The sequence below is a fragment of the Brassica napus genome, chromosome C6, assembly GCF_020379485.1.
Source record: "Brassica napus cultivar Da-Ae chromosome C6, Da-Ae, whole genome shotgun sequence".
NCBI lineage: Eukaryota > Viridiplantae > Streptophyta > Magnoliopsida > Brassicales > Brassicaceae > Brassica > Brassica napus.
The window spans coordinates 31465942-31535154 of NC_063449.1; the positions used below are offsets into that span (position 1 = coordinate 31465942).

Consider the following 69213-nt stretch of genomic DNA (forward strand, 5'->3'; position numbering starts at 1 on the left):
TTGTTTGTGCAGTAACCGGCATTAGTTGGTTCCATGGTGTTGTTGTTATCGCGTCTATATTATCTGAGAAGCATTGCAATTTTTTTTTTAACCATATGATATTACTAGAATGATTCTTAGAATCATTAGAAAAATATGTTGATCCATCTAATTATATAATAAGCTTTTTATTAAACTAATAATAAATTCATCATTAATGTACTTTACTATTTTCTTAAATAAAATTTACGGAATTCCCTAATGTGGCTAAAGTATATATGGCAATTAATGATTTTGAATAATAAAGATTTGATAAAAATAGTGTATCTTCTATCATATTTGTTTAATTTTAAACTATAAAATAAATTAAACAACTACAATAACCATATAATAAAAATTTAGATTTTAATGTATATATTATATTTTGAATTTTTACAAACGGATATAAATTACTAAAACTGTTAAAAATCTCACATTCAAATTTTATGATCCATGGTTTAAAATTTTTGTTATGACAAAATACAAATGATTACAAAAGTTATATAAGTAAAAAGTCTAATTTAATTAATTATTAAGATTAATATATATATCGTTTTAAATTAAACTATAAACCATATAAAATACAATATTTTAGTTTCAAAATTTACTTTAAACAATTTTTTTGATAAAAGTTTTGAACGATCATTGACAACTTTTTTTTTAAATTATAAATTATTAAAACTATTAATCCCACAATTAAAATTTTGTTATCAGTAATTTATTTTTTTTTCTATAAAAGATACAAATGATCAAAAAAACTATATGAGTAGAAATCATCATTTAATAGACATTAATATTAAAAATATACTAAAATATATTATCTATATTAGTATCATTTAAATTTAATAACATATCCTATCAAATATAAAAAAATATTTTTTTTAATTAATAAAATTAATTTATATGTTTGCACCAATTTAATTATATATTTGATAGTTACTGACTTTTAATTATTTAATATATATTTATATTTCATAATATATAAAAATATTTAATACATAAAATAATTTATAAGTCTCTGCAAAAAAAACAGAACAATGAAAGATTCAGTTGAGAAAGCGAAAACCAGAAATCAACAGAGTTATAGTTTTTTTTTAAAAAAAGGGTTAAAAAAAGGGTTAAATCCGGGTCTATTAAAGACACAGACCTAACCTCCGGGTGGAGGTACAGCCCACGGATAGACTTTCTCTTGGGCATTCAAATGAGCCGAAATCAATAGCCCATATCTGTGTGGCCAACGGAGTTCAAACCAGAGTTCGCCGTATTGGGTTTATTCCCTCAAGCGCCATTGGACTACCACCTTGGGAAGAGAGGTTAGAGAGAGATGATGAATGAGAGAATAGGGAGGATGAAGAAGTTAAAAGGAGAAGGAGAAAATTAGGAATGCATGCGTTTTGGTTTTTCTTTTTTGCTGTTTTGATATGCGTGAAGAGGGAGGGCCCTTTGTTTTCTTTTCTTTTTTATTATTCTTTCTTTCTTTTACTTGAAAGACCAAATCGAAAGGAACTTCAACCACATGGTTGTTTCCTATTTATACACATCGATGCGACGAACGTAAACAGAGAAATAAAAGGAGAGAGAGAGAGCGGGATTTTGGAAAATAATTAATCATATACACCTCTCAGTCTCTGTTCCTAAAAAAAAGATTTTCTGGAATTATTTTTTGTTTTAAAATAATAAATTTTTTAGAATTTTAAAGTACTTTTAATAGTTAATGTTGATAAATTGTATGTTTTTAAAAAAAAATAATTGAAAATATTTGAATTAATTAAATATTATTGGTCGATGGTTATTTAAAAATGTATAGTGAAATAAACAATAAATTTAATTGTAAACATTTATTATTTTCTTAATAACCGTAAATACTCTATAAAAAATTTTTTTTAGGAACAGAGGGAGTATTTAATTTGTTCAAAGGTAAATCTAACATTTATTCAACATACTAAAATTAATTAACCTGCCATGTTCTTAGGGTTTGAATAATATTCTGACTATATCTGTTTGGTAACTTCTTTACAATAATAACACGTTTTCTGAAATTCAATATATTTTAACTTACTTGCTACGTTTTGGAATTTAGTTACCTAATTCTCTGATTGAATTGAACTGAATCTGTTGCTTTTTGTTATTAAGATTTTGATTTTTTTAAACTTAAATATTTTCTAAATATTTGATATTTTTTATCAAAAAAATATTGATTGTTATAATATTTTAAAATTTGGTAATTTATAGCAAAATTGGTGGAAACTTATTAGTTATTAAGTTACCATATTTCAAGGGAAATTGGATTCGGTTATGTATTAACACTCACCGTACCGGATAAAATAGAATAGATCGGTTGGGCCGTGATTTTAGGGCCATTCCATGGGTATTTAAGGATACTTATCTCTGCAAATTACTTTTTTGTATGATGAAAACCATGAAATGAAGATATGACACGTGTAAAAAGGTCCGAAGGAGTCAATCGTTTCGCCATGTAAGTTAGACATGTCAATTAGGACCGAAGCCCGTAGCCCGAACCCGCCCAGCCCTAAAAATTATCGGGTTTGGGCTTCGCTTTATAAGCCCAAAAAAATTGGGCCTTTCGGGCTAAGCCCATTTGGGCTTTGGGTATTTTGGGCTTAAGCCCGTTTGGGCTAGGGCCGGTCCGAAAACCCGAAATTTATATTTTAGCGTAAATATTATCCTTTTTTCTTGTAATCGAAACTATTATTAGTATTGATATATTATTTTAATATTTTTATCCAAACTCTAATAAAGCAAATATAAAAGTTGTTAATGCACTTTATTGTTTCATCATTACAAGTGTTACATTTTAAATTTTACACAAGTACTTTCTTCTTTCATGTACAACATGTTTTTATTTTCAAAATACAAAGTATGAAACGTTTGACCATGTTTATCATAAATTTTGTTCTCTTATATTTTTTGTTTTAATTGATAATTGATTATTTAAATCTTATTAAATTTGGTTTGTGTATAAAATGTTTTTAAAGCATACGAAAAAATAAAAAAATTGTGATAGAGAAGAAAATTTTAAACTCACTTTATAATTTTTTTATTTTTTAAAAATGAAACTCTTTTTTTTTTAATGAAAATTCACATGTATTAAAACGATGAAAGTGACAATGACAAATTATTTTTTGAAAAGCCCACAAAAGCCCGAAAAGCCCTATAGCCCTATAAAGGCCGGGCCGGGCTTTGAATTCTAGGCCCAAATAATTTTCGGGCCGGGCCGGACCGGACTCAAATATTTACGGGCTTAACGGGTTTGGGCCGGGCCGGGCCGGACCAGCCCGAATTGACACCCCTAATGTAAGCATTATAGCGTCCCGACAATTTTGAGTTGGATCCACTAATTTGTCTTTTGTACGGACTGTAAAATGGGTAAAATCCTACTTTTCGTTTTTGTAATCTTTTTCTTTTCGTATGAATTTGGCGCCATGTGATGCACTCATGCACGTCTTAAAACATCTTGGCTACTTCTGTTTGACGAGTGACCCCTTTCTTTGACTTTTATGCCTTTATGGAGTATCTTTTTTTATTCAACATCAACAAAAAAAAAAGCTGTAACTTTTTTTTTTTTTTTTTTTTTTTTGCCAACCGAAAATTTATTAAACAAAGATCCAAATTTACAAGAGGCCCAACAAAACGGCCCAGCTACAAACTAAATATTAAGGTCCAAAAAAAGACCACAAGGTCAGCCCACACCAAAGAGAGGAAACGAAGCAACCTGACCAGCAGCGACCACGTGTACACCAACTTTGTGGAAACAGACACGCGTCAAAGAAAAAACCGTCGTTTCCAATCCACCGCCGACCAAAGATTCAAGTCGGAGCTCTGAGGAACCACCGGAGACAAACTCATCGGGGATGAGAGCATCAAACGCAGCTAAAATCTGAGTCGGTTGAGCATAACGCCGAGACAACCACTTCTGATAATCAGAAAATCGCTTGATTCAATCGAAGCCACGACGATCTAAACGCATCTAGAGCTAACCAACCCAAACATGCATAACCATCCATCTTTATGGATTGATATAGGCACGAAGATGAATCGACCCTAGAGCAGGGGAGAGGTTGAAAGCTATCAAAACGAAAGATCAACTCGCAATTGAACCAAAGCCGATAATCGGGAGTCTGAAGCCCGACTACGCGGGAGTCTAAAGCCGGAACATAACCGGCTTTCGAAAGTCGGACTCTCTCTCTGAAAGATAGAGATGAGAGAAGAGAGAGTCCTAAAAAAAAAAAAAAAAAAAAAAAAGGTGTAACTTATCTTTAATAAAGTTTTTATTAGGTTTTCCAGTTAAATACAGTAAACAAATATATTGAATTATTGATGAATGATAATTTCATGACTACTTATTCTAGCTGAATTATTAATACACCAATAAGTTGCATTTATTCAAAAATAAATAAAACTGTGTGATATTATAACAACTTTCTTTAGATAAATAGTTACTAGGCGATTTTTCCGTGCTCATGCACGCATATAAATCTTTATAAAATTAATACATTATAGTTAATTTATAATTTATTTTAATAATATTATATTCTTTTATTTTATATCTAGTTGGTTTGGTTGTTTTGGATCAACAATCGATTTATTTATCACCTGGGTATATTGGATTGCATCTATTTCTCCAAATTTGAATATAATAATTTATTTTAAATATATTTAATTTTGATGAAATTCTTATTTGCATTAGATTGGTTATTTTATCAGATATGTAAATATATTTTAGCAAGATGATGTATAATGTAATATATATTGTTCTTAGAATTAAATAAAAAATAAATTGAAGTGTTTTATTCAAAATTACATAAATGAATATAATGATAATATTATGAAGACTCATACATATATATATAAAATTATATTGTAACAATTAGTTAATATTTTATTTTTATTTATTAATATTTTTGAGTCATCCTCTAATTTATATGTATAAAAAATAGATTGTTATTATAAATTATATTTTTTGAATTGTAGTTAGATCTTTGATTTTAGATATAAGTTGAATTAGTCGATTCACTAATGTTGTGAGTATATTGAGTTACATAAATTCTTTCAAATTCAAACTCAAGTATAATTATTTTTTTATTCTAATTAAGTCAAATCAAAATAGTTTTATTTCTCGGATAAATGTGCATGTATCTGTATAATATTATTTGAGAAACTAATTTTCTATGTGTCGTGTTCACTTCTATTCTGGTATTTAATTTTTTAATATCAAGATTATCTTTGTGAACCTTTTTTTTTATAAAATCACATTATATAAAAATACAAATTTGTTTTCATCTAATTAGATATAACGAAAGTATTTTTCTTACTTTGAAAGTATATTTTTGTTATGTAAAAATATGTTTTAAATGGAATATTATTATTTTATGAACTTTCGTTTTTAATGAAATCATATTATATATACATATATTTCTGGTTTAAAATTCTTTTTTAAATTTTATAAATGTTTCCTTTTTATATGTTTTGGAAAAAAATAAAAAGGAAACTAAATAAAAAATTAATAATAGTATTTAAATTCAATATTTTAATTTATTAAGGGTGCCTCTGTAAATAATCGTTGTAAGAATTAGTGTGAGCGTCACACGTAGGAAACTGACTTCTCAAATAATATTATAGAATGTAATAATAAAGATAAAACTGTATTTATTATTCATGCTTTTATTATAAACTAAATAATCTAGCTACGTTTAAATTCCATTAATTGGTTTAAATATCCTTAATTTCCTTTAAATAAACTAAAAGTCAGTATATATCCATGTATACACAGAGAGCCCAATAGGTGAAGAAAGATCATATATATATTCTTAAAGTAACGCACAAGAATTAATTCCTACTTTGATTTATGTCCCTTTACTTTCTTTTTTCCTACTTCTTCTTTACAATTTTTGTGCTTTGTTATATTTTCTTTTCCACACATTAAAAGTTTTAAATATGCCTTTGTCTTTTAGAAGCATTCATGTTCCACCATCTTAATTTGTTTTAACAAAACCAACTTTTTAAAAGTAGATTTTGTAAAGTAAAAGAGTAGCCATGGTTCACAACTTACGTGTTTGGTTCTCTCACATATCAACATTTATCTTCATTCGAATTTGTTATGTATTATGATTTATGAGACTACCAACAACGTAACGAGACATTAACTAATTGGTGTCTGTCTGATACCACTAATCAGAATTAACATATACTTAAAAGTATCTATATCTTAAGAAAAACATGAAATCTTAAATTGTGGTTTCCTCTTTGATTGAAGAACAAGTGACATTGCACCTTGACTTTGTTGTATGGCATCATTTATTTGCTTTAACTTTAATCCTCGTTTATTTTGTTCTTCTTCTATTTGATTTAAGTTAAAGTTGGCTATGGCGTGTAATCATGTGGTACAACATTTGAAAAGAAGAAGAATAAAATTATAACCATTCTAGGAATCTCAAAGGGTGCCTTACCTAGAAACTTCGTAATTCCTTAAAGTCTCCACTATAATTCAATATGTTACGAAGAAAGAATTCGTGCTTTTGTGTACCATATTCATATATCTTTCGGTTCATATACATAAATATTCGTTTATCAAAGTTTTTGAAATTGGTGACTTTAATTATACTTTGTTCCAACGTCATATCACAGACCTAAATCTTGCAACAATTCAAAAGAAGCTTCACTGGATGTCTAATTGTTTGGGGCTTGGTAGTGCATATATATCACATGCACTATGGTCCATACATGAGAAGCTCGTGACCTAACATATTACATCATATTTTTGGATATTTATTGTTGGGACTGTGAAACCCCATGTCCAATTCTATATTATCTGATTAGTACGATATTGTCCATTTTGGGCCTTAGAGGCAAGCCCGCATGGATTTACTTTTGGTTTCATTCCCAAAAGGCCTCGTACTATTAGAGTTGGACAGTTCTTTATATATTAGACTCTCTTTGTGTAATTCTCCAATGTGGGACTTAGTTTGTTATATCACATTCTCCCCTTCAAACTAAGGATCACATTCATTTCGTGTCCCACAACTGACTTCCAGGATCTTTTGACTTGATCTCTGCCACACACACCTCCCAATCCTAACTCGATGGGTCATGTTCCTGCTCGAAAGGTATTTTGGTCTTCTTGCAGATTTCTCGTCAACCGCTCTGATACCAATTGTTGGGTTTGTTAAACCCCATGTCCAACTCTATATTATCTGATTAGTACGATATTGTCCACTTTGGGCCTTAGAGGCAAGCCTGCATGGATTTACTTTTGGTTTCTTTCTCAAAAGGCCTCGTACTATTAGAGTTGGACAGCTCTTTATATATTAGACTCTCTTTGTCTAATTCTCCAATGTGGGACTTAGTTTGTTATATCACATTTATCATATACACCAAGACATCTTTGGACCTAACATCTTTATAAAAACACTATATAGATTGGAATTCACTATCACAATTATCGAAAACTAGCTTAAGAATTGCGCAGGATTAATGTTATATAAAACTAATTTTTATCTATTATTATTTATTTATATTCATTTAAGTATTATGTATATAATTAAATTAGAATAAAGACATAAATCAAAACAAACATCTTGTTTATTTACGATATTTTTTGGTAAATAAATCAAAATAATCATTTTATTAATTTTACATGGTATATAACTAAATTTCAATGACATGGACATAGATATAATATATTTTAATATAATATTATTATTAAGAATTCATACTCATATGATAAACACAAAATTTCTAATGTACAATTTTTTAAATGCAAATTTCAAAATTAAAATATTAAGGTTTCAATACATTTTCAATACAAATTTAGAAATTATCATATTTAAGTATTTTTCTATGTTATATATTTTAATTTTAAACTATATTAATATATAATATAAATGTCTAGTAAATGAGATATCATATTCATACGATTTATGATCATTTGTATCTTGTTATTACAAAAAAAAATTAAACCATTGATCACAAAATTTAGCGTGAGACATTTAACATTTTTAGTAATTTATAGTTGTTTTAAAAATTCAAAATATAACATATAAGAAAAAATTTAATTTTTTTTATTATATGGTTAATGTGTTTGTTTAATATCTCTTAATAATATAAAATCAAACAAAAAAAGTAAGATAACAAAATTATTATCAACTATTTATTATTCATAATCATTGATTGTCATATATATGTTAATCGTATTAGACAATTCCGTAGCTTTTATTTAAAGAAAGTGCCAGAATATTTTTTTTATACACTATTTATCAATTTAATAGTTAGTTTAATAAAAAATATAATATAAGCCAAGATGAACCATCGTGTTTCTCTAAAAATTCTGAATTTCATTTTCATGGTGATACGTGGCTACAAAACAATGTTATAATGTTTCTCAATTAATATAAAAGAGCTTTCATCTAATTACTTTTTTATAGAATTTCTTGTTTTGGTGAAACTATCGATGAAGTATTCTTTCAAAACTTTCGAGACACAAGAGTTAGGTCTCAGAGGTCCTGATTTGATTAGAGATGTGTTGGGCCATCACTCTTTCGTGCTCTTCAAAAAATACCTTAGCCATATCATCAAAACTTAACTTTCACTATAACAAAATTTCGAGATTTTTATATGTTTAATTCTATAAAATCGTTGCCCCATTAGGAGACAAGAGAAGACTTTAACTTGGTGTCATGTGTGGTTGTGCTTGTGGACAGTGGGCGGGACCCTCTTGTTTTTCATTTATTTACATGCAATAAAGAACCAATGTGTAGATTGCATGATTCCCACTACTGCTTTCAGTCTCAGCTTCTGCTATAAAATGCACTAAACTCTGATCCGCGCGCCAACGCGAATATGAATTTTTAATTTTTAATTATTTATTTTATTAAATGATGTATTTGTAATATTTGTTCATATTATATTCATTAAGTAAATATTTTTTTTGCATCTTAAACTATCTATCTTTTTACGAATGTGTGATATCATATAAAAAATATAAAAAAATAAGTATAGAGTTAATTAGATAATTTTAAAAACATAAATTTTCTTTCGTGTGCGATATCATATAAATAATAATCCGCCCAGTTAACAAAAATCATGATTATTTTATGTGAATTTTTTTTTATTTTGACCATTTTCTTAAAACTATATTAAATTTTACATATTTTAATTAGAATATTTTTAATATCTTTACCTTTTTAATTGAAATACAACTCAATATTTTTTTAACAATTATAACAAAATATTTAAAAAATATTTTTAGAATTTGTTTGAAAAATATGAAAATTACATTTTAAATTAAAATTATCCTAAAATATGATAAGTTTTGATGTAAACAAAAACTCAGATTATGTCAAAAATAACGATATTCAATGATAATAACAATTTTAATTGATTATTTTTAAGAAAATACATTTACAAAAATATTATTTGAAAGAAAATTCATTTATCTTTAAAATATAAAATGAAATATTATAATTAAATAATAAAAAATATAAATAAAAACCATAAATTTAGCAAATGACAACTGAGTTATATTATGCTAAAATTTTCTTTCTAACAATTTATCAAATGACAAATGAGTTATGAGCAAATAATACCATATAATTTTTAAAAACATAGCCATTCTTAAATATTTTTTGAATAAATAATTATTTTTAAATTTAATCAACTGAAAATAATATCCGTACAATTGTGTGAGTCAAATTCTAGTTTTATGGATGCATGTTATATATTAGTGCTGCATGTTTTAGGTAAAATTTTAATGATGCACGTTTTTAAAAATCTCCATTATTAAAATTATGCACGTAAGGATAACTCATGAGTTTTTTTGGTTCATTAAATGATATTATGTCCAAATTTATTTCATTAAGGTAACTGAAAAAGGCAAACAATAAAATAGGAAGTTTAAATTCATTTAAGCATATTTCATTAATGTAACTGAAAAGACAATTAATAAATTAGGCAGTTTTATTCATTTTATGATATTTCATAAATGCAACTGAAAAAGACAAGCAAAAAAAAGGGAGTTTAATTAATGAAGTAAGAACATTTTCAAATGGATACTTCTCTTTTAATAATATAGATTATATGATCCCACCACCACTTTTAATTCATTCAGAAAAAATACGTAATAAACTAGGTAATAACCTGCGCCTTGCGCGGGATATGATTATTAGTTTCGTTATTTTAAATAAAAAGACATTAAATCTGTTTAATATGGATATTGGTTCGGTTTTAAGTTTTTTTTTTGGTTTTTAATCTTCTAAAATGTAACTATTATTTTAAATTAATATTCATTTTAGTTTATTCGGTTAAAATGTTTGATTTTTTTGGGTTTTTCCGGTAAAAACCAAAAAGTAATATTATTTATTTTCATGTTATGAATTTTAGATAGTCGTCATGTCGAACCAATAGTTTCATATTATAGTTTCTAAACAGATAATAGCTTCAGAAAAATAAAAAAAAATATTAAGATAAATCATTATCCGAAAACAATAAAAATAATATATATATATATATATATATATATATATATATATATATATTGGCTTTTGATTCGTTATCTATTTTTATTCGAACCGAAAAATCCAGAGTTTTATTGGAACCATGTATGTGAGTTTTATATTTTAAAACAAAATGCAAAGTACATAGTGTGAACACATTTATGAATATAGTGTGAACGCGTTAGCATACTTATTATCAAATCATTGTGAAGCTGACACGTGTCTATTATAATGTGAATGCATTTATTACAATGCTTCTCTTTTAATATATAAGGGACGTAAAATATTTATATTTATAAATGTATATGAATACGAGGAGAGAGCTATTCATCGAAATAAAAATTTAAATGTACTGATTTGTTATTTTCAGATCATGATTCATGGACCACATTAACTCTAACCTAAAAGACAAAGGTGGTGGTTGTTGTTCCTGTCAAGTTACTAATTCACATTCACCAGATCAAGAAGTTTGAATCATAAGTAGAGATTAGACAACAGATTATGTGTTGTTCTTAAAAGAAACTTCCAAAAATCCATCACTACATGAGCCTACATAAGCCCCTACATTGACGAGACCAATCAGTCACATTCAGTACCATCTAAATCAGTAGATGAGAGAGCATGATTGATACATGCAAGGTTCTCATTTGGTCACTCCAGATTTTCTTTATGGAGATTGAAGAAAGGATACTTGATTTTGCGAGCTGGTGGTTAGCTGCTACTGTTAATGTGGCTGCTGGTTCTTCTTCTTCCTCTGGAAGACCTATGCGTATATAACAAAATCTCCCAAGATATTTGTTCTATTTCTAATCAGATTTGAAAGCGACACATTGATAGGAGATATTTCTAGTTGGATGTAATACTGATCCAATTTCTTAAATCATGTGTTTGATCACAACCCCATGAACTAGAAGATCCAACATTGTAATGACAGTGTGCTTTGTAATGCATTCCAAAATTAGCAACAGATAAAAAAAGTTATGATATCTAGTTAGCTAAGGACCAGGCAAACACCTCGTGCATGACACAAGTTGCATCAAAATATCTAGTCAAAAGGTCACCAGGCCCAATGTGAAGGTCTCACTGGATGATTTTAGAACAAACAAACAAAAGGCCCGTATTACTTAGCATGCAAATCTCCAAAATAAGCCGAGAGGAATCCCCTGTATATTATTTAATAAGTATTACAACTTCTTTTTCTTTTTTAACCACATGTTATCACTAAAATGATTCTTAGAATCATTAGAGAAATATGTTGGTTCATCTAATTATATAATAAACTTTTTATTAAACTAACAATAAATTCATCATTAATGTACTTTATTATTTCCTTAAATAAAATTTACAAAATTGCCTAATGTGACTAAAGTATATATGGCAATTAATGATTTTGAATAATAAAGATTTGATAAAAAAATAGTGTATCTTCTATCATATTTGTTTAATTTTAAACTATTAAATAAATTAAACAACCACAATAACCATATAATAAAAAATTAGATTTTTATTTATATGTTATATTTTGAATTTTTAGAAACGTCTATAAATTACTAAAACTGTTAAGAGTCTCACATTCAAATTTTATGATTCATGGTTTAAAAATTTTGTTATGACAAAATACAAATGATTACAAAAATTATATAAGTAAAAAGTCTAATTTAATTATTATTAAGATTAATCTATATATCGTTTTAAATTAAATTATAAACCATATAAAATACAATATTTTAGTTTCAAAATTTACTTTGAACAATTTTTTTGATAAAAGTTTTGAACGATCATTGACAATTTATTTTTTTTTTAAATTATAAACTACTAAAACTATTAATCCCACAATGAAAATTTTGTTATCAGTAATTTAATTTTTTTTTTATAAAAGATATAAATGATCAAAAAAACTATATGAGTAGAAATCATCATTTAATAGACATTAATATTAAAAATATACTAAAATATGTTATCTATGTTAGTATCATTTAAATTTAATTACATATCCTATCAAATATAAAAAAAAATTTGGATTAATAAAAAAAATTTATATGTTTGCACCAATTTAATTATATAATTAATGGTTACTGAACTTTAATTATTTAATATATATTAATTATTTCATAATATGTAAAAATATTTAATACATAAAATAATTTTTATATATAATGTTGATCCCACGCAAGGCGCGGATCTTGACCTAGTTAATAAAATATATGACAAGGTCAACATGTATAGTTTCACCAAAAGATGGCTGCACCTTAGGAAAACAAATCATTATGTATCATATGAATAATTAACAAACAACCAAACATCAATCAAAATGCAATGAAGATACGTCTTACTAGGCCTGGGCATTCGAGTACCCGTTCGAGTTCAGATCAGGATTTTTAGAGTTTTTGGATTTTCGGGTTTACGCTCCTAGGTTGCGCACTAAAATTGTATTAGTATGGGTCGGGTTCGATAATAACACTTCGGGTTCGGTTCAAAAATGTATTGCATCCTAAAACCCGTAAAGTAACCATATGTCGTTCGGATTCGGGTTATATCGGTTCGGTTCGGATATAACCAAAGTAAAAAACGAAAATTTAAAACAAAACATAAAAAAAAAATTCTAAATTAAATAAAAATTAATCTATCACATATAAAATTGATAAAATAACAATAAAATGTTAAATCAAACATAAAAACAAACATCATATTGCATTACCTTTTTTTTTAATCCTGAAATTATATTAATGAAAGGTTTGGGTCTAGCCCTTTACAAAAAAAATCCTAGGCATCCCCAACGGGTTAAACACAGGCCCAAAGGCAATTAGCCTATACTATACCAAAAAACCTCCCAAGCAATAAGGTTAGAAGACTTGGAACCAAGAACAGAGAAGAGAGAACCCCGGAGGTGCATTCTGCTTCCTTGAGAGAGGATCAAGCCTGAGGCGGACTGTCTGTTTAATATCCTTAATAACGAGTTCTGCTAGCCGAGCTATACCATTGTGCAACCTTGAGTTCCTCTCCTTTCAAATGTGGTGGATAGAGGCTTGGAAGAGTAACCTTATGATGAGAGTCATGTTCTTGTTCCTAGTGGGGTCTTTCAACCATCTCAAAACCATCTTCAAAAAGAGGGGGTGGAGAGAGATGCAACCTGTTACAAAAAGAGTAACAATATGCATTACGTTACAGAGAATATAGTTGTTATTTCAATGAACAAATTATAAAGTACATATTGATAACTAACTGTATACTTAGAGCATTTATTAAAATTTTAATGTTTATTTTTATATATCATAGCACCACAAATATTAAATTTTATAATTGAAACACTTATATATATTTCAAAATATTTATATTGATGATTAATTTTAGATTTTTCGGGTTACCCGTTCGGGTTGGTTAATAACACTTCAGGTTCAGATATTTTTTGTACCACTTTATAAGACCCGTTTGGGAAATTTTACATTTCGGATCAGATAACGGGTCGGGTTTTTCGGTTCGGGTTCGGTTTAGATGGAATAACAACTTTGTTTTGACTCATTGCTCCATTTTTCATTTTAATATGAAGTATTATGTTAAGGGGAGTCTCTCTCCTCTTTTTAGAGATAACTCTCTCTTCTCTTTCTTTTCAACGAATCCAAATCCTTCAGAGAAAAAAAGAGAGATGTTTTTGTTTTTGATGTAATATAAATGATCTTCAATCAAAAGATCAATCTTTCGTCTTCCGTTTGCGAATTTCTACTTCGCAATGCGAGTTTTTGTTGTGTTTCAGCATGAATCAGAACTGCTCTTTAAGGCTTTATTCTTCTCAGATTCAAGTTGAATAATAAATTGCCAGTCATGGAAGGTTACAGTTTCTTCATCTTGATCAGACAAAAGGTAGTGGCTCTGTAATTTCATTCCTATTCATGTTTTGTCTCTTTCCAATTAACGAATCTACTTGATGTTATGAGGGTAATTTCGCGCCGGCTTAAGCCGTCAATCCTTGGTGGGGCGGTGTTAAAGTTTTCAGAATTGCAAAGTTCACCGGGAAGGCAGGTGTGCTCCTCATCGCAAGCAGAAGAAGTTTTGACAGAAGGGAGAAGGGCGACAGAAGAGACGCTGTTGTTTGATATCAGATTGGATTAATGGTATTTCCAAAAGAAATGCGATTTCTGGCAGCTTTACAATGAAGAGAAGACTGGAACAAGAAGACCCCGCGAAGCAGGCTTTTCGACGCCTTTAATTGTCGTCTCATGCATGGAGGACACATATTAGGATACATGTAAAGCTTTGTTTGGCTGGCACGTGGATAAACACTCAACAATAATCATCTCTCACAGTTTTGGGCTTTTCTTTTTTTTTTTCTCATATCATATGTAATTGCCCGTTGGATTTTTATTTAATGGTAAACACGGGCCCATAAAAAAAGAGTATTACTCCTCTGTTTTATAATAAGTATTGTTCTGACATTTTTTCTCGTTACATTTTAAAATTCTAATTCTAATTACAAACTGCAATAATTTTATAAATAATTTATTTATTTAAAATTCTATTGGTTAAATAGGTGTAATTGATAATAACTTAAATATCTTTCAATTATGTCTTTAATATGTATGAGAAATTAAATGTTAAAATAACACTTATTAAAAGACGGAGAAAATATGTTAGAATGAGATTCAGTTTAATTATATTTTTACTCTATTTAAAGAAAAAAATAATAATACATCAAAATAGTCTCAATTGTAACTGCTGTTAAGTATAACTTTCCTTATAATAATTTCAAGAATCATATTAAACAGGGAATTCTATTTTAGTAAAACAAAAAATTCATAGAAAAACACGTTTACCATCCATTCGAATTTAAAGATTATTGATTAGGATTTTAATGTGTTAGAGCACCTGCAACGCGGGTTCGTAATGAATCCTAAGCGCGATTACTTAGGCAAATGACATATAAATAATAATTAAAAAAAATCGTAACCGAAGGATTGATCCTTAATTAAGGCGTTTAAGGATCAAATCCTTAAGGATGTGGCAAGGTGGGAGTGGTCCGGCTGGGGGTTGTGTTTCGCATGTGGAAAAAATATTCACTCACTTTCTCCATCACAAAAAAAAAGCTCTCTCGAAGGCGACAAGCGATTCGGCGATCGTGAAACGCTGAAAGTAAATCGGGGCTATTTAGCTAAATATTTTTGCATTTGGAGTTGATGCATGTTGATTTAGTCAGTTTTAGGGTTCTAACGTGGGGTTTAAATCGATTTAAGGTTTCAAATCGAGTTGGGGATTTTTTCGATTAACGGTTCTCGTCTGGGTTTGATATTTTCTGCATCTCGATTCGGTTATATCGTGGGGTTTTAATAGATTGAGGATTTCAAATCGAGTTGGGATTGACTTCTGAATTGATTTACGGTTCCGGATAGAGTTATAAATCATTTTAGGGTTCGGGATTGATTTCTAAATCGATTAAGGGTTCGGGATAGTCGAAACCATTTGAGTTTAGCTATCCTTATAGGTATATACGAATCTGATAACTTATTTTTTCTTGCAGGTTCTGAAATGGAGGAAGAACTTCGAGATAAGAAAGCACAGAAAGACTACTACAACATGGTAGATTTTGTTGCAAATACGCAATAGGGGATTCCCAAACTGTGCCCATGTGGATCAATCACGAAGAAAACCATTGATGAAGAGGATACATACGACTATTTTAATTTGCTCTTCTTGTACTCAAAACTTGTTATGATGATATTTTAATTTCAAGCATCTGCGTTTCATCAACCCTTGCCTTCATCTTTGTAGATTCGGCTTTAGGTATGCTCACTGATCTCATAGATGATAAGAGTTAATGATGTAGTTTAGACATGGATTTTGCCATCCATCTAGATATCTGATCGTCGATGGTGTATTTTCAATAAAGACTACAATGTTTTCCCATATGAATGATATATAAGATATACTATAAAACTTTTCAATATAAGAAGACGCGAAAATATGCGAAGAGTTTAGAATTTAACCATGGCTATTTTTTACTAAACAAAATCTACTTCTTGAAATTTTAATCATTTCCAATGTGTAAGCACAATTATGAATTTGGTTTTAACAAACTTTCTTGATTTGATTTGAAGAAAGGATAGTCAAATATGGGAGATGAAGTCGATCGAAGATTATATGCGGTTTTGGATGAGGCTGTCGATGAATATATTGAAGATACATTCAACAACATCTGATACATCTGAGTTTGATACATCTGAGTTTGAAGATAAATGAACGCAATGGATACACTCAGTATGATACATCTGAGTTTGAAGTCAAATATGGGAGATGAAGTCGATCGAAGATTATATGCGGTTTTGGATGAGGCTGTCGATGAATATATTGAAGATACATTCAACAACATCGTCGAAAATCGAACAGTTAAACCGAGTTTGATACATCTGAGTTTGAAGATAAATGAACGCAATGGATACACTCAGTATGATACATCTGAGTTTGAAGAATGAACCTCGACCAGAAGTTCAAATGTGGATGTATCCGATTCTCCCGAGATGCTTCCAAATCTCGGTAATATGCTTCGCATACGGAGTCATGTTCGTAATAGTCATGTAGTTTAGACATGGATTTTGCCATCCATCTAGATATCTGATCGTCGATGGTGTATTTTCAATAAAGACTACAATGTTTTCCCATATGAATGATATATAAGATATACTATAAAACTTTTCAATATAAGAAGACGCGAAAATATGCGAAGAGTTTAGAATTTAACCATGGCTATTTTTTACTAAACAAAATCTACTTCTTGAAATTTTAATCATTTCCAATGTGTAAGCACAATTATGAATTTGGTTTTAACAAACTTTCTTGATTTGATTTGAAGAAAGAATAGTCAAATATGGGAGATGAAGTCGATCGAAGATTATATGCGGTTTTGGATGAGGCTGTCGATGAATATATTGAAGATACATTCAACAACATCGTCGAAAATCGAACAGTTAAACCGAGTTTGATACATCTGAGTTTGAAGATAAATGAACGCAATGGATACACTCAGTATGATACATCTGAGTTTGAAGAATGAACCTCGACCAGAAGTTCAAATGTGGATGTATCCGATTCTCCCGAGATGCTTCCAAATCTCGGTAATATGCTTCGCATACGGAGTCATGTTCGTAATAGGCATTTACATGAACAATTGAAATATGATTTAATCGAAAATATTTGGAACAAGTTTGGTAATGATGAAGATGAATTATTATTGTATGTTTACATTTAATCTTTCAATAAATGAATTTTAAATTTAAATGTTTTGCAAATTTCATAATTTTTAATTTCTAAGATTCAATTCAAAAGAAAAAGAAAACTAAGGACTCCATAATGGATAACAACATTGGACATACAATTAGGATTAGAGCCCTTAACTATTAAAAAAAACAAAAAAAAAGTACTATTATATTGCTAATGACTCCAATGATGGGAAACACAATTGGAGATGCTCTTAGAGCTAGTTTTCTTTAAAAAATCATAAAATAGATAAATATTCTCTTTGCATCAATTAATCTTTAACAAAAAAACAAAAAAAACAAAAAAAGGCATCGCTATATCTTCTCGCATCTAGGGTTCCGCTGCTGCTTCTTCTTCTTTCTCCATATCTGTCGTCACAGGGGAGCCGACGATATGTATTGAATTTCTCAGTAGAGAAGCTCGTTACTCTGATTGAATCCACGATCTCACAAGACCTCTAGGGATTTTCAGATTCATAAACAATTCGACAGTTAGATTAGCGTATCGCCTTAGGGATCTATACGAAGCAATCGATTAGGGTTTGTAGACTTGTTTTGGATTATCGATTATGGATGCTTTTGGTAAGGGGGGAAGCAGTATGAATCAAGCTCCTGGAACCGATGATCTTAAGAAAGCTGTAGACAATCCTACTACAGGTTTGCTTTCTTCTTCAGATCATTTATATGTAGTTTGAATCTGGATCTCGATGTCGAACTTGAATTTTGCTGCTTACTTGATTTGGTAGAAGAAGATTAGGGAGGGAGGAATCTGAAATAGTATTGTAATTGAAGGTTTTCTTTGGGTGCAGGTGATTCACTGTTCGATGCATCTCAGTATGCGTTCTTTGGGAACCATGTTGTGGAGGAGGTTGAGCTTGGTGGACTTGAAGAGGAAGATGAGATTTTGTCTTTCAATGGGATAGGGGATGGCTTCTCTTTTGATAAGGAAGAGGTTTAAATTTCACTCTATTTCTCTTAGCAACCAACCAGAGGAGCTCTATATTTTGGAAGAGATGAAGCTTTTCTTTCATTTGTATGCAGGTTGGGGATTCTAGGCCTTTGTCTGACGTTGATGATCTTGCTACTACTTTTTCAAAGGTTGGCTAGCTTTTAATAATACGCATGATGATTGAATCACATATGCATCCTACACTTCTATTTCTGTTTTATTTTGTTATGAAAGTTAAAAGCTTGCTTCGGTGAAACTTTTGATCTGAGAATTTGTTTTTTTCTTTCTATGATATTATAGTTGAATAGGGATCCTGATGTCTATAGAAACATGGGACCAATCACTGATAGGCGATCGAGCCAGAGTGAGTTTCAAATCTTGTATTTTTCCTGCAGTCCGTGGTTCTCCATCTACCTTACAAGGAAGGCTTTGGTTTGTGGTTTAACAGTGCTATGTCTTTTCTTTTTGTTCTCAGATTCTTTAGTACCTGAGTGGACTCAGGGGGAGAAGTTGCCAGATTGGTACGGCCAGCAGTTACTGGACTCTGATGCTATCAAAGATGACAAGGCGTGGTCGGCAACACCATATCCTGAACCACAACGTCAGCTGCATCAAAACCACAATCAACAACAGTTTCCCAGTGAGCCGATCATTGTCCCGAAGTCATCTTTTGTTTCATATCCTCCTCAAGGCAGCATATCACCAGATCAGCGCGTAGGACACCCAAATTTACCATATCATTCTGGTGGGCCTCAAATGGGATCGCCAAACTTCTCTCAGTTCCCAACTTTGCCGCCTCAGTTGGCTGGCATGCATCATGGGTCTCCCCAGCGCACTGGGAACATGCCTCAGTTTCGTCCTGCTCTTCCTCCGAATAATCGCCCTCCCGCTCAATGGATGAATCGTCAAAATGTGCATCCTGGTGATAATTCAGGGATCATGAATAACGCGATGCTACAACAGCTGCCTCATCAAAACGGTTTGATACCCCCTCAGATGCAAGGATCTCAGAATAGGTTACAACATCCAATGCAGCCTCCTCTCGGTCATATGCCAGGAATGCAGCCTCAGTTATTCAGTCCCCACCTTTCTCGATCATCATCTTCCGCAAGTTATGATGGAATGCTTGGGTTTGTTGATCCCAGGGAATCAAGACCAGGCTCGGCTCAAGGCAACAGACCGAACATGCGTTTTCATCAACAAGGCTTTGATGGTGGCGTTCAGAGGAGATATAGTGGGTGGCCTCCTTACCGGTCTAAATACATGACAGCAGGGGAGATAGAGAATATACTGAGAACGCAGCTTGTTGCTACACACAGCAATGATCCTTACGTTGATGATTACTACCATCAAGCCTGTCTTGCTAAGAAATCTACAGGTGCGAAACTGAAACATCATTTCTGTCCAAACCACTTGAGGGACCTACTACATCCACGAGCACGGACAAACAATGAGCCCCATGCGTTTCTTCAAGTTGATGCTCATAGTCTTGGTAGAGTTCCTTTCTCTTCAATCCGCAGGCCTCGTCCCCTTCTTGAAGTGGATCCTCCAAATTCAACCAAGTCTGGCAATGCAGAGCACAGGGTTAGCGATAAGCCCCTTGATGAGGAACCCTTGCTCGCAGCTAGAGTGTACATTGAGGATGGTCATAATCTCCTCCTTGATGTTGACGACATAGATCGTTTCTTAGAGCTTACCCAACTCCACGATGGAGGAATCCAGTTGAAACAGAAACGGCAAGCTTTGTTGGAAACCCTTGCGGTTTCACTGCAGCTCGTTGATCCCCTTGCTAAGAATGGGCAAAGCCGGTCCCAGGATGATTTGATCTTTCAAAGTATCATCTCTCTTCCAAAGGGTCGGAAACTACTTATAAGGTATCTTCAGCTTATTTTCCCTGGCAGCGACCTTATGCGTATAGTCTGCATGGCCATTTTCCGTCATCTGAGATCATTGTTTGGAGTCCTCTCATCCGATCCTGATATCACCAAAACCACAAACAAGCTTGCCAACGTTGTGAACTCGTGCATTCACAAGATGGATCTAGGACCCATAAGTGCGTGTCTAGCAGCGGTTTCCTGTTCTTCCGAGCAGCCACCGCTCCGTCCTTTAGGCAGTCCTGTTGGAGACGGAGCTTCCACGGTACTGAAATCTACACTCGACAGGGCTTCTGAGCTTCTCCGGGCTAATAACTTCAACAACGCGGGCATGGCTCTGTGGCGCGCTTCCTTCAATGAGTTCTTCAACCTTCTGATGAGGTACTGCATCAGCAAATACGACGGTATCATGCAGAGTCTGAACTCGCAGTTGCCACCAGAGTTTGCCAGTGAAATATCTGATGCAGCTGCGCAAGCCATTGTCCGTGAAATGCCTATTGAGCTTCTACGTTCGAGTTTCCCACATATTGATGAGCAGCAAAAGAGATTGCTAATGGAGTTTTTGAAACGATCTATGCTTGGAAGCCAGAAAACCGAGCCAGTCTTGGGCTGATAGTATCTAGGATCAAGAAACCGTACCGCACCGCGATGTCTGTATATGAAGCATAAGATGATGCAGAAAGGGTAAAAAGAACGGTAGAGAGTTTACACTCTTTATTTTTGGTAGTAGAAAAAAAGCAGCGAAGAAGAGGTTCGGTCTCTCTGTACAGAGAAAGAAAGTCTTTAGCTTTGCAGAACATTGCAGCCAAGGCATTATGTGTTTTCTGTGTTCTATGTCATCGTTGTTTTCTTTTTGTTTGTTTCGAAACCTTTTTTTATGTTTTGATACTTTCCTTTCTCTTTCAATGTTTTGCCAAATAAATATTTTGGGGTTATGCTTTGGTAATGAAATCCTATTTGTTTCTTCATATCATCTCTTCCAAGAAGCAAAGAGTACACTTATGTCTGATCGTTGAAGAGATAGCTCATGATGATGAATTGGAGCTGGCTAAATAGGTTCTTGAGGAGCTGTGATTGCATACGGTTGTGGGACAGAGTGCAGTAGATAGGATTTGGAATTTAGAATGATGAGTAGGAGTAGAAACCATGATTCTATTGACAAAGTCAGTTTTATCATTTATGAGGATGATGTTGATTCATGTAAGATTTTCTAAAACGGATAAGAACCAAGAAACGCAATTAGTTGGTGTTTTCATTGACATATAAAAGATCCAGTTGAAACAATCAAAACCAATAAGCAAGATGTTGATCAAGAGGGAAAAAGTCTGGAACTTTTATTCCGATTAAAGAAAAATCTGATGATTTAGTGAAACAAAAAAACTAGATTTTAGGTTGGTAAACGCAAGCTTGTTACTTAGATCGTTGTCTCATCTTTCGCCTCTTCCTCTTCAGCCTTCTCATATGCTTCTTCTTCCACTGCACACAAAAGTAACACATAACACGTTTACAAACCAATCCCAATAATGCTAGTAAAAGAAGCAAGATTCGTCTCTAAACAGATAAACGACTTATCACACATATACGTCAATCATGAAATTAACATATATATGAGGAAGGCCGAGATCGTAAAAACCAAAGCATCCGCACATTCTAAAAGATCAACACAAGAAACATAAACACCTAGCAGATCTACCAAAGCATAACAAATGATTAAAGAGTGTGTGAATCGGTCTTACAACGAAAATCTTCATTCTTTAATTGTCTTATAAAAACAAGATGATATAATTTGCTTGTCTAGCGAGCGGCAGTTGGACATTCGACCCGCTCTCTCTCCTGCGGTGTGCTTCCCTTGGCGGTTCACTCTCTCTATGTGAGATTTCGGTTCAATGGGTGTAACGGTCACGGCGGGGTGGACTGGAGGCGGCAATCTTCAGGAGGCTTTTCTCTGAACGAAGGCATCGTCGCTAGGTGGTTCTCTCTCGTTGGACGTATTTCTGTCGGGTGCTTTGAGTGTGTGTTCGTGCTTGGATTCTTGGTCCGTTTCAGGGTTTAGGAGGGGTTTTCGGAAGCTGCAGGAGCCGTAGCATCAAAGTTTGAGGGCGCCTTTCTCTCGGTAGCTCGTGGTGCCCGGTGCTTGATCCCGACCAGTTCCGGTTTCTTTGGTCTTAGCTCGTCTCGTTGCTTAGCTGGTTGTAAGGCTTTGTTCAGCTCTATTTCGAGCTGCGTCAATTTCCGTTTCGACTTATTGTTTAGTTTATTTTCTGTTCTCCGCTAGAAGTTGTCTTTGTATCTTCTGTCACAAATCCAAAAATTGGTATAATAATTTAACATTTTATCTAAAAAAAAAAAAACAGATGATATAATCATCAACTGATGATACGAGATAAACAAAAGAGTAAAATTGCAGGATCATAGGTTGTGTACAGCACTTTGCATGTATCCAAATCAAGCTGACTCGATTCCTATGCGACATATGGGATTCTGTTTAATGAGATGAAGATCCACCTGTGTATACCAATAAAAATGAGAATTACTATTTACCTTTATTCAGATATGTTGTGGTAAGTAAGATCTTGTACCTTGTGTCCAAACAGATCGCGGATGTTCTTAATCCCGGAGAAAATCATTGTTGGTCTGTTTATGAAGCAAAACCAGAAAAGAATCAGCAAACTTTCTATGATTAAAGAAAAATGTCACTGAAACTCTTATCTTTCTAATGTACCTTTCAAGAGAGAGACCCCATGCAATGACTTGAACATCCTCTGGTAGACCCATTGGCTGTAGAATTTCGGGTCTGAACATGCCAGAGTTTCCAATCTCTAGCCATTTCCCTAGTTCTCATGGTAGCTGATAAAAAGCAGCAGACACAATATCTTCAATGTCAGCTTTTTTAAATTTATTGGGGTCTTTTTAGAGATGATGTTTTGTTCGAATGTGCCTGAAATCTCCATACTTGGTTCAGTGTATGGGTTGTATGCAGGCTTGAAGCGCAGCTTGGACATCCTGTAAATGCACAATCGCATACGCCTTTGTTTTGTCGGAAGCATCAATACACCAATGAGATCACCCGATGTAAGACCACGATCACAGACCAAACCTGAGCGAAAGTGACGAAACTTTTAATAGAAAATTACTGTGCGGATTTTAATGATTCTGACTATGAAATTCTCCACTCATACCTTCAATCTGATGGATCTCTGCCAGATAGGTTCGGTCTACAGTCTCGTTTCTTAAGTGATGTTCTCATGAGGAAGAGTTAATGCAAGTTTGGCTCTTTTTCCACTAAGTTTTTCATTATAAGCTTTATAAGAGGAAGCATTTTTTTTTTCTTATGAATTGTTTTGTATAATGGAGTAATGGACATCTAAAAAAGTGTTACAAACAACCAGATACGAAAGGGTGAACATATTCTTTTAGCTTTTGTACAAAATTTTCATACGAAACTTAGTACTAATTGTAATGAATCTTTAATTTGCCATTCTTGGGCCTTAATTTGTTCGTTTATATTTGCACTAAGATGGTCTCACTCAAACGAATATTATGTTTTTGGTTAAGAGATATTTAACCCGTGGATGCATTTTGGGTAACTAATCCTTACGTGCTCTCACTATCTTCAGTTGGGTATATTTTGGGCATATTAATCTTCTGCAAGTGATCACATTCCGACTAAATAAGACACAGTATTGTGCTTCTACGTAAATAATCAAATGATATCTTGGTAAAGTCGTAAAGATAGCGATCACAAAACGACTTGGGTTTACTTAAAACAGTTGCAAACAGAAGCTGTAGACGGTTATTTTATATAGTCGAAAATATCCTTAGGGGTCTGTCAGGAGGAGCTTCAACCACAGTCAAGAATCGAGAAACTCCCTTATTTCTGTGAGACTCTTCCACACGTATTTGGCAACCATCAATCTCATGGCCGTCCATCATCAAAACAGCATCTCTCATAGATTCCTCGTCCTTGAAAGTTACAAAACCATGTCCTCTCGATTTTCCTCTGATATCGTAAGCGATCTGTGTATACAAATTAAGAAAGAAAAAAAAAACAATATTTACTTGCAAAAACAGAAATAAACAAATAAGACATCTTATATAGTAACCAAATCATAAAGTGAACCTGACAATCTGTAATCTCGCCGAACATGCAAAATGCAAAGGCAAGACGCTCTGCATCAGTATCGCGGTCCAGACGATGAACAAAGCACACAAACCCAGTCGTGTTTTTCTGACCGTGCATTTCCTTAATGGCATCTCTCATGGATTTCTCATCCTCGAAAGTAACGAATCCACATCTTCTCGAAGTTCCCATCACACCATCTCTCATGATCTGAGAAAACAAAGATAAACGCCACAGCAAATTAATCAATGTTCATACCAGTGACGTACTAATCAGATGTCAAGGCGAAACGAACTTTAGAACCGATAACGTTGCCAAACTTTGAAAATGCTTCCTTAAGAACATTCTCATCAGTTTCCCTGTCAAGACCGCGAACAAAGCACCTGAACCCAACATCATCTGATGAAGCCATTTGAAAAAGACTTTTGAATCAATTTATAGAAAACGGGACGGGAAAGACTTTTGAATCAACCACAGGGTGGTGGGCTAGTGGTCTTGAGGCAGTTTCCCCGCCAATACGGACCCAGCTTCGAAACCTCCTGTGGCCATCCGGACCCTCCCTGCTAATTCCTGGGGTGAAAATTACGTGGCTGCTGTGGACTGTTAGAATGAGAGAATTATTGAGAGTTTATTTATGGAGAATGAAGAACATGAAGAACATAGAGAGAGAGAGAAAGTAGATCTCAAGATGTAAGAGAAAAAAAGGAGATAATAGTTTCCTTAATTTAATTGTGGATCTGGGTACAAGTATTTAAAGACAAGTGACCTCAGTACACAATATAATAAAATATCTTCTTCTCTCTTCTTCTTCTCTTCAATAAAATCGAGCTTATAAAACCCTTATAAAGTCTTATAAAACCTTATAAAGCCTTATAAAAGCTTTATAAAACCTTATAAGTCTGGCAGCTTAATTCTCAAGTCTGACAGCTTAATTCTCAAGTCTGGCAGCTTAATTCTCGAGCCTAGCTGTTTAATTCTGCTTCATGTCAACACGGGCCTCGTGGGATTAGTCGGTTGACCTCGGTCGCCGGATCCCCACGGATATCAAAAAAAAAAAGACTTTTGAATCAATTTATAGAAAACGGGACGGGATACAGGTTTAGGGTTTTCGATTCATTTTTTAAGAAAAATAAATATTTGAAATGTACAGGTTTATGGTTTTCGATTCTTTTTTAAGAAAAATAAATATTCTAAATGCTAGATATTTTTATCTTTAAACTTTTAGTAATCTGTGTTTGTTTTTGAAACTAGTTAAAGTATAGCAACTATATTTATGTTATATACGAGTTTCAAGCCAAGATATTTATGTTGATAGTTTAATAGGTTAGAGCATCTCTAAAAGAAACTTTATAATTTGAAATATAGAGTTTTTTGCTTTTCAAAAAGATACATCAAAATTTCAAATTTAGAGTTTTAATAAGTTTGAAGTTTCACTATTCAAAACTCTAAATTTGAAGTTTCATCTTTTTGTTTACATCTTGGTCTTTATAATAAATTATACCTCACATTTATAATTATTAAATATTTTCTCATTCATAGTTTTAATCTTTAAAAGTTTTGTATATGTTAAATATTTCAAATTCATTTTTGTAAATTTCAATTTTACACATAATTTTTCTTAAAAAAATTAAAATAAGATTTATAATATTTTAAAAGTAGAATTAGACAACAAAAATATTACAAAAGAAACTTAATAGAATTTTTTTTTAGGAAGATACATGAAGACATAATTATTACACAAATTTAAATATTACAACAACACTAATAGTCTAGTAAATTTTCTCCGGAACTTCTAAAATATTGTCCAAACAAATTTTGTATAGCCGAAAATGGAGCATTAAGAAAATAATTTTATGAAATAATATGGTATTTTGCTTGTATTTAATATTTAATTATGTATATTTATAATTTTATATTTTAATATAAGATTTTATTAATTAATATTACTATAATATTTATATATTTTTTTCATCAAACCAACTTGTATTAAATTTATAAGCTCCATGAAGGGAGAGTACAACAAAGCTACAAAGAGCTCAATGGAATACGAAACAGATAAACCTAAGATAGAATGAAAATACAAATCACAACAAGTAAACATTAGAAATCGCATCACAACGGTTTCATGAGTTTCTTGAACGATTGCATCTCGGGTAATTCTGAGAGTCACAACTACTGCACTAAAAGCAGGGAAGAGCGTTAGCCGGGAGGAGAATCCTTGCAATACCAGCCACACATGTTAATCCAATTCACTCCATACATTAGGAAATATTGGGAAAAGAGACTTCTCCAAACAGGAGCCAAGCGGACAATCAATACCCGCCATAACCATATTCACCAAGCAACAAATCACAATGATTGTCTCTTTCAACTGCCACCAAGAAGAGAAACACACATACGCTGCACCACAAACCAGGTTGAATACAATAATAGGACTGCATACTGCAGTAGAGAGTTGCATCAACGCAACATATAAACCACTAAGAGGCACAAAGATATAACCAAAGGACACTGAGTCCATCAGTACACTACCAAATAAAGCCAGAAACCACAAATCCAGAGTCACCCACACATCTAGCATTGCATCCTTTTCAAAAGAATAGGAGTAAACAGAGAGTAAGTAGCTAAGGTGGACCTCGACGTCTATAAGCGGATTGATAAAATCAAAGTTGGAATAAGAGCCAAGAAAAGACCCATTCCCGAGCTGACAAAAATACAACCTGTATACCACAGGAGAAGAACGCCAGTTGACAAAGATAGTGTCACCAGTGAACACAAGAACAACACCATCATCACTGAGCTTACTTGAAACCCTTGAAAAATTAAACATCAGATCTAGGACTTGAGTAGCTTGTGGAGAAGAGCTGGAGGAAGTGAAAAGAACGAGGCTGACGGAGACGTCTGGTGGGTCTGGAGGTTCTGGTGGCTTGACGGGAGGAGTTTCAATCGGAAGATGCTTGTTCCGCGCCGGATCTGAAGGAGGCCTGGGCTGTGAAAGAGGAGGAAGGGCTGTCACCATCATCTTCAAGGAGGAAGAGCAGTGCTGCATCAGGCCAAGGAACGACGGCGGCGGCGGATCTGGAGGGGGGCGGAGACACGACGGAGGAATAGTCACCATCATAGCCATGGAGAAAAGCAGGGCTGTTTCAGAGAGAGGAGGAAAGAGCGGCGTAGTAGGAGCAAGAAAGATCCATCGAAACGGTGCCTTGGGATGCGGGCTCGAGAGAGTTTCTCTCTAGGGAGAACTATTTTTTTATTACTATAATATTTATATATATATATATGTGCTAGTTATCTATAAAACTTTTATGGATTTATATTAATTATGATAAATATAAGGAGCATAGTGTAAATTACAAATATTTTTGAAGTTAAATTTTAAGTTTTGATTTTGGAGAAGAACACCATGAAACTTCAAATATATAGTTTATAAAACTCTAGAATAGAAAGTCATTTTATAGATGGTCTTAGTGGTAAAAAAAAGTTGAAAGGAAGTGAAATTGCGTAACAATTAGAAAGAGTATAATAATATACATGCAGCAGACTCCATTAGCTCAGGTTCTCTTGTGTTTGTAAGAAAATTAGATTTTTTCCCAGGAAATGTTCCTAACTAGTGAGGCAATTGGAAAAATGTCAAGTAAAATTTCCTTGCAGATGAATTGATATCTACAATCAAACAGAAATAACTTTGTACTAGTGAGGAAATTGCATGTTATACTGAAATTTGTAAAAATTTATACTAGGTAGCTATTTCTTCGATCGTATATATAGTTCATCTGCATGTAATCAAAATAAGAAATAACAACACCCAATGACCCAATCTTGTTCTACTATATCCTATATATATGAGCAAAACAAACCAGTTCATAAATGATAAAACTGGTAATTTTCACAAACCAGTTCATAAAACTGCTGGTGCACTATTGATAATGATGAACTAATGTTAAGGCATTTGCTCAAGCCACAAGAGCTTAGTCTGACTTTCATGACTTGACAAGAGAACAATTTTTGTTACCATTAGAGCATCTGCACTCGTGCATCTCTCACACTTTATCTCTCAGCAATATTATATTAATATTTTTAAAATAATTTAATTTTGAATTAAATTTAAATGCTTAAAAATAAGATGCACCATTCACATAGAAACATGTGTCATTTTTAGTCTTTCTGACTTTTTAAAGATCTTTTGGCAGAGGGACGATTCTCGCTAATTCCACAATCTCTTTCCTACTTCTGTTTTTTTATTATATTTTTTTTGCTGAGGGACCATGGGAAGAGCTTCCCACTGCCGATGCGCCCCTTACCTTTTTAGCGGTTTATATAAAGCAAAATGGTTAAAGATTTGTGGCCAACGATGCACCAAGAAAAAAACCGTGCGGAGGAGGTCGAAGGCATCACAAAAACAGAGTAACAGTTTGCCCTCATCTTTTCGCTCTGGATCGAAACATGGGAATTTTTAAAGTTATATACCACCACCTCTCACTTGTAAAGAACCCTAACTCTTTGTAAGTACAACTTCTCAGGGGTAATTTCGTCATTCTAATACAAAACTCTATATTCATCTTAAGCACCGGAAATGCCAAACAATCCAGCATCACCTGGAAATGGAGTAGTTATCACAATCGATCAGCCGCGATTCAGCTGATGCGTCTAGCTCCACCGCCGCGGGTGGTCACGTCGGCTCCGGAGAAGCTATGGGTCGAGGTTTATCGACGATGCTAGAGTCCATCATTAAGGAGTTCGACTCAAAAGCCAATGATGCGTTCAATAGCCAAGACCAACTCTCCGGCTCACTCGATCGACTAGTCCAAGGTATTCACAGTTAACGATTCGCAAGCGGCTTCTCTCATTCTTGTTAGATTGTTTACGGATCGATCCGGTTAAGTTGGTTTGCCATGATTTTACCTTTTGAATTAACCGGTTAGCCACAATTTTTGTTTTTTGAACACACAGAGCTTGATCAATTGCAGGAAAACGCACCATTGTTGTTCATAGTACAACACGCGTCGAGGATCTCGAGCGTCAAACTGATGGAGTGGAAGCAACGATAAACAGCTCAACCAAGGGTTATGGAACCAGGCTTGAGACCTACCAGCTCAACCAAGGGACTCTAGAGAATCTTCGCTTAGGACCTGATTCATGGTTGATGGAACTAATCAAATTAATACAAGGGATAAAGAATACTATTCTCGCAAAGTCAAAGCTTTTTTATTAATCAAATCAAACTGAATACAATTTAGAATTAGATGATTATTTATAATAAATCTTTAAATCTATGAAAATTCTAATTTTAATTAAAATAGAAAAACTACTAAAATATAGAAAATACAATAAGAAATAATTATCTATGTAAACTAATGAATTATAAAGATATTTGGATAATTTATAAATATTTGGATAATTTCTAAATATCTTGCGGAATCAAATACAAAGAGTTTCATTGATGAATTTGGTGCTTAAATCTATACAAAGGCGTATTGATAGCATCCATCACACCCTCTCTAGTCTCTACTACTAACAACGTCATCATACAAGGTAACCAGATTAATTAAATTAAAGCTGTGTATCTATCTTACTGTGTTTTCTATTTTCTAATGACACATCGTAACACAGATAAAGCAGTCTCGGAAACTACTTGATGACCAGAGACAGGAGTCGCTCTCTTGTCGGGGCTTCTTATCAGTACAAACTAAATATATATATATATATATATATTGTTCCAAACTCTGACTCTGATTAAACCGTGTTCTCATCAGTGAAACCATTAGTGTATCTTTCTGATTACTTAAAGAGTGGATTGGAAGAAGATGCTGGGCCTTTTAAGTTTGCTTTGATTGACCACGAACATGCCATTTTCATCACGAGGCCTTTTGCTTCTCTCAGAAGCGATCAACTTCCTTTTGTCTGAACAAACATAACTATCTCTACAGCCAGCATATTTATGGAATATCTGTATTTAACATATTATAATATTGACGAAAATTAAGAATTATTTATTTATTTATTGCAAAATTCGAAAGTGTATGATATGTACGGGGTTCTTCTTCTTCCTCTGGGACATCCCTTCTTCTGTCGTTTCCTTTAGAAAAATGGATTCAAGCCTAGTCTTGTCTCTCAAACTTAATCCTTGCTTCAATTCTCTCAACACTTGCACGCCATGTTTGTATCCTCCGCCGCTCCGTCTATCCCCTTGCTACTACTCCCGCCGCTTCTGTTCTCCGGTCACTGTCAACGCCGCCAAGAAAACCTCTCAGATTATCCGCTCTGAACTCGATGACAGAATCAACGGCTCTGATTCCCGCTTCCTCGACCGTGTAAACTTCTTCCCTTCTCCCTTCTTTTCGATTCAGTGTGAACATGATGTGTCTCCGCTCAATGGTTATTGTTGACACTGTCTCTTAATTTCTAAGAGTGGCTTGTCTTGTCTTGTCTTGTTTGATCAATAGCAACTTGAGAGCTATTATCTTTGTCTGTGGATCCAAGAACGGAGTTTCGTTTCTCTCATTGTCCTGTTTCTAGCTGTTTTGGGCACCAGATACATATTTTGTTGTCAGCTCTTTTTGCATTGTTCTGAGCCCACTCTTGTTTTGAGTTCTTATTAAGTCTTACTATCTTTTGTTTACAGCAAAAGGCTTTAGAGGCAGCTATGAATGACATTAATGGTTCGTTTGGCAAAGGAAGTGTAACCAGGTTGGGGAGTGCTGGTGGTGCACTAGTGTGAGAATCTCTCTCTCTCTTAATACTCTTTCTTGATACTTGGTTGAACAACAAGTCCTATAAAACATCTTGATTCCTCCATGTGATATTTAATTTCAGAAAAATAAAAAATGATTTGTTGTATTGCAGGGAGACTTTTCCCAGTGGTGTTTTGACGCTTGATCTTGCCTTAGGTGGAGGCCTCCCAAAGGGTCGAATAGTCGAGGTATGCACTTTCTGTGAGAGAGAAAAAACGAATAAGAAGTGTGACACTATGATAATTGGTTTTGTAACTTAATACTGGCTGCAGATATATGGACCAGAGAGTAGTGGCAAGACCACGCTAGCACTCCATGCAATTGCTGAAGTTCAGGTTTTCTTTTTTGTCAACTACTTCGATCTGATCTTTCTATATGTTTCTGAAACATGGTGGTTTTCTAACTGTGCAGAAGCTTGGAGGCAATGCAATGCTCGTTGATGCAGAGCATGCCTTTGATCCAGCGTACTCCAAAGCATTAGGTGTTGATGTTGAAAACTTGATAGTGTGCCAGCCTGATAACGGCGAGATGGCTTTAGAAAGTAATCCAAAAACATTCTTATTATTGATATGGTTGTTTTCATGCGTGAGTTACCTAACATGTTGCTTTCTTCACAGTTGCAGACCGTATGTGTCGTTCGGGTGCGGTTGACCTTATATGTGTTGATTCTGTTTCAGCTCTTACTCCACGTGCCGAGATTGAAGTAATGATTTAATCTCTTTCCCCACATCTCTACTTTTCTTGCTTGTATGATTCTTTCTGAGTTTGTATTTGCTTCCTCTTCCTTGCATAGGGTGAGATTGGAATGCAGCAAATGGGGTTGCAAGCTCGTCTTATGAGTCAAGCTCTTCGTAAAATGTCGGGAAACGCCTCTAAAGCTGGCTGTACACTTATTTTCCTTAACCAAATCAGATACAAGGTATTAGTACAATACACCTTTTATGTTGTGTTCTTGAACTAACATTGATGTTCTCTTATGCTTTCAAGATTGGTGTGTACTATGGGAACCCAGAGGTGACTAGTGGAGGGATTGCGTTGAAGTTCTTTGCGTCCGTCCGACTAGAAATTCGTTCTGCGGGGAAGATCAAATCTGTAAGGACAACAGGTCTACTAAGATAGTACTTTATATCTGTGTGGTTTGGTCGGTGTTACTCATGTCTAATTCTCAATTTACTTATTTAAAGAGCAAAGGAGATGAAGATATTGGTCTACGGGCTCGTGTAAGGGTACAGAAGAGCAAGGTTAGTATTTACGCAAAAACATGTCAAATTATATTTGAACATAAGTGGACTTGTCTTATTATATATTTATACATGTGCAGGTTTCGAGACCGTATAAGCAAGCCGAGTTTGAGATTATGTTTGGGGAAGGAGTCAGTAAACTGGTATGCATCACCAGTCTCTCTGACAGCAGATAAACATTTTTTCCTTGTCTTTTAACTTAAACCTAAAACCTGTAGGGATGTGTTCTTGATTGCGCTGAAATCATGGAGGTTGTTGTGAAGAAGGGTTCTTGGTACAGCTACGAAGACCAAAGGTGTAGTTTCCAAAACTGAAAACTCAAGACATCTTGTGGATACAGATTGTGAGATATGCATTTGTGTTTTGTGTCTCTGTTTCAGACTCGGTCAAGGAAGAGAGAAAGCAATGCAGCATTTAAGAGAAAACCCTTCACTTCTAGACGAAATTGAGAAGGTTTGCTTTCTTCCTTTCCATGTGAATGTAAACTCTTTGCATCAGTATGTTATCTTTTTGAATTTATTTTGCAATGGTGTTGGCTTGCAGAGAGTGAGATTGTTGATGTTAGATGGAGATGTTCACAGATCAACCCCTTTGCTTAGCACCAGCTCCTCTTCGGTTTCACATCATGAAGAAGAAGATGACAACTCGCTTGATGAATTTCAATGACTAGTCCATCTTAAATGTTCCAATCAGCAAACACTAATGTTCTCCTCTAGTTTCAAGGATCATCATTCAAAACTCCATTTGTTTCAGTCTATAAACATGTTCTTATAGATTCAAAGTATCTTCTTAGTTTCTTAACAACATTACATAGAACAGAACAACGACACTAAAACATATAATAGAGGAACACGAGTACATATGAGTTAAACACAGTTTCAAGATTTTACTGAGCCAAAGCACTTGTGTTGTACACAAGAAGAGCTCCTCCGGCAAGAATACCGGCGAGTGTCACCGCCCAAATCGCCAAACCGGTGACTCCTCCCTTGTACACGTCACCACTCGCTGACCACTCGTCCTCGTTGTAGATAGGACTGTATCCATCAACGTTCGCACCATACTTGTCGACAAATTTGTACACACCGTATCCCTGAAATGAAACGACATCGTTTAGTGGCTCAAGACGGAAAAAACACTAAACGACATCGGTTTAGGGGCTCAAGACGGAAAAAACACTAAACGACACCGTTTTACCTTGCCCTTTCTGCCGGAAGCGTCGACGCCGTCCCTCAAGTCCATGCTGCCGTTAACTCCTACACACAAAAATCGATTTAACGGAATAAGATATACTTTTAACAGTAACGGTAGAGTGTAAGATATGTAGAACTGTGTTATGTTTGTACGGACCAAAGGGCTTGTCTGTCTTGATCTTCTTGCCGCCACTAGCGACGATTTTGAAGGAAGAAGGAGAAGCTCTTGTGAGCGAGGGCAATCCTCTCGCCGACATCTTCTCCACCGTGAAATCCGCCGGTTTCAATGTCACTGATGAAAGCATCACTGAAGCAGCCATGTTCTCACAAAGATCAAAGTTCTCTTCTTCTCTCACGATCTCTAATCTCTATGTCTCGCATGGTGCGTTTGTGTGGTGTTTAAATATGGTGAGAGAGGAGATCTGACAAGTGATTCTTGTCCTCACACGTGGCGACTGTTGTGTGGCTTTCCATGGATATCTTCATTACTAACGTTATCTTCAATTATGCCACGTAGGATTTTCAGTATTTGTTTTATTATTGCGTTGTTGACCCCTATAAATTTTAGTTTAATTAATCAACCCCATTACTTTGTCTGAACGCTGTGAAATTCGCCAAACGGTGAAATGAAAAGCAGATTGGTTAACATGACTACTTCCAGCGACCAGCGTTTAGCTACGCGTTTCAGTCGCTCGTTGCTGTTGGGTGTTGACAAACAACACACAAGTAGATGATGTGTTGTTGTGTGTTTTGATGATTAATAAATCATAAATGTCTTATGCTCCTTCAACTATGGCGTCTCCATAACTGGAAACATCAACTAACGTGACCATTGTCTATCTGAAAAACCTTAACATCAAACAAGTTGTGATCATATCTACTGATATATAATTGCGTATGTAAAACTACATGATTGTACCTAGTTATTTAGTATATAATATGATTCTTTTACATTCTTGTATGCATTTTCTTCTACTCATGTCACTATAACAACTAGAGTACTACTTTGAAAGATATAATACAAATCATTCAAAAGTCGTTTAAGTGAATAACTATTGGTTGACTAATTGATATGTTAGCTTCTAATTCGAGAAGAGAAAGAAAAATACAAAACTATTAGATTCGAATAAGAGTTAGTAAGATTACAATCAACAAGTCACCAATTTCATATATTGAATCAAAATATCACCCACCACAATTTAAATATAAACATTTTCTTCCGAGACTTCTTCCAATAGAAGTGGACCCAGCAGATCAATGATTAGTGTCGTATGGACATATAAAGTTGTTGTAACTTATAAGTCAAGGGAACCTATCCTTCTATTTTTATAGTAATATTGAACTCTTCGTTATGAGTACAATTTCCCTAATATATAAGTTGCTGTAACTTATAAGTCACAGGAACATGTTGAAAAAAAGTAACAGGAACATATATTATTTTTAAGAACATTGAACTCTTCTTATGAAAGAAATGAAAACACTTTGGTATCTTTGTTGAATACACATAATCCCAAAAATATAAATACACGACACTATGGATACAGATAACAGAACATGCTTAACTAAACAATGTCAGATGAAAACAAACAATCATTTAAAAGCACATGTTCTGAAATGAAAACTTAAACCAAATTCCACAAGAATATTTCACCGACACATCATATAATGACAACTGAAAAATTGAACAGCAAATTTTTTTTCTATAATCAATAAATCCAAACCGAAAAAAGCAATTAGAATGCAAAGACACTGCGAAGAAGAAACGTATAAAAACAAACACCTTGAAAGATGCGGTTCAGTTCGGTTAAATCCATTACTAGTCTTCAACATTTACAGAACTTAACCGGAATTTAACCTAGTCCGGTTACAAGCACCCGCAGGAGTTTTCACACTCTTGCCTCTTGGTCTCTTGGAAGTAAAGTGGGACCCATAAGATTAACACTACTCCAGCAATAAAGTGTGTTTATTTCAACAACTAAAACTAATTAATACGCAAAAACTAATGCTAATTAACAATTAATTAACTGTTTGTTAACCTCTCTCGCCTTCTTCTCTATGGATTGATTATATCTCCTCTCTCTCTCTCTCTCTCTGTATACGTGAAACTTTGTCGTCTCTCTCACCTTGAAGAGCTTTTCGAAACTTTCCAAGTTTTGTTTTTTTCGCTTTCTCACGAGCTTTAACCTCACAGTGCCCCTTCACAATCTACTTTAACTAAAGCCCATCATCTTACTTTTGTTAATCACTCACTCACTCACTATATCTCTCCCTGGACACTCTTGACGGTGGTGGTGATTCTCCGACGAAGCTTATTTATTCATGGATCCGATCAAAGGATCGGTTATTTAATAGTGGGACGTTCATGGGCAATTCTAAGAATGTCTTTGGATGAAGCAAAGACTGGTTTTGCTGAAAAAGGGAAAGAGAAAGATTCCCTTTTTTTGTTGTCTGTTTCAGACATTACGGAGCTTTACTTTGCCTTTTTAAAAATCTGTTGTGTTGAGGAAACTTGTATGTGAAGAGACTTGCGTTGAACGAATAAGCGTGACCAGATTGTCTTTCTTGCTACTGTGTGTTGCTTCTTGTATATCTTCTCTCTGTGAAGTTTATCTGATTGAGTAAGTTATCTTGTGATCTTACAATAGATCAAAGCCATGGCGGTGAAGCTGGTTTCATATAGAGATGAGTCTCTATGGTTCTGCTCTCACATCATTCAATCTCTGTCTTCGTGAGCTGGGGATTAAAAAGTAGTTGCCTTTTTAGCAGTTTCATCCTCTCTTGTTGTTGGATTTGAGCTATGGAAGATATTGGGTTGGTTAAACAAGGTTGGAAATGGATGCAGTCTCAGAAACAAATGTGCTCTGATGCTTGTTCTGCCATGAGGATTTGTGTGGAGAAGATAGGAGAGATCGTGGAGCGTCACTGGCCATTGGTGTGTAGTGGATGTGGGAAGCTATTAGGTCTTCTTCGTCTGTCAATTGTTTACTGGAAAGATTGCATCTTGAGGGGTTTCCGTTGCAGCGCCAAGTTGGGCTCATCTGCTTTGCTTCTGATTATGTGGAGTTGCTTCCTTAGCTTGACTTCCTTATCTTGCCTAGTCTATGTTCTCCTCAGTATGGTATTGTCTCAGATGCCATTACTCTCCACTAAAAGTCTTACTACATTTATATTGTTGATTGTTTTTGAATATACTAATGCAGGGAACAGCTGCAGCTGTTGTTTTGAACCTTGGTTGCACACCTGGGCTCTTTATTGTAGGACTATTTGGTATTTTGGTTTTATGGATGTATGCAAACTTTTGGATCACCGGTACATTGTTTATTGTTGGAGGCAAGTTTCAATTTTTATGCTTTAATTTTATACTGTTTACATGGTTTTTCATTTTATCTAGTTTTTTGTTTGAATTTTAGGCTATTTATTCTCCTTAAACCATGCCCGTCTGGTGGTTCTAGTGGCGGCCTTATACGCGATGTACTGTGTCAAAGTCAGACTCGGATGGCTTGGTTTATTGCTCTCAATGAATCTTGCTTTCTTGTCCAACGATGTATTAAACTGTCTTCTTCAGTGGTGTGACAATCTAAGTGAAAAACCACAACCTGAGGAACCGAAGAAAGTTGAAGAAACAATCATAGAAGAAGACTACTCAGGGGACTTTGAGTATCCTTCAGTTCCTATTGAAGAAGAAGAAACCGAGAGAAAGGTTCATGAGGATAAGTCATCTGCTGAACCAACTGCTCCTACAAATGTTGTTAATAGCGTGAAGGAGATTGCTAGTGTTAAGACTGTCAAAATAGAAACAAGTTCACCAGCTGATGAAATGAAGAGAATACTGAAAAGTTTGAACCATTATGAAGCGTTGGGGTTCCCTCGGCATAAAAGGATTGATGACGCTGTGCTTAAGAAAGAGTATAGAAAGAAGGTTTGGTTCTTTGTTTACAATGCTGTGTAGGGTTAATGCTGCTTCTAAGAAGGTTAATGAAGTTATGTGGTTTGTTGTTCTAGGCAATGCTGGTTCATCCTGATAAAAACATGGGAAGTCCTTTGGCTAGTGAATCATTCAAGAAACTTCAATGTGCTTATGAGGTGATTGGATGGCATATGATCTTGAATTTTTTTTGTGATTGTGATGTTTATGTTCTTGAATTTTTGTGTGTTTGTTTTCTTCAGGTTCTTTCTGATATTGTAAAGAAGAGAGATTACGATGAGCAATTAAGAAAAGAAGAGTCTAGGACCAGGAGTGTTTGTCAGACATCTCATGCTTCTTCACATCAGGTTTAGTGTCTTTTGGCTCGTGTTTGTGAGACTTGTCATGTTAAAATTTGTTTTGTTTTTCATTTGCAGAGTGGTCCTGGTTATCGATCAGAAGAGTCTAGGCGGATACATTGTACAAAATGTGGTAATTCACACATATGGGTGTGCACAAGTAGGAGTAAAGCAAAGGCAAGATGGTGCCAGGTGATTGAATCAAACCATTATCTTGTCGCATCTTTGTTCTCTTTCAGATAATCTAATCTGGTTAAAAGTACAGGATTGTGGTCAATATCATCAAGCCAAAGATGGAGATGGGTGGGTGGAACTCAAAGGAACATTACCCTTGGAGAGAGCACATAAGGTTAGTATAAAGCTTCTCTTCTTCCTTTGTTACTTGTAATGATGAATCTTGTTTTGATTCAGTATCTACTCTGTTTTTTCATGTCCTTTAAAGATTGAGATACCACGTGCTTTTGTTTGTGCGGAAAGCAAAATCTTTGACGTCTCAGAATGGGCCATTTGTCAGGTCAGTTTCTCTTTGCAGATTACTTGTATGTGAAGATGATTTGAGATACATGAACTTGGTTTTTGAATTAAATAGGGAATGGCGTGTAGACCAAACACGCATAGGCCAAGCTTTCATGTGAACATGGTTGGTTTAGAAAAGACGACACAAAGATCAAACTCGAGTAGGTTCCCTTGGGATTTAGACGTGGAGATGATGGATGAGGATGAAGAAGAGTTTGAGCTATGGCTTCAACAAGCTCTTGCTTCTGGTCTCTTTTGTGAGACTTCAAAACGTAGAAAAAGCTGGAGCCCTTTCAAGTTGAGCCAGATGAAAAGAAAGAAACAATGGCGAAGAACATCTACTTGACTCTTCAAAACTTTCCATATCTCTCACCGTGGTTGAAGAGTTGAACAAACCAGAGTCACAGCAAGTGAAGAATACAAAGCCCTGAAGATGGTCTGTTGGGGGTCTTTCCTGTAATTAGAAAGCTGTGGATTTTTTTGTTACAAATCTTTTAGTGTTGTAAACTACTTGAAGAAAAAAACATTAAAGAAGCTGGTTTTTCACAAGCAGTGTGTACATTTAAAAGCAGTTCACTTGATGTGAGAAAAGCTCAAACAAAAAATAATAATAATGATCATCGAATTTTATTACTATATTATAGAAAAATATTAGGGATAACAAAAAAAAAATATACAAAAATATTAGTAGATAATTTTACAACTGGTAATTATAATTATTTTTAATAATTTTAGTTGGCCGACAATTATATTTGTACCATGACCATCTAAATCTTTTAGAGTTTCTCCAGCCGTAGAGTATAGAAGAGTACCAAATCAAAAAGTAATATTCTCTCCGTTCTATAATATAAGATGTTTTGGTTGAATGCACAACAATTAAATTTTTTTTTTTTAGAAGATAATATTATTAATAATATAAATTGAAAATAAGTTAACTAATCATAAATAATGCACTAAAATGTTATTGGTTAACCAACTTTAAGTTAAAATACCTTAAAACTATCAAAATATCTTATATTTTGAAACAAGAGAACTTCACTAAAACAACTTATATTATGGAAGGGATGAAGTAATATAAATACAGAAAAAAGTAAGAAAGAGAAATGGTCGAGATCCTTTAAGCTCATGTTCTTAGAATCGGTTAATACATAAAATATAACATATTAAAAATTTTAATCTTTTTGCTAGGCACCCCAAATCACCATCCCCACCGGTGGGGATGATTTACAAGTTTTATTTGCACAATGATGCAAGTTTTTTATCTTATATATTAAAACAGAAGTCACAAACTTGATTCATGTGTGATTTTTTTTTAAAATAGACCTATTCGTAAAAAATTATGTTACATTTAATAACTAATCTTATCATTTAAATTTTGGGCCTTCCGGAAATTTTTATTGGGCTATCAATAATTGAATTTAAACAATAGATGATCCATTGGATTTATAGGTAGTATATATCTATACTATTAAAGAAGGATCATATTGTTCTTTTTACCTTAGTATGTCCCTTCTTTACTAACTTTGCATGTTTCATTAAGGGCAATCAAGTAATATTAATAACACATCTATATTGGGTCATTTTTTTTGGATCCAGCCCACATCAGATCTCTCTTGGGCCATTTGGGCCGATTAAGAAATCAGATCTAATTTTTACATTTTTTTTCCTTTGGGCCATTTAGTCCAAGTTCAAATAATTTTTTTTCAACTATTCTTAATTATTATTTTTTTCTTTTCTTAATATAATTTAAGCATTCATAAAAAAAAAATTGAATTTTTTCATTGAAAAGTATAAATCTTTATTAAAAGTATATAATTTTTTTATTAAAATATTAACCACATAATAAAATTAATTTATGAGAGTTATACCAACTTAATTCATTAAAGAAATAAAGTTTAATTTTTTTAACATAAATAGTCATTTAAAATGAAATACGATAAATAAAGATAAAAAATTTAAGTCTTTTATAAAATAAAACACAAATATAAGAAAATATGACATTTACTAAATATTTGTCAATTGAAAAAAAAAAAATAATAAACCCGCGCTTTGAAAGCGCGGGTCAAAATCTAGTTAACTTTTATAATAGTTAATAAAATGTTTTTTTTGTTAAGTCTTAACTCATAGATTAGAATTTTAGTGTAGAAGCATGTAAACCGGGTGAAACCACTACACTATTATTAAGACTTGCATCTTTTTAGAAAATAATTGTTTGTACTTTTAAATATGTTTTTTGGGGGAAAATAAAAGTTGATTAGCCATAGAGTTTTCTTTTCCCTCCTTGAATATAGAATGGTTTACAGGCATTTTCTCACATTCAAATTACACTAGAAGACAGTTATCACTTGAGACACACTTTCTTTTGTCAAAATTTTTTTTATCCATAAACTAAAGAGAATTTTTCTTCTCTTCTTATTTCATTTTATTATTTTTCTTATTCTATTTTATGTATTTATTTACTTTTATCTCAAGTTCTAAAATATATTAAACAAAAATAATTGTCATAATAAACTATATATAAAATTCTCTATCTTTTAAGATCCATGTTCATATATATATTATATATATTAATATGTAAACAAAATGTGGACGTGGACACGAAAGTGTGGATAACAGAATTATAAATTAGTCGTGGACATGAACATCTTAACAGAATTATAAACTAGTTGTGGACATGGACAATATTCATTCGATTACATTCATCATCTCGGGATCTAAATTCAATTATAATCAAAATTACATCTATCCACGTCATGACAAAACGCAAATTTCTTAGATCAGAAATCTCTGACATGCAAGATCTATTACTCTCCGACAAAAGGTAAACGCTTCTTCGATTTTTCTTTCTGCTCATACTCACGATATCATCTCTTTCTCATCTTGATTGAAGTTTAACTGCAGATAATTTATCAATTGAGCTGAAGAAGCCAAGTGTTTGTATTGGAGTTAACAGAGTCCGTGTCCACGTTTTATGGTATAATTTTAATAACATGAATCTATGTCCACGTATTGTTGTATAGTTTTATGGAATCAAAACAGATAGTTTTTTCACTTATCTACTATAAACACATTAACATCACATATCTACACATTACCCATCACTTATCCACACATCAGCCGTTCACAAATCACCCAACCACACATCACTCGTGCACAAATCACCCATCCACAACTGTCCTTTCCATTAAAGGCAAAATTGTCCATAATCCGTTGCTGGTTCACAATAAAATACGTTACATATAAAAAGTGTTTCTAGTGTGTAATAGAAAGTTAAAAATGTTATAAATCATTATGTGGATGGCCCATAACCAATGACCATGTCTAGGCCCAGCCGTGGCCTTGCCCAAGAGGAGAAAGAGTCGGCGTCCAAGAGGAGAGAGAGTCGGCTATGTCTTAGCCGACTTTAGATCTTAGGACGTTTTCCATTTATCTGTTTAGATCTTTTCCTATTTCATGTTGTATTAGGTTTTGGATAATTTCCTTTTTCCTATATTTTGTAATCCTTATATAAGGAACATCTATTACTCATTAATAAGACAGAGACAAATTCCCCATTCTTTACAACACGTTATCAGCACGATCGTCTCTAGATCCCTGAGACAAAATCGAAACCTCTCTCTAACCTAAAAGCCAAAACCGGCGACCACAACCCAAAAACCCTAAACCCTAATCTTGTTCTTAGTTCATTCAAGTACTCAGAAAATCCCTCTTGAATCCTTGACGTTCTCAGATCACGTTCCAGCTCAGAAGAACCCGTCCAGCTCGCGATCCACACCCGAGACGCGATCGACCCGAGACGACCCGATCTCCGCGCAGCTCGCAGCCGAGACACGTCCAGCCCGCGATCGTCCCATCCGCGACCCGTGTGCATCCGATCGTCCTCTCTCTCTCTCTAAAGGTGGTCCGGTTCTAAATCCCCTACAAACAAAGGTATAAACTTAATCTGAGAACCTAGATTGATAAGAAACCCTAATCCATAAATATGGAAACTTTGATCTTGATCAAAACCCTAAAAACCTACAAAGATCAAAATCGGCAATCTCTTAAACTAGAAAGATAGAAATCGATTCCATTAGAACATGAATTGATTGTTCCTGATTTGATTTTAAGAAAACCCTAATTTAGGAATCGAAACCCTAAACCCTAAAGAATTGAATTCGATTTTTATTGATTGAATGTTTGATGTTTGAGGTTTTAGGATTGTTAGATTGATTAAAGTAATTTGATCTAGAACTTGAATCCTAAAGGCCTTGAAACCTTTGACCGGCAGCCTTAGTTTTAAAGTTGAAACCCTAAATTCATAAATCTAATTGCTAAGGTTGTTTGCATACATATGAATTCGAATTGGATTGCATTCACATTGATTAATGAAATCGACCAGCATGTAGAAAACATATGAATTCGAATCTGATTGAATTAAATCTTACATGGCCGTGTGGCATTAATCTCCCTGGTACATGTAGAAACAAATGTTAGGATTGTTCGCACCATGGTCAATTTAGAATTACATGTCCGATCCTATTGATTGTCCACATAGCCGTGCGGCTTATTTGTCCGCTCCATGGTCGATTAGATTGATTGTTTTTCATAGATGCGTAAGACAAGTTTGTGGCCAAGCTTGTTATACCATGCGGCCACATGATCACATTGTGAAACCTAAATTGAAATGATGATGTGATTCAGATGTCGAAAATCTCAAATAGAGACTACGCAGCCCTTAATCTCTCCGGAGATAACTACTTGCAGTGAGCGCTAGATACAAAGATCAGCTTAAGGTCAAAAGGTCTTGGTGATACAATCATCAAGGACAACAATGAGACCGACAAGAATCAGTACAGGGCTATAAGTATTAAATGCCATCACCTCATTGAAGGTCTAAAGGATCAGTACATTACGATGGAAAATCCACTAGAGCTTTGGGATGCTTTACAGCATAGATATGATCACCAGAAAACGGTGTTACTCCCAAAAGCTAGAAATGATTGGAAGAATCTAAGATTCATGGATTATAAGTCAGTGGATGAGTACAATTCGGTCTTGTTCAAGACGGTCTCGATGCTGAGACTTTGTGGTGAAGTAGTAACCGAAGAAGAGTTGCTCGAGAAAACATTCTCTACGTTTCATTCCTCAAACATAATCCTGCAGCAGCAGTACCGAATGAAAGGCTTCGCCACATACACTGATCTGATCTCGTGCCTGCTCCTGGCCGAGGCAAACAATGAGCTCCTGATGAAGAACAGTGAAGCTAGACCTGCCGGATCTGCCCCATTACCAGAGGCCAATGAAGTTAAAAAGAAAAATCCCAACGAGTGCAATTACATCCAGAATGACAAGAGATCACACGGCAAAGGCCGTGGTGGATACAGGAACCGTGACAATTACTCGAACGGTCGAGATAGGATCTTAGCCGGCCGGAAAGGAAACCACAATAACCGTGGTCGTGGTTCCAATCCTGGCCGTGGCCGAGGCGGATATGGACGAGGTCGAGGTCGAGGCGGCATATCCAAACCGTCTTACTCAACCAAATCCGTTTGTCACAGATGTGGGATGAGCAACCATTGGGCCAAGAATTGTAGAACTCCTAAGCACTTATGTGAGCTCTACCAAGAGAGTCTTAAGGACAAGAACCCGGAGGCTCATATGGTTCATGATTCCGGTTACGAGGCTGATAAAGAATCTGATGTTGCAAATGACGACCTTATGGATTTTGAGACTTCTGATTGTCTCAAAGACTAAATTTTCGATACGACTTGTTTTTACTGCTTTATGATTGTTTTATGATTGATTTGGTGTTTTTATTTTTGGTGTTCTGCAAACTTTAATAAAATGAAAGTTTTGAAGTCTCTGAGAAATGAAATCTTATTTATAGAAATGAATGAAATGAGCATACTCGTGGTGGATAGTGGCACAAGTCATACAATTCTTAGAGATAAAAGATACTTCTTAAATCTCACAATGCAAAGTGCAAACGTACACACCATTGCAGGTGTAGCCGGCCTGATTGAAGGTCACGGCCAGGCTTATATATTGATGCCTAAGGGCACTCATCTAGAGATCAAAAATGCCTTGTATTCCCCAAGCTCTAAAAGGAGCCTATTGAGTTTCAAAGACATAAGATTGAACGGTTTCCATCTTGAAACATGGGAAGAAGGAAATAAAGAATTCCTTAACATAATTTCGATCACCAAAGGCTATAAAAGGATCCTAGAAACCTTACCTGCAATGTCTACTGGCTTATACTATGCAAAGGTCATTATGATCGAGGCTAATGCCTGCGACAATTTCACTCTATGGCATAACTGGCTTGGCCATCCCGGTACTAACATGATGCGAAAGTTGATGATGAATTCACAAGGGCACACGTTCAAAGGAGTTGTCCCATACAATCTCACATGTGCAGCATGTGCACAAGGGAAACTCATAACTAGGCCATCACCAGCCAAAGTTAATAAAGAGATTATAAATTTTCTGGAAAGGATTCAGGGAGACATATGTGGACCAATACACCCACCTAGTGGGACGTTTCGGTATTTCATGGTCCTGATTGATGCATCGACCAGATGGTCGCATGTCTGTCTACTGTCCACACGAAATTTGGCATTTGCACGCCTGCTTGCTCAGATAATAAGACTGAGAGCACACTTTCCAGACTTTCCTTTAAAGACTATACGTCTAGACAATGCTGGTGAGTTTACGTCCCAGACGTTTAATGACTACTGTATGTCCATGGGGGTAAGCGTAGAACACTCCGTGGCACATGTACATACGCAGAACGGCTTGGCCGAATCCTTCATTAAACGTATCCAGCTGATAGCCAGACCATTGCTCATGCGGTCTCAGCTCCCGGTATCAGCGTGGGGACATGCCGTATTACATGCAGCAGAACTGATTCGCATCAGGCCATCTAGTGAGCATAGATATTCGCCATCCCAGTTACTCACGGGTCATGAGCCAGACGTGTCCCACATCAAAACTTTTGGATGTGCCGTCTACGTTCCAATTGCTCCACCACAGAGAACGAAAATGGGACCACAAAGGAGGATGGGAATATACGTAGGATATGACTCCCCAAGTATTATAAAGTATCTTGAGCCAACACAGACTCACAGTTTGATGAGTCCACATATCCGACCTTAGGGGGAGATAACGGCCGGTTGAGCAAAGAATTGAGCAAAGAAATCGAATGGTCTCGACCATCAATATCTTGGCAAGATCCTCGGACTAAAGAATGTGATATGGAAGTCCAAAAGATTATACATCTTCAAAAGCTAGCTAATCAACTGCCAGATTCATTTGCTGACCCAAATAGAGTGACAAAATCGTATATCCCGGCTTGTAATGCACCAATACGAATAGACGTCCAGAAGGGACAAGGTCAAGTGGCTACAGAGTCTAACCAACGTCTCAAACGTGGTAGACCTATTGGTTCCAAAGATAAACAGCCTCGGAAGTCCAAGAGAGGTGCTGGATCCGAGAGCATCAAGGAAACCGTCCAGAACATTGATGGACCGGCCGAGCCGACCCAGACGGTCGAGCCAAGTGAGCCGGCCATACCAAATGATCCGACCGTTCCAAATGGTGGGGTTCGGGACGCCGAACTTCATGGGACACGGGGGCCGGACAATCAAGAGATCTCTATAAACTATATAATGTCTGGAACGAAATGGAACAAAAATGATATCGACGTCGATGATATTTTTGCTTATAAAGTAGCACTTGACATCATGGAAAAAGATGAGGATCTGGAACCCACGTCCATATATGAATGCATGCAAAGATCAGATTGGATCAAATGGAAAGAAGCTATAAACGTGGAGTTAGAATCATTAAAGAAAAGAGGCGTTTTTGGCCCTATAACCGTGACACCTAGAGATGTCAAACCAGTGGGATACAAATGGGTCTTTGTGAGAAAGAGAAATGAAAAAGGAGAAGTAGTGAGATACAAAGCACGGCTTGTAGCACAAGGATTCTCACAGAGACCAGGAATAGATTATGAGGAAACCTATTCCCCTGTGGTGGACGCAACTACATTACGATACTTGATCAGTCTGGCCGTGAAAGAGAAGCTTGATCTGCGCCTAATGGATGTAGTAACTGCGTATCTGTACGGTCCACTGGATAATGAAATTCATATGAGAGTTCCAGAGGGTATTGAGCTCAAAGATAAGAAAGGTTCTCGAGAACAGCATTGCATTAAGCTGAATAAAGCCTTGTACGGTTTGAAACAATCAGGTCGAATGTGGTACAACAGATTATCAGAGTACCTAATGAAAGAAGGTTATAAGAACGATCCAATAAGTCCATGTATCTTTATAAAGAGATTTGACATCAAGGGCTTCGTGATTATGTCTGTCTATGTGGACGACCTGAATGTGATTGGAACCCCTGGAGAGATTTCCCAAACGGTCGAATGTCTAAAGAAAGAATTCGAAATGAAAAACTTAGGGAAAACTAAGTTCTGTTTGGGACTGCAATTTGAGTATGTGGATAATGGAATCCTTGTGCATCAAAAGACATATACAGAAAAGATACTCAAGCAGTTCAATATGGACAAGGCTCATTCCTTGACGAGTCCTATGGTCGTGAGGTCCTTAGACCTTGAGAAGGATCCATTCGGACCAAGGTAGCCGGACGAGGATATGCTCGGGCTGGAAATACCTTACCTAAGTGCCATTGGAGCCTTAATGTATTTGGCTAGCCATACTAGACCGGACATTAGTTTTGCCGTGAGTTTACTGTCTAGATTCAGTTCATGTCCGACACTTAGGCACTGGAACGGAATAAAACATCTGTTCAGATATCTGCAAGGAATAACCGATCTCGGTTTGTTCTATACGTGCCGACCAGATGATAGCTTGGCCGGATATGCAGATGTTGGGTACTTATCTGACCCACACAATGCTAGATCTCAGACAGGTTATGTGTTCATACACAGTGGGGCTGCAGTAAGTTGGCGGTCCACAAAACAAACCTTAGTGGCAACATCATTCAATCATGCCGAGATCATAGCTATGTATGAAGCAAGCCGAGAGCTTGTGTGGTTGAGGAATATGACCGGCCATATCTTAAAGGAGAGTGGCTTAGCCGTGGGAAAAGAAAAGGAAGAACCAACGATCATCTATGAGGACAATGCAGCCTGTATAGCTCAACTCAAAGATGGATACGTTAAGGGAGATAGAACAAAACACATCTTGCCTAAGTTCTTCTTCACCCACGACCTGCAGAAGGCTAAAGAAGTCGAAGTGGTTCAGGTTCGGTCCAGTGACAATTTGGCCGATCTGTTCACTAAGTCTCTGCCAACCTCAACGTTCAGGAAGCTGGTTCATCAGATAGGAATGCGCCAGTTGAAGGATCTTCAATGATGCCTTCATCAGGGGGAGTGTCATGCGTTGTACTCTTTTTCCTGTCTACGGTTTCCATTTTTTCCACCTTGGGTTTTTGGTTTTCTTAGAGAGGTTTTAATGAGGCAACGTCGTGCATGATACAAACCCATATGGTTATGGCATCCAAGGGGGAGTGTTATAAATCATTATGTGGATGACCCATAACCAATGACCATGTCTAGGTCCAGCCGTGGCCTTGCCCAAGAGGAGAAAGAGTCGGCGTCCAAGAGGAGAGAGAGTCGGCTATGTATTAGTCGACTTTAGATCTTAGGACGTTTTCCATTTATCTGTTTAGATCTTTTCCTATTTCATGTTGTATTAGGTTTTGGATAATTTCATTTTTCCTATACTTTGTAATCATTATATAAAGAACCTCTATTACTCATTAATAAGTCATAGACAAATTCCCCATTATTTACAACAAAAAAGTGTTTATCAGTGTAATAAACTCTTCGATATATGTTACTGACGAAACGAAAACGTAATTATCAACTTTAATTAAATTTCCTTTTAAGCTTTTCCGATTCGATTTCGAATTACGGAAGAGTTTCCTTTTCTGGCACCGCCGCAATTATCTCCGGCAGAGGAAACAAAAAAAAAACCCTAGAAATTGAGATTGTTCGACGATAAAGGGAGAGGCTTACGTATCGAATTTGATTTCTTTTCTTCTTATCCCATTCCAGATTCAAAACTATAAACCCTAACCCCTAAAATCCGCGTTCGATTGCTTTACTGTTTTGTCGGAAGCCTATCAGTTTCCTTGTCTTCTTTGCTTCTTCCTGTCTTATTGGAACAACACATATAGCTATATATATATATATACACACACTCTTGTGAGTAGAATGAGTAGGCTTTCTTTCCGTCCACGGCCATTAGACATTCACAAGAAGCTTCCCATTTTAAAATCTCTTAAAGACTTTGAAGACGACGACACAACACCAACTTCCGCCACCAGAAACTCTCAGCTCCTGCGTATTGCTTCCTCTTCTGTAGATGTTGACAATGAGGTTAGTGTACAACTCGTTTCACCATTGTCTGTAGTGTAAAAAATGTGATCTTTTGTATTGCATTATTAGCAGGTGCATCCAGTGGTGCCAAGCAAGAAACTTGCTTCAGAGATACCAACGCCTCAGTTTGTTGTTGTGGATACTTATGAAAGGGATTATTTAGCTACTTTTGGTCACCCTGCTTCTTATCTACGTGCTAGAGGAGGTACTAGTTAGTTACCTCTGGTTTGATCTTGGATTCTTGTGGTGAAGGTGCTTACTGTTAAGTCTTTTTCTTTGTTTGCAGCTCGGTCTGAGCTTGGAGAGTTTGTGGAGTATGATCTTGACAATGAGGATGATGACTGGCTTTATGAGTTTGATAAGGATAGCAATCAGCTTTCACCCGAAATGTAAACGATCTGATAAATCATGTTCTTATTGTACATGGATTAGTTCGCTCTACATAGTACTCAAAAGTGATTGGATTCTGCTAAAAGTGTAAATGTGTTGAATTGTTTGAAACAGGCTTGAGAGCATTATTTTTAAGCTAGAGGTGTTGGATCACAAGACGCGGGAGAGAGCTGGAGTTATTACACCTACCCTTGGTTCTCCCGTTCCTGTGCGTTTGCAGCTTGATGCTGCTATTGAGGTGTATACACCCACCGTTACTTTGATTGTTGTTTCATTGTCTTTTGGATTATCATATCTCTTGGTCTTGTAATATACACACATGAGATTTGAATGATGCTTCTTGTAATCTTATTACAGGCGCTGCAATCACTTTCTATTAATTATGGAGTCTTCCAGGCTGTCTTCAACTACTGGAAAGACAAGGTTTGGCATTAACCTTATGGTTTGATTGTTACAAGCTTTTGGATACAGACATTGTGTTGCATAGGTTGATGATAAAACCTTGTTTGACATATCATTAGTTTGATGTTTGAAGAATATGCTTTATTATTTAATATTACTTTTGGGATGGCTAAACAAACCAGTTAGCCATCTGGAGGAGCACGCTTGGCTTATAAGACTAATACGCATATGTTTCATGTTCTTTTTTGTATGTGAACATAGCGCAAAAGATGGCAGAAGCCTATCTTGAGGCGTTTGCAGGTTTGTACCATTATTTACGGTTGTTGAAACAATCAAGGCCTATGTTAGAAGAGATCTTACCTTGATTATTTTGATTGAAGTTCTGCTTCTTTGTTTGGAACAGCCTCCTCCACCGGTCAATGACACCAATCCCTACAATGTGTTTAGGCCAAGGGAGAAAGCTCACAGACTACACACAAGAAGGGTATGCTCTTATCGTGATACTTTTTTTAATATATAAACCCAATTAGAGAAAGAAAAACACTGATAAGGCTTTATTCTACTGTAGATGCAAAGGAGAGAAAATAATGTGCAGTCATTTGAAAAGCTTCGACAGGTAAGCGAAGCCTTCTTAGTAGTTCGCATTAACAAGTAGGGTCCTTTGATGATTTTTCTGTTTGATTCTGAATGCAAGTTATATCTTCTGGGATTCTATTATTATTCAGGTTAGACGCAATCTTGACCAAGCGAAGACCATTCTGGAAGCCCTCATTAAGGTGTTCTTTATGACAGTTTTATATTGACTTGTATGTAACTTTCATTTCATATCTTAACAAAAAGTGTTGCATCCTCAAAAGTCACTTATTCGATGTTACTATTTGCCAGAGAGAAGAAAAGAAGAGGGATGTCATGGATGGTGAGGTTAGCCTTCAGAGAATGCAACTCCAATACAGGGTACTACTTACTACTCCTCCTAGAACTCTTGTGTGTGTTATTGATGCTCAAGTCTGATATTTGGGGTTTGATATTGCAGGATGAAACAGAGCTCTTGGAAGAGAGCTTTGCTCTGCCTGGATTCCCACCAGCTACAACAGCATTTTACAAATTTGGGTCAAGCGACGAGGAGTTAATGGACTCAGATGACTACACCAGCACCCATGTACGCACAAGACCATCCGTCATCCCCAACTCTCGTTTCACAAACTCAAACCTCAATGCATCTCAACCCGGAGGCATAAAACAAGAAGTTAGGAGACGGCACTCGCATCACAACTGGCTTCACAAACTGGTTATAACCGTCTCTAACTACACCACCTCCCTCTATCTCTCTTTAGTTGCTATAACTAATCACTAAAACCAAACCTGGACACTGGTTCAGGATCCTAATGAACCGGTGATGCTGTTCACAAAACCGCTGGTTCCTGAGAAACTGGCAGCTGCAGGGATCGTTCCTCCAGCACCTGATACATCCTCCGGTCACCCTCAAAGCCGGTTTCAGGGGAGGATGGGGCGTGGCGGCAGGATAATATTCGATAGATGGAATCCTTTGATGCAATCTCACATTAACTGTGGAAACTCTTTCTACATTGCACCAAATCATTGATCTACCAGAAAAAAAAAAAAACATTTTCACAATCTTTCTTTGTAAAGAAGTGTACGCAAGAACTATCAGTTAAAAGATTTTGCAATTTGTAACTCAAGTTAGATTGTATCCCGTTAAAAAGGGAATGATTCGGTTAATCCGGTTATATCACCGGTTTAGAAATTCAATTGCAATTGTACCAGGGACGAAAATGTAATAATATTTTATATACTGGGGACAAAACTGGATTTGAAGGCTTTTCATTGATTTATAACCCGGTGATGTCACCGGTTTAGTAATCCAATTGGTATTGTACCAGGGAGTAAATCGTAAAATATCTTTGTTGGTTTTAATCTGAGAAATTCGTTTCCTTCTTCTCTAAATCGAATCTCATCATCATCATCATCATCAATGGCTTCGATGCTGGCTCGCAGGTCACTGAATACACTCCGTACTCGCCACCTCGTATGATTCCCGTTCGCTCTTGTGTTTTTGTTTGATAATCTCCTGGAGTTTTGGGGATCTTCTCTTTGGGATTGTGTCTGAAATCGGAACTGTCTGATTCAGACCGAAGCTTTTTTTTTGTTGCTATTTTCTTAAAATTCTAGATTGTAGATTGAGAACGGAATGTGATAGGGGATTGAATTTCATTGATCGATGAAGGAGAGTTTATGATGATGATGATGATATAATCTTTGATGATATTATTCATGCGTTTCTGCAAAGTTTTAATTTCTCTTTCATTAGCTTCCTATGGTGTGTATGGCTACCTCTCTTATTAGCTTTATCTTCATCGATTAGGTTTTGTCAGGGAAAGCTTTGCAGGGATCTCATCTCTCTGGGCTGCAGTCCCGTGCTATTTCTTACGGCTCCAAGAAAGGTATGTTCCCCTGCTGTTTTTTTTTCTGTGGGGGGGGGGGGGGGGGGGGGGGGGGGTTTCATTGTGGTTTTGACCGCTATGTGTTTGCCTCTGTAAATTGGTTCAGATGATGAAGAAGAGGAGCAACTTGCCAAGGAAATCTCCAAGGACTGGAATACTGGTAAAAGCTATTACATATGATCTCAGACTCTTTCTTTTCTCATACTTTACTTTATGTTTTGCTTCTTCTTTTTTGGCAGTCTTTGAACGGAGCATAAACACACTGTTTCTCACTGAAATGGTCCGTGGTTTGTCCCTGACCCTCAAGTACTTCTTTGATCCCAAAGTTACTGTGAGTTACTTTCCCCGTCTTTCAAATCGAAAGAAACTCTGTATTGATTCTGAAGCTCCTATTTCTTGTGTGTGTATTCCAGATCAATTATCCATTTGAGAAGGGTCCACTGAGCCCTCGCTTCCGTGGTGAACATGCTCTTCGTCGTTATCCTACCGGGGAAGAACGCTGCATTGCCTGCAAACTCTGTGAAGCTGTGAGTCTTAATTTGATGTTCTTTTGTATTAATAGCTCTTGTAAGGCATCTCAAGGGGATGAGTACCTTTGCATTGATTTAACAAAGATTGTTAACTCTCTGCTTCGCAATCCCGGTTCTGCTGATATACGCCATAGCTCCAGATCACAGGCTGATGCTTATGGAAATTTATCCTGGTTATTAGGAGAACCATTTGAGTATTAGTGTAATATTTCCTGTTAAAGTCGCTAGCATTCTGATGAATTGCCTCATACTTGATGAAAATTATCTGCTCAATAGATCATATAGTATCTTACAAGGCTATGGAATAATTTCTTTCGTTGGATTGTGATATTGAGAGGGATACTTTGTGTATGTATTTCATCAGGTATGTCCAGCTCAAGCAATCACAATAGAAGCAGAGGAGCGGGAAGATGGTAGCCGTAGAACCACTAGGTCACATATCCCTTTGCTTGCAATTTACTAGCTAAATCCTTTGTTTTCAACCATTTTCATGTGTAGTAATGATCTAGAGCTCTACAGGTACGACATCGACATGACGAAATGCATTTACTGTGGTTTCTGCCAAGAAGCTTGCCCCGTTGATGCAATTGTCGAAGGACCTAACTTTGAATTCGCAACCGAGACACACGAGGTCAGGTTCATTACATGTCTAGAAAATAGTAGTTTCGTGTCACACAATATTGAACGTTTTGTATGTTTCCCCTTTTCATAGGAACTTCTCTATGACAAGGAAAAGCTTCTTGAGAATGGAGATCGATGGGAGACTGAGATTGCTGAGAATCTTAAATCAGAGAGTCTCTACCGTTAAAAAAGGAAAGAGATTCTACAACAGTCTTTTGCTTCAAGTTATTTCCCTGGAAAACGTTTTTTCATTGCTTCTATTAGAAATAAAAGATGAGATCTTATGCGTTTGAAAACTCCCCTCTCCTTTGTATTCCAGCTTTGTGCTGTGTATAATTGATATGTTCTGCTTTTGAAGCGAGACAATACATACCATGTTTTCATTGATTTCTATCCATGATACCTAAATGGTTAATTACTATTTTTTTAAAAAATGAATTTGTACGTGATTGTGCTTCTATATAAGAACAATCCATGGTTAATTACTATGTGTGCGTGATTTATATACATACGTGCATGGTTAATTGCTATGATGGTTTTTATCTATTTATCCAGAGCCGGCTCAAGTTGTGGGGCCAAGCAGGGCGACCGCCCAGTGCCATGGACAAAAGGGCCCATAAAAGTTTTTTTGTTTTTATAGCGTTAAATTTTTAGGTTTCAAAGATTATCATTTAGATGTGTTCAAGTCTACACATGGCCGACTGAAAATGGGTAGCGGTTTTGAGTAAGTTTTTGTAATTCCTCAGTTTTAGGCTCTAAAGTTATGTTTCCTTGTTTTGTACACGTTCATAAGAAATTAATTTGGTTATTTGTTAACATGTTTTCATCAAAGATCATTGGACGTTAAGAAAGTCAGGAGGAAAACCCATTAGAGTAGGCCTTATAGAATCACAAGTGTTTGTGAATGCATTTGATAACGTGTTCTGTATTTCTTAATATGTTTTTGTTTCTTAGATACAATTCAACTTATATTTACCGATCTTTCTCAGCTTTGCTTTTTTCTTTTGGACTTTCAGATTCCTATTCCTGAGTGTTATATTTCCTTTTATTGAATTTTTTATTTTATCACACAAAAGGTGCTTCAAATAGATCTGTGACAAGCTTAAGTGCTGATTAATTCGGGTCTGATCGTATGAATAACGTTTCTCAGTCAAATGATTTGTTTTGGCTATGCCATTAGTTTCTGTTGGCTTTAGAATATGAGATTAGTTATTTCAGTGAGCATAATAAGGTGTTACACATTTGTTTTGCTTGTTTTGATAAACATCATTGCCTTAGTTTCTTGCAATAAACCATATTTTTTTGCTTTACGGGACAAAATTTTATTTTTGCCTCAGGGCCTACGAAGAGTTTAAGCCGGCCCTGTATTTATCTATATATATATAAGTCCCCGAGATTATTACAATCATCGAATCTTATTACCACGGTATAAAGATTCTGACACTCGTGGAGTTTAGGCAGTATCTGAATTCCAAGCCACCAGATGTTGACACGTGTATAAACAAGATAGAGTCTTCAACGAGAACCACTAGCTTTAATCTTTCTGGAGAAAACAAGACAAAGAGATTCTGATGAGAAAGAGAGAAAAATTTTACAAAACAAAAGGACCAAACACACTAGTTAAGTAATGATAATACACTCTCCATCTCCTATCCATCGCACGAGTTTCTCGAACAGTCGAAGTAGATCTCAGTGTCAGAGCCGCTTGGTGACTAGATCGGCGGCGGTTCGTATATCCACGGGGGCTATTGGGGTCGTAGCAGCGGCGGTGGTTATGATGACTTCTGTGTCTACAGCTTACGCAGAGCTTCCTCCTCCGCCGCAAGACGGTGAAACGCTATCAAACGTACCGCAGACGCTATCAGGTGAAGACTGCAAGAAACAGAGGATACAACGACCCAAATCCAAGAACGCAGAGAAATGCACTGTTAAATGCGTCAACACTTGCATTCGCGGTGGAGACGGAGAAGGACCGCTCAATATCAGAAGGTTCCCCTCTCTCTCTTTCTTTTCATTCACTTTTGGTTACTAATCTTTTCTCTCTTATGACTGTTTCTGATGGAAAAGGCCATTAGTGGTGTTCAAACAAGGGTTTCGTAGCCGTAATTACTGGTAAATTACATTCCTAACGTTGTTGTTCAGCATGAATCTTTAACCTATAGGAGCTGATGATTCTTGTGTGTGTGTGTGTAGCTTAGTGGAATGTTCGGATATATGCAACTTGATCGGAGATGGTGACTATGGACCTTGAAACGTTATCAAAAAGAAGAAACTATGGATAAAGGACCTCATGTACCTTCATATTATTTTTTTGTAGAGTGTTGTTAAGTATAATATTAATTGATGTTAAACGCGATTTAAAATGATATAAATGTCTATAACAAAATTTGAGAGTGTCTTAAGCAAAATAAAATTTGAGAGTGTCTTGTTTCTTCATGACGTGGTAGCTAACACACGTTGGCTAATCAAATCCTTTTCCTCGTTGATATTATGATATATTAGGTAGTAAAATGGCTGAACAGAATTAATGGGTATACTTTTCGTTACTAATCGGTAGGGATGTTAATAATGGGTAAAAAAAAACCATAAGCCCTATTAAAATTTAAAACCCAAAACCCGTATGTTCAGTTTCCAAATTTCGCGGGTTTATTTTAGAAGGATCTTGGTTTATAAATTACCCGATCTGGTTTTACTCTATTGGGTTTCGGATACCCTGTGGGCTTTTTTTAAAACATGTATTGTTAATTTAAACGATGACGTTTCACTTACTGTCTTATCTTTTGTTCGGAGAAGTGGATTCACCAAGAATCTTGGATTGGATGTTCTGTCGTTACTGTTTCCACGTTTCTTGGAATTGAACCATATCTTTTCGCTCTATTTTTATTTTTCTTAATTTTTGTTTGATTTTTTTTTTTGATTAATCTTAGGAAGTGCGTGGATGTTTGTTTTCCTCTTTAACTGTTGTCAATTGAAATGGGGTTTTAGTTTATGTTGTGATGATTCAGCTTTCATCTCTCACTGGAAACACGTGTTAAACAAACTTGGGGTTACTTTTTTTTTTTTGAAACACTTGGGGTTACTTTAATTTGGTTTCTTTAAGGTTCAGGAAAATATCTGATCATATGATGATCCTTTTCGCAGCTTCTAATGCAGAGTACGGCATATTAAGAAAAAAAGATTTACATGGTTTAGTTCAAATAACCCATATTAACAAACAAAAAGATTGTTAACAAACCCAAAATTTTTTTATATAAAGCTAACAGGTTAAGTTTAATTAATAAGCAAAAAAAAAAAAAACCTAAGATTATTGACAAAAAAGATTCGGGTACCCGCGAGTAACCCTAAAATTCTAAAAGTTTTAGTTTAGGATATTTTTTGGGCGGGTTTAACTCGGGTTCGGGCCGGGTTGGCTTATTTTACCCATGACAATGCACATCCCTACTAATCGGTTTACAGTGTCGATGATAATTTTTTTTTTTTTTTTTTTTTTTGCAATTAAAAGTCTTTTTTTTTATACTGAAACATGGACATTTTCTCAAAATAATAGTTTTCATACTGCATCGAGTCCCCGAAAGGTCTCTCATATTAACTATCATGAGTTTCGAAATATTTTTCGACTAATATTTGGATCGTCTGTTACCAAACTATCATATTAATTAATTGGATTAAATTTCAAAATCATATTTCCCATATAGCTGTAATTGTAATTTTGTTTCAAATGAGATTCAATCCTAAAAAAATGGTATAGTACATTTTTAGGTCTTGTCTAACATGCTTATACGGGATTAAATATGTTATCTTATAAATATCGATTTAATAAGAGGATTTTAACAAAAACTAATTCTTGAAATATATAAAAATTGTATCAACAGCACTTCTAACGTTTAGTTAAAAATTAAATTATTCTAGACTTCTAGTTGTATAAGACAATTTTTTTAAAATCAGTAGAAAAGATATCGTAAACGGAATCGAGAAGTCATATATAATAGAGAAAAATAATAATACATAGTCCATTTTTTGGGGTCTTAAAGAGACGTGGAAACTCATAAGAATTCTCGAATGGAAATAGAAAAGATATGTAACTCCAATTCTTTTGGAAATAAAAAAAATGTGCTTACCTTAATGAGAGCTAACATTACTTCTTTTAATATCATTTTAATTTTAGATTTGCAAGACAATATATACTTAGTCTACGATCTTATAATAATAACAAAAATTATATATGATAATCTTATCTTATCTTATCTTTTATTTATTTCTTTTTTACAAAATTTAAGAATATATAAATTTATACATGATATTATCTTTCCACTTGTATACATATGTAATTCTCGAATATTACACTAGTGTATCATGAACATATGAAATACTAGGATCGGCCCGTCCTACGGGCGGGAAGTTATTATAAAAATTATTTTACATGAGTTTATATTAACTTATGAAACATTTAAAAGTATTATGTATTGAAAATAATATTATAAAAAAATAATAATGGAAATAATTCTGAGATCGTATTGTTATTGTTAATAAATATTTTTGATTTGAATTAAAATCACAACAACTTTCACTATTCTCTATCGTTAAATAATACAATATTAACAAAAATAATTAAGAAAATGTAATAATAGAAATATTCTTATTATTTCTATTTCAATTTGACATAGTAAAAATATAAAGTTTATACAAATAATACTATATTTATTTTAAGAAGCTTCAAATTTTTAAAACCATTAACATAAATTTTTTTTTTCTAAAGAACCTACAGTCCAGTAAGTAAAGAGCATTTGTATTGTTGTCAGTTTGTCACCATATAAATCCGGCTAATCTGTAATAAAACACACAAATCATTATACAAAAAGATAATGAAAATCAAATTCACGCTCCCTAGAAGTTAACTGAGTGTACTTGCCAACCAGCTTCTATGCTGTTAAAATACTTTCTAAATAAGTCAGTGAGAAGTCATATCTGCAAGAAGGTGAACTCGTACTGCTGCTGTATCTTTGGCTCCCACACATTTATAGTTACTTTAGTTCCATAGTATTTATTTTCCCCCTTCCACATAAAATATAGCATTCTACAGTTCCAAAAACTAAAACAAATAGATCTCAGATTAAGAAACCAGAAAAAAACTTTTAACTCCTCTGATGACCATTTTGGTTCATGAGGACATGTTCCTCAAATTTAGGAAACGGGAAACTTTTTTACTTTTTCATGCCATATTTTTTGTTTGAACTTTCTCTCAAGACAACATCTTCCTCTGTCATGGTTCCTTCAGCACATTTACCATATCGATGACATAACTGAGGGATATGTATGTCCTTCTATTTTTGACTTTGTAAATACACTTTGTTGTTATCAAAGAGTCCCTCATTAGGATACAATTTTTCAATTTTTTTTTGAGATTATACAACCTTCTTCGTAAAGACAAATTATTTCAATACTAAGATATGTTTTAAAAACAAAATATCTTAGAATCAATAGAAAGCATGTCAATTTCCCAGAAACTGAGCATCCTCACCTCTAAGGTGGAAGAACAACCCATAATTCAGATCAGCAAGTCGAACAGAGGAGTTAACTATTATAATGAGAAAATATCGAATGCTATTGGATTTGTGAGGATAATTTTCAAGAGATGAAGCTTTACCTTTTTATAGGTGGAGATTCATTGCTAGAAAAAAGGGATAAAGCGAGATAGAATGAATGAGAAATCATGGAAGCATTTATGAAGGTTGTTACGTAACGCTTCGGAAGATTACAACAGAAGACGAAAAGACACAATTAAAGCTTGGCACAGAGGTTTTTCACGTTGATTTGATTCACTCAATTCATCATATCTCCTCCATAGCTGGTGTAGATCGAAGAGGACACGAGCCTTAATTTTTGGTCACACCATCGGGGAAGACAACCTCTCTCCGTTGGACCAATTAAATGTTTAGAAGCCCATTAACATGTGAACAAACGAAACATAACTCGATTAAATGAAACGCAAAGTTTTACTTATTTGAACACGTGTCAGTTCCAGAAAGCATGACTTTCTGACGTGGCATCCTAGGTGGCAGCATAGGAGAGAAGCAAACATATTTATATATATATATAGATATTCACCATATAGATATTCACCAGTAAATGCACATTTGACTTATTTTTGAAGCAGGTGAAGAATAAGCTTTTTTTTTAACGCTGATTTATTATGATATTACAATTATGAGAAAGATTAGATAGAAGATTCGACAACCGACAATACTACCTGCGTTATGAGGATCTACGCCTAACTGCATCACCTGAGCCGTCCTACGAAGACCTACGCCTGGCCGGATTTTACTTGCACCATGTTGAAGATCCCTTGTAAGTCTTTCTTCCATAGTCTGCATAATTGTTTAATAAATCGCTTTCTCCGGGAATTGAAACATGAACCTCCTATAATAGGCAATCTACAAGAAATTGCATAGTCTTAGATTTGAACCCCAGACCTAGATGTAGAAACCTTTAAACTTTAACCACTAGGCCACAGTGCTTCCACAGAGATTAAGCTTTTTAAGCAAGTCTTTATTTGAACGAGTCTTTACTTGGATAAGTCCTCATGTATTTTAGGAGTTGATCAGTAGGTTGCTGAATTTATTTCGCTATTAGTTGTGTTATGGTTGTAAAGCGAAAGGATCCTTAAAATATACTAGATTCGGTGTCCGCGCTACGCGCGGATAACATGTTAAAATTAAGAAAATTTATATTTTTGGTTAATAGTTTTTAGTTTAAGAAAGTGTTTGTTAATTTTGTGTGTTGTAGATTTAACCATGGAATTTTTGTTTGAATGTGATGCGGTGATCAGTTTTTCTTTTCTAAACAAAAGTAAGTTTGAATAATATATTGTGTTGAGCAATCAAATTTTATAGGAGAAAAGAGTATTTTTGAATATTGAGTGGTGTCGTTTGCTATCAGGCTTAGGATAGCAGTTTATTCGTCTTTTAGAAGCGTTGTATGATATCAATGTCGGTGTCAAAGTAAAAGTGGATCCTGATGTGGTTGTGAGTGATAGTTTTCCTGTATAAGTGTAATATTTGTAAGCATTTAGTTTGACATAAACTTTTTGTTTAGTTTATTACCTTCATGTAACCTTGGAATGATATTTGTGATGATTACGATTTGGTTTTTCCTGGTAGATATGCGATTTAACTCCCTCAAATTAGCCGCCTCATTGTCCCATATGGTTATACGTACCATTTTGGATCTACAAAAAATTATTGTATTATATATTTATTGCTTAAAACAAATATTATTTAATAAAATGTTAGTACCTGTGTAAACGCAATCCAATCCAATCCAAAGGGAATGTTATCCAGTTGAGACAGTTCAAAACTAAATTGTTTGACAGTATAAATAAGTAATTGTCCAAAGGGAATAGAGTTTGGTAGCTAACGAAAAGGAATAAAAATAAGATAAGACGTAGATGATGTCTGCAAAGTATATTGTGAATGGTCTTGTAGAGATGGCATTTTCTATTGCGAGCGGGCCTATTATTATAAAAGAATTTTGTTAGTACAGATTCATTATTGAGTTCGGAGAGTTTTGGTCAGCAGACTTACTGATTATTTGCATCTTATGGTATAGAAATTTGTTCGTGATTCCGGGGAATCTGCTCTAGGTGAGCATCTGATCGTGATTCTGGGGGAGAGAGAAAGGAATTTAGTATTTTTGGAATGTGTTGTGAATTGTGTTGCAAAATAATATTTTTTTAGGGGAGCGAGGTAGACCGTTGTATATTTTTTTGTAGACTATGTTTTTAACCCTTCCTATCTTTTGATCATTTCCTTGTATAATTTTGAGGCCTGACTGGGTAATAACTCGGTAAAAACCAACATAGAGCTGTTCATGGGTGAAAACGGGTTGTGGCAAATATAATAGGACACATTTCAAACTCTGACCCTAACTTTTGTTAATTGTCATTGCGTAACATAGCCTGATTGGAAATTGCCGCCTTTCAAGGGTGAATGGATGTTTAGTTACTGATTCCGATAGTATGATTCTTGGAAGGTCCACTTTATGTCCAATATGAGAGCCTGTAACTATTTCACCTCTAATAACACGTTCACTTAGGTAAGGAACAATCAGACGTGTTCCATTGCATAACCCTTTCTTTTGATTTAAATTCCTTAGAAGCATGAAAGGGGCAGCCATTTCAATGTAAGCTTATTCCACTTTCAATGTAATTTTTAATATATCTAGAGTATTAGTGTCATTTTACTTATTAAATTTAGTAAAATGAAATATTTTAGTGTGATGTGGTTATTTAGGATTATAATTAACGGGTGGGGATTTGGGATTTAGATTTAAAATTGTATAAAATAAAAAATAAATATTTAAAATTTTCAAAGTAGTTTCAATAACTAACGACATAATTTCTATATATATTATTCATTCTCATTATGTATACTATTGTAATTATCATAAAACTACAAAATAAAAGCTAACAAAAGTTTGTACGTAACATCATGCAATGTTAGTTACGTAATTAATTTTTTTTAAGACAAAGCAGTTGGAAAATTTTATGAATATCATATAATTTTCATTTTTTATATTTTAGTTTTTCAGTTTTCAGGTCAGATGTTTTACTACCCTTAACAAAAACAAAATATATTTTAATATTATTAGATTTATATGTTATATGTTATATTCAAATACTAAGAATCATATATGGAACAATAAACTTGCTATCTGTATAAAAAATAGGCTGGGCCTGCGAATGAAATAGAATCGACAAAGGGCTGGGTAAATGGGCTGGGCTGCGAAATGGGATCAAGACAGCTGCACGATGGGTCAAAAGGGCTGCAAAGCTGATTAATTTATTTAAAATCCAAGCCCAATATGGAATGACATGGCAGTTTGGTTGGATGAGAATATTTGTGCCTATGTGGCATAGCTTAAAAAGCCTCAATTTAGCTGCTATTATATAGTAGGATTTATATCCTTTTTTTATTAAAATTTATTAAACAAATTGTAAGAAAAAAACAATTTGGACCTTTGGGCCCGAAGCTGTCGCCCCTGATCAGTTGTTAGCATTTATCTGCATGTTCCTATGATTATCTAAGCCGCCTCTCACTATTCCCTAAATTTGTAAATTTATTTACAGAAACGGTCATCGTCAACAATAATCAATTTATTTATTCACGGTCACCCATCTTAATATGTTAAATCACTTCAACTAATGTACTATGAGTGAAAGGGCTAGAGGGGTTGATGCAGAGATGGTTTCTGGCTCGCATTGAGTAAAGATTGGAATCATAAATCAATTTTTTTTATTTTCTATTTGTAAATAACTATTTTTTCTCTACAATGAACAATAAATTTAATATTTCATAAAAAAATCACTTTAACAAGTCATTAATACTTTTAAGTTTTTTACTCAAGAAGGAAAGAAAGTGATTATCAAATCAGTGGTCACAGCACTGCCAAACCATGTAATGTCCTGTTTTCGTTTACCGAAAATAGTAATGAAGAAGCTAACAAGTACAGTGGCACAATTTTGGTGGATCCCAAAGGTAATACTAGAAGCATGCACTGAAAATCATGGGATAAACTGTGTATCCCTAAGGATGAAAGAAAATGAAGTTTTAAAGATTTCATAGATTTTAATACAATTATGCTTGGGAAACAGCTCTGGAGATTGATAGAGAAACCGAACACATTATTCTCTTGTGTGTTTAAAGAAAGGTATTTCAGGAATGCTTAACCCTGGAACAAATTAGATCGTATTCGTCGTCCTACGGCTCCGTGGTATTATCTCTGCTAGATCTCTGGTTAGCAAAGTACTAATCAAAAAGGTAAGAACATGATCATCTATTTTAGTATTGAATGATCTCTGGCTTCCATCCACCCTTCTGAGACCAGAAAATAAAAATCAACACAATATTTATCCGGACCTTACGGTGAATTTTCTTATTTATGGAACATCAAGGACATGGAACATTCAAGCATTCAGACTCTGGTAGACCCGCAAGATGCGGAAATCATTGAAAGTATACATTTAAGTCGATTACAGACAGTTGATCGGGATGGATGGCATTTTTCAATCAATGGGAGACACAAGGTTAAACTGGGTATCTAAGTAGGAAGAGTGTACTCGGATAGAGAAAGAACACTACCAGAGTATGGTCCTTCGGTCACTCCGTTGAAGGCTCTCTGCTAGAAAGTTCGTTGTCCACCAAAGTTGAAACACTTTTTATGGCAACTGATATCATGATGTACAGCGGTTAAGAAAAATTTGAAGGCGAGATGAATGCAAGGGGACACAATTTGTGCACGTGGAGCATCTGAGGAGTCTATCAATCATGTTTTTTTAGTGTCCACCGGCGGTTCAGTTCTGGGCACTATCAAAAAAATTATCGAACCCATACACATTTCCCACTCAATTTCTCTTTGTCAATAGGAATTATTTATTTAGGAGGATCTCTCCGGAGATCGAAGACCATCAATTTGCATGGATCTTATGGTATATATGGAAAAGAAGAAATAATAAAGTTTTCAGTAATTTGGATATTGATCCTAGAGATACTCTCGTGTTAGCAGAAACAAAGTCGTTACTTTGGACCGAAGCACATATTGCGTTTGTACATGAAGTAACCCAAGCTAGATTCCCAATAGATGCGACGGTACCGACTATCTCAGGTAGATGATGTTTTACTGACGGCTCATGGAAAAATCAGGAAATCTTTTCAGGATAAGGGTGGTATAGTACGCTGAAAGGTTTTGATGGTTTAATGGAACAAGGAATACAAGAGCGAGTCAATTGCCACTACACACGAAGGTAGAAGCTTTCATTTAGGTAATAGAATGTATGAAGAATCTTAGAAAGTTTAATGTGACATTTGCAACAGATTGTTCCCAGTTGGTGAAGATGGTTTCGGAACTAGAAGAATGACCAGCCTTTTATTTGGAAGACATAATGTTTTCGAAGAGAAGCTTCAACAACTCATAGATCATTCATATACCTAGGACGCATAATTTAAGGACGGACAGTTTTGCACGCAGTGCAAAGAAGCAACCATCTTTTGTTTTTTATCTGGATACGGAGTTATCTGTCTTGTTTACTATATCAGTCTGTAAAACCGCTGACAAAAAAATCATTAACACTTCAACTAATGGGCACATGCCCCACCCTCACTCAACATTCATCCGTCCCTGACAATTAAAGCATATACATATTTATTTTTGAACTTTTGATTAAAGCATATACATATTTATTTTTGAACTTTTGATTAAAGCATATACATGTTTTTAGTAATACTACTAAAATGAGATATTAGAAAATGAAATGTATACAATCAACGTTCTTCCACATCATATATTTTTCTTTTCATACAAAATTTAGTTCAGATTTTATGAAGCAAATTTCAAATTTTTATTAAACATGATATATGGATATAAATTTAAATTTAGAATCACATATTTAATATCTAAAAACTGTACGCATTTGGGCTCTGTCTGTATTTTTATTCTCATGCATTTAAACTAATGAAAGCCTTTAAAAAAAAAGATATTTCATTTCATTGTAATTATAATAGTGTTACATTTTTTACCGGAATAGAGAGTTTATCCCTAAACTATAACTCCTCTTGAAAATTAATCTAAACTATTTCATAGGTTTGGAATATTATTAATTAAAAAAGATAGGTGTCCATATTAGATTTTGATGTTTAGTACTCCTTATTAGATGACTTTGCTTGTGGTAGTAAATAGTCAAATATCAGTTGAAAAGACTGAAAAGAGAAACTATTGATTGTTTGAAAATTGAACGCAATCAAAAGTCAAAACTAATGAATATACTTAGAGCAACATTATTGGATTAAAACCCACTTGGAGTTCTTAAAGAATATGATTATTTAGTGTTAAAAAAGAATATGATTATTTTATTAAAATTTAATTCAGTAATTAAATCAATTTCTTTTTGTTTAAATTAGTCCAATATTTTTGGAGATAGATTGAACCGTAAAATGTACTATATCTTATCAACAAGATTATTAAATCCCATAAAATCCGTGAATACCTTGAAGAATAAATGGGGACATTTGGAGAGAAAGCTGATATCATTTTAGCATATTTACGTTATTACTATATTTCCATATGAATTAGATTTGGATTAGGAAGTGTTATCAATATGTTAAAATTAATGATTATATATATAAATTAATATAGTCTTGTATAAAAAACAACACAATAATATATTATATGTTATAAACAAAAGTTTGGTGGAAAGTTCATATTCGAATGCCTTTATATTTCTTAGCCCATATTGTATTAGGATTTCATATTTATATAATTTCCTATATAAATGGTTTTTTATTGTCTAATAAAGATATAGACTTTCCTTTTATTTTCATAACACGTTATCAGCACGATAGCCTCTAGCCCTAAGTCCCCACGAAATATTCTTCAACTCAGCCGAACATCATCATACCCTAAACGCAAAGGAATCTGCCTCGGAACTTCAAAGAGCCTGTTCTCTCAAACCGTGAGGACCCAGAAAACGATCAAGATATCAAATCGAAGCCCTCGCCGAGACGAATCCGTCAGTGCAAACCGCTTGTCGATCTGACCACCGACGCGCCCTCACGCACAGATACAGTGCGCACCGATTTGATTTGGAAACCAAATCCGATTCCAACAAGGATTTTCTAGCCGAACTCAACTCCTGTGCAAGGAGCCGAGGGAATTAAAATCTAATATCAACAAGGAGTTCAAGCCGAGAGGAGTTGCTGCCCGTGCGATCAAACTCTTTTTTTCCATTCAGATCAAAAGGAGTTCATAGGCGTTCCCGATCCGTCTCAGCTCAGCCTACAGACGATCTCAGTCCGATCCTAGCTCAGATGAACTCAGCCTCAGCTCGCATCCCAGACAGCTCGCGTTTCCGACAGCAAGCATTCTGTTCGCGACAACTCCAGCTCACGGACAGCTCGCGACCTCAGCCTCAATTCGTTCGCGATCCGATAGCAGTCAGCTCGCGTCCCATTCGTGTTCCAGTTTGCGGTTCATCCCTTTGGTGGTCCGTTCAACAAACATCTAAGGTTAAAGGTAATTCGAAACCTAAGAACCCATAATCGAATATGGATTGTTTGATAAAGAATTAAAACCATAAAACCCTAATCTTTTATGAATCAAAAACCATAGGGTAATAGATCAAAACCCCAAAGAGTAAATCGAAGCTCAAAAGTTCGATACCCCAAACCCTAATCGAGATTGATCACTTGATCAATTAAAATCGAAATCTTTAATGGTTTTGAATCTCAAATTGAATCCAATTGTTTAAGATCAAACTCGAAACCCTAAACCCTAAAACACATTCGATTTTTTGCATAAACCCTAATTCATAATCTGATTGATTGATTAAAACTAATTGAATGTTGATTGAGATTGAATTTGATCATATTGAAATCAAAATTACTAGCTTTGATTGATTGAAATCCAAAACCCTAATTTTGTAATCGAAATTTGAATTTGATCACATAGAACTATTGCTAGTATTGATTCATAACTAAATTTGATTAATTGATTGAATGATTCAAGATTGAAACCCTAATTGAAACCGCCTGTTAGGATAAGTGTTTCCATATAACCTAGTCTTGATTGTTTGATATCGAATACTTGAATCTGAAACCGTATAATCCGGTTGAAACTGAAACTACATGCTAGGTTAATTGTTCTAGACTTGATCATACCTTGTGGTCGTGCGGCTTGTTGCATCATTCATACAAAACCTAATTTGATCATATTGATTGATTGCAATTACACTTAGAATCTTATGCTAGGATGATAATGAATTGATTCCATCAAGTAGCCGTGTGGCTTGATCTTTGACTTGGCCGAGAGATTTGTTTGTGCATTACTGTATTGATTGCATCATGCATATTTCGTATGAACTGATAGAAACCACCTAATCACATGTTAGGATTATTAAAACTTGATTGTATGAACTGATAGAAACCACCTAATCACATGCTAGGAAAGGTCCTCGGAATATACTGAGGGAGAACTTCCTCGGGATATTTCGATGGACTTTCCGATGGTCCAATCCTCGGAAGTTTCGACGAAATGTTCCTCGGAATTTTCATCGGAAATTTCCAAGGAATGGAGTCCTCGGGAAATTCCGAGGAAGGAGTCCCTCGGTATATTTCGACGACTTATTCCGAGGAAATGTTCGTCGGAAATTTCCGAGGGTTCATTTCCTCGGAATTTAAAAAAAAATTAACTTTTTTAAAAAAATAAAATTTTTGAAATTTAAATTCGAAAATATAAAATTAAAATTAAAATTGAAAACATATCAGATATTATTCAAAGTTGTACAAATAAAAATAAAACATTCCGAGTTTTTGAAAAAAAAAAACTACGGGTCTTGCACGTTCGGGAACACCTCGTTCGGGTACATCCACTGCATCATCTCCATCATTTGCTGGTTCAACCTCTTCTGTGCCTCATAGCCCGTCTGTTGAGCCGCCATCTCGGTCTCCAACAAAGATATGCGATCATCCTTGTCCTTCAACTGAGCCGTAAGTACTTCTGTATCAACAAAGGGCAGTGGTGCAGAAAAAGGAAGAACCGACCGGGAGGGACGACCCAAACCGACCAAACTTCTCTTCTTCTTTGGAACCGACTGAAATAGAAAATAGCCAAATTTAAATAATATAAAAAGATGATAAAATAAAAATCAAGAAATAAATGAATTGAACTTTAAAAAAAAGAACTTACCGATTGAACGATTTCGTTAATTCGAACCCGGGACAAGTTGGTCGAAGCCGTCGAATCGTCATCCTCGGTTTGAAGCTGAGACACTTCGTCTTGCACCTGAGTTTGGACCAGGGTGACCACTTCCCTCACAAGACCATCATCAATCTGGCCGGTCTTCTTGTTGGTATGCGCCCTCTTCATTAGGGCGAGATCATCAACCGGCTCGCCATCATTTTTTTCCGCCTTGAAAAAAACATAAATTAAACAAACATTAGAAATTAGAAGAAATGCACAAAAAATAAAATTTCAAAACTTAAATAATTGAAGAAAAAGCGGCTGAACTTATCATGCGATCCCCCAGATTGGCAATAGATTGAGCACCCAAGTTATGCTTGAAGACGCCCTTCCCTTTACGCTCACTCCTGCGGTTGATGGAGTTGGTGGAAGAAGTTTCTTTCGTCTCTTCCTTATCCCAATGCACACACAACTCCGTCCAGACCGTGTTGTTCATCGACTTTGGGACCTTTTAATAAAAAAAAAAATAGTTAAATAAATAAAAAAGCAGTTTAATAAATTAAAAAATTGTTTAATAAATTAAAAACAACCTTGTTTATTTTCCATTTTTTCTTCCACTCGTGGATCTGCTTCCCATAGTTGTCCACAACTTTATGGACGAAGTGGTGATAGATAAAGAGCGTATCATCGGAATTCCAGTTGAATTCTTGCTGAAAAAAAAATACAATTAGTAGAAAATTTATATTAAAGATTAAAAATATAAGTAAAAAATTAGAATACTTACCGCAAACTGACGAAACCACAGATGCTGCTTGTCGGTAGGGAAGTCAGTGAAAGTCGGATGTCCCTTGTCGAGGGCCGAGTACATCATACGGCTGATCCATGCGCTGATCCCGTTCCCGGATCGGTTGAACCTAATAAAAAGAACAAATTATTAATAATGAATCAAATTTTAATGAAAAAAAATACGTTTAATTACCATGTTTGACCCCGTCCATGTGGATACGGAGTGAGATAGGGAAGATGGTCACGACCGG

At 34.9% G+C, this 69213-nt stretch overlaps 11 protein-coding genes across 13 annotated transcripts in view; 8 read left to right on the top strand and 3 right to left on the bottom strand.

Annotated features, from left to right (window-relative positions):
* Window positions 1–1529, bottom strand: part of LOC106404739 (probable BOI-related E3 ubiquitin-protein ligase 2) — a 2930-nt gene extending 1401 nt beyond the window's left edge. Inside the window, exons 1-2 of one of the 2 annotated variants that reach the window (XM_013845422.3) lie at window positions 1166–1529; window positions 1–63 (exon numbers count right to left, since the gene is read on the bottom strand). The exon at window positions 1–63 is cut by the window's left edge and continues 316 nt beyond it. In XM_013845422.3, coding sequence (XP_013700876.2) covers window positions 1–35 — 35 coding nt within the window. In that variant the 5' untranslated portion in view covers window positions 36–63; window positions 1166–1529. The remainder of the gene's footprint in view (window positions 64–1165) is intronic. The other variant, XM_013845423.3, reaches the window with a different exon arrangement.
* Window positions 1530–18040: 16511 nt separating this feature from the next.
* Window positions 18041–21558, top strand: LOC106405856 (protein PAT1 homolog). Its single transcript, XM_013846408.2, has 5 exons — window positions 18041–18424; window positions 18577–18719; window positions 18809–18865; window positions 19017–19080; window positions 19192–21558. The coding sequence occupies exons 1-5, from the start codon at window positions 18337–18339 to the stop codon at window positions 21201–21203; spliced, it is 2364 nt and encodes a 787-aa protein (XP_013701862.1). The 5' UTR covers window positions 18041–18336; the 3' UTR covers window positions 21204–21558.
* A 663-nt stretch (window positions 21559–22221) lies between these two features.
* Window positions 22222–26098, bottom strand: LOC106403809 (glycine-rich RNA-binding protein 4, mitochondrial). The gene is made up of 3 exons (XM_013844593.3): window positions 25006–26098; window positions 24711–24920; window positions 22222–24607 (listed from the first exon to the last, which is right to left on the bottom strand). The coding sequence occupies exons 1-3, from the start codon at window positions 25120–25122 to the stop codon at window positions 24389–24391; spliced, it is 546 nt and encodes a 181-aa protein (XP_013700047.1). The 5' UTR covers window positions 25123–26098; the 3' UTR covers window positions 22222–24388.
* Window positions 26099–28930: 2832 nt separating this feature from the next.
* On the top strand, window positions 28931–30092 carry LOC106405792. The gene is made up of 2 exons (XM_013846340.3): window positions 28931–29522; window positions 29681–30092. Exons 1-2 carry the CDS (start codon window positions 29405–29407, stop codon window positions 29923–29925), a joined length of 363 nt encoding a protein of 120 aa, XP_013701794.1. The 5' UTR covers window positions 28931–29404; the 3' UTR covers window positions 29926–30092.
* Window positions 30093–30553: 461 nt separating this feature from the next.
* LOC106405790 (DNA repair protein recA homolog 1, chloroplastic-like) lies at window positions 30554–33466 on the top strand. The gene is made up of 13 exons (XM_013846337.3): window positions 30554–31024; window positions 31336–31427; window positions 31557–31632; window positions 31717–31779; window positions 31856–31985; window positions 32062–32147; window positions 32238–32363; window positions 32432–32536; window positions 32629–32685; window positions 32766–32828; window positions 32904–32980; window positions 33066–33138; window positions 33229–33466. Exons 1-13 carry the CDS (start codon window positions 30734–30736, stop codon window positions 33349–33351), a joined length of 1362 nt encoding a protein of 453 aa, XP_013701791.1. The 5' UTR covers window positions 30554–30733; the 3' UTR covers window positions 33352–33466.
* LOC106405791 (photosystem II 10 kDa polypeptide, chloroplastic) lies at window positions 33433–45470 on the bottom strand. Its single transcript, XM_013846339.3, has 4 exons — window positions 45454–45470; window positions 34033–34249; window positions 33880–33938; window positions 33433–33775 (listed from the first exon to the last, which is right to left on the bottom strand). The coding sequence occupies exons 2-4, from the start codon at window positions 34193–34195 to the stop codon at window positions 33572–33574; spliced, it is 426 nt and encodes a 141-aa protein (XP_013701793.1). The 5' UTR covers window positions 34196–34249; window positions 45454–45470; the 3' UTR covers window positions 33433–33571.
* On the top strand, window positions 36420–39244 carry LOC106405789 (dnaJ homolog subfamily C member 14). The gene is made up of 9 exons (XM_048760346.1): window positions 36420–36993; window positions 37076–37205; window positions 37286–37794; window positions 37878–37958; window positions 38043–38147; window positions 38217–38330; window positions 38404–38487; window positions 38581–38652; window positions 38728–39244. Exons 1-9 carry the CDS (start codon window positions 36673–36675, stop codon window positions 38998–39000), a joined length of 1689 nt encoding a protein of 562 aa, XP_048616303.1. The 5' UTR covers window positions 36420–36672; the 3' UTR covers window positions 39001–39244.
* On the top strand, window positions 43884–44390 carry LOC106403810 (U3 small nucleolar RNA-associated protein 25-like). The gene is made up of 2 exons (XM_013844594.1): window positions 43884–44142; window positions 44263–44390. Exons 1-2 carry the CDS (start codon window positions 43884–43886, stop codon window positions 44388–44390), a joined length of 387 nt encoding a protein of 128 aa, XP_013700048.1.
* Window positions 45471–48506: 3036 nt separating the features above from the next.
* BNAC06G20180D lies at window positions 48507–51677 on the top strand. 2 transcript variants are annotated; one of them, XM_013843445.3, is made up of 12 exons: window positions 48507–49044; window positions 49114–49249; window positions 49331–49433; window positions 49549–49672; window positions 49792–49857; window positions 50098–50136; window positions 50240–50320; window positions 50405–50452; window positions 50562–50612; window positions 50722–50790; window positions 50870–51124; window positions 51215–51677. In XM_013843445.3, exons 1-12 carry the CDS (start codon window positions 48880–48882, stop codon window positions 51437–51439), a joined length of 1362 nt encoding a protein of 453 aa, XP_013698899.1. In that variant the 5' UTR covers window positions 48507–48879; the 3' UTR covers window positions 51440–51677. The 2 variants fall into 2 exon arrangements, with proteins under 2 accessions (XP_013698899.1, XP_013698900.1); XM_013843446.3 differs by having other exon boundaries at window positions 48511–49044; window positions 49117–49249.
* A 21-nt stretch (window positions 51678–51698) lies between these two features.
* Window positions 51699–53898, top strand: LOC106402489 (NADH dehydrogenase [ubiquinone] iron-sulfur protein 8-A, mitochondrial-like). Its single transcript, XM_013843237.3, has 8 exons — window positions 51699–51883; window positions 52220–52298; window positions 52405–52458; window positions 52538–52629; window positions 52712–52825; window positions 53193–53260; window positions 53348–53459; window positions 53541–53898. The coding sequence occupies exons 1-8, from the start codon at window positions 51830–51832 to the stop codon at window positions 53634–53636; spliced, it is 669 nt and encodes a 222-aa protein (XP_013698691.1). The 5' UTR covers window positions 51699–51829; the 3' UTR covers window positions 53637–53898.
* Window positions 53899–54930: 1032 nt separating this feature from the next.
* Window positions 54931–55883, top strand: LOC106379324. The gene is made up of 3 exons (XM_013819311.3): window positions 54931–55438; window positions 55517–55561; window positions 55643–55883. Exons 1-3 carry the CDS (start codon window positions 55077–55079, stop codon window positions 55698–55700), a joined length of 465 nt encoding a protein of 154 aa, XP_013674765.1. The 5' UTR covers window positions 54931–55076; the 3' UTR covers window positions 55701–55883.
* Window positions 55884–69213: the final 13330 nt, after the last annotated feature.

Bases quoted from the DNA above. Each gene is read 5' to 3' on its own strand.
- LOC106402489 (XM_013843237.3), top strand. From the start codon at position 51,830: ATGGCTTCGATGCTGGCTCGCAGGTCACTGAATACACTCCGTACTCGC. The intron at 52,299-52,404 runs GTATGTTCCCCT...AAATTGGTTCAG, and splicing joins TTCTTACGGCTCCAAGAAAG to ATGATGAAGAAGAGGAGCAA. The intron at 53,261-53,347 runs GTCACATATCCC...AGAGCTCTACAG, and splicing joins GGTAGCCGTAGAACCACTAG to GTACGACATCGACATGACGA.
- LOC106405789 (XM_048760346.1), top strand. From the start codon at position 36,673: ATGGAAGATATTGGGTTGGTTAAACAAGGTTGGAAATGGATGCAGTCT. The intron at 37,206-37,285 runs GCAAGTTTCAAT...TTTGAATTTTAG, and splicing joins TACATTGTTTATTGTTGGAG to GCTATTTATTCTCCTTAAAC. The intron at 37,959-38,042 runs GTGATTGGATGG...TGTTTTCTTCAG, and splicing joins AACTTCAATGTGCTTATGAG to GTTCTTTCTGATATTGTAAA.
- LOC106405856 (XM_013846408.2), top strand. From the start codon at position 18,337: ATGGATGCTTTTGGTAAGGGGGGAAGCAGTATGAATCAAGCTCCTGGA. The intron at 18,866-19,016 runs GTTGGCTAGCTT...ATGATATTATAG, and splicing joins TTGCTACTACTTTTTCAAAG to TTGAATAGGGATCCTGATGT. The intron at 19,081-19,191 runs GTGAGTTTCAAA...TTTTGTTCTCAG, and splicing joins TGATAGGCGATCGAGCCAGA to ATTCTTTAGTACCTGAGTGG.
- BNAC06G20180D (XM_013843445.3), top strand. From the start codon at position 48,880: ATGAGTAGGCTTTCTTTCCGTCCACGGCCATTAGACATTCACAAGAAG. The intron at 49,250-49,330 runs GTACTAGTTAGT...CTTTGTTTGCAG, and splicing joins TTATCTACGTGCTAGAGGAG to CTCGGTCTGAGCTTGGAGAG. The intron at 50,453-50,561 runs GTAAGCGAAGCC...ATTATTATTCAG, and splicing joins CATTTGAAAAGCTTCGACAG to GTTAGACGCAATCTTGACCA.
- LOC106403809 (XM_013844593.3), bottom strand. From the start codon at position 25,122: ATGGCTTCATCAGATGATGTTGGGTTCAGGTGCTTTGTTCGCGGTCTT. The intron at 24,921-25,005 runs GTTCGTTTCGCC...TTGTTTTCTCAG, and splicing joins GCAACGTTATCGGTTCTAAA to ATCATGAGAGATGGTGTGAT. The intron at 24,608-24,710 runs GTTCACTTTATG...TTGTATACACAG, and splicing joins GCGAGATTACAGATTGTCAG to ATCGCTTACGATATCAGAGG.
- LOC106403810 (XM_013844594.1), top strand. From the start codon at position 43,884: ATGAAGAACAGTGAAGCTAGACCTGCCGGATCTGCCCCATTACCAGAG. The intron at 44,143-44,262 runs GTCGAGGCGGCA...AGCTCTACCAAG, and splicing joins CGGATATGGACGAGGTCGAG to AGAGTCTTAAGGACAAGAAC.
- LOC106405790 (XM_013846337.3), top strand. From the start codon at position 30,734: ATGATATGTACGGGGTTCTTCTTCTTCCTCTGGGACATCCCTTCTTCT. The intron at 32,148-32,237 runs GTAATGATTTAA...TTCCTTGCATAG, and splicing joins CTCCACGTGCCGAGATTGAA to GGTGAGATTGGAATGCAGCA. The intron at 32,829-32,903 runs GTATGCATCACC...TAAAACCTGTAG, and splicing joins GGGAAGGAGTCAGTAAACTG to GGATGTGTTCTTGATTGCGC.
- LOC106379324 (XM_013819311.3), top strand. From the start codon at position 55,077: ATGATAATACACTCTCCATCTCCTATCCATCGCACGAGTTTCTCGAAC. The intron at 55,439-55,516 runs GTTCCCCTCTCT...CTGATGGAAAAG, and splicing joins GGACCGCTCAATATCAGAAG to GCCATTAGTGGTGTTCAAAC. The intron at 55,562-55,642 runs GTAAATTACATT...GTGTGTGTGTAG, and splicing joins TTTCGTAGCCGTAATTACTG to CTTAGTGGAATGTTCGGATA.
- LOC106405792 (XM_013846340.3), top strand. From the start codon at position 29,405: ATGGGTCGAGGTTTATCGACGATGCTAGAGTCCATCATTAAGGAGTTC. The intron at 29,523-29,680 runs GTATTCACAGTT...GATCAATTGCAG, and splicing joins ACTCGATCGACTAGTCCAAG to GAAAACGCACCATTGTTGTT.
- LOC106405791 (XM_013846339.3), bottom strand. From the start codon at position 34,195: ATGGCTGCTTCAGTGATGCTTTCATCAGTGACATTGAAACCGGCGGAT. The intron at 33,939-34,032 runs GTCCGTACAAAC...TTTTGTGTGTAG, and splicing joins CAAGACAGACAAGCCCTTTG to GAGTTAACGGCAGCATGGAC. The intron at 33,776-33,879 runs GTAAAACGGTGT...GTTTCATTTCAG, and splicing joins CTTCCGGCAGAAAGGGCAAG to GGATACGGTGTGTACAAATT.